Source organism: Podarcis bocagei (genome assembly GCF_964188305.1).
Source record: "Podarcis bocagei genome assembly, chromosome: 4".
Lineage (NCBI taxonomy): Eukaryota > Metazoa > Chordata > Lepidosauria > Squamata > Lacertidae > Podarcis > Podarcis bocagei.
Window position 1 is genome coordinate 7,659,088 of NC_138128.1, and position 72,089 is coordinate 7,731,176.

The window sequence follows — 72,089 nt, forward strand, 5'->3', positions numbered from 1 at the left end:
AGGTTTTACCCACAGCGCCACCTGCGTCCCAATGAGAAACAGAGATTGTACTAATTACGACTATGGTTACTACTTCATTGTGGGGCGGGACATCCGCTTTTGAAAGATATTTTGATTATTATTATTGCACCTCCTCCATTTTGGCCTTGCATCTTATAGATCAGATTCTACTGTAATTTGTCATGTTGATTTGGTAGTGTGGGCCAGCTACAGGCCTTCTTGAATGGCACAGGTCTTCTTAATCCTTGTAAATCTGATTCTTGGGATGGATTGTGGGTGGAAAGTGCCTCTGACTCTATCAGTGGAGAAGGACAAGGACAGTGCTTCTTAGAAACCGACTTAGAGCAGAAATATTAGTACTGTAGTCACTCTCTGAAAGCAATGTATGATCCGAATTGCCTACATGCTGTGCTTACCCCAGTGGGTCTCTACATTTGGTTCTAGGTCATGGCATTCCCCCGGGTCCCAGTGAATTGTAGAGTTGGAAGGGACCCTGAGGGCCATCTAGTCCAACTCCCTCCAATGCTGGAATCTCAGCTAAAGACATCCATGACACATGGCCATCCAACTTCTGCTTAAATACTTCCAAGGAGGAGAGTCCACAATCTCCCAAGGGAGACCATTCCACCGTCAAAAAGCTCTTACTGTCAGTCAGTTTTTCCATATGTTTATTTCTGAATCTTCTTTTTTGTAACATGAAGCCATTGATTTGAGTCCTACCCTCCAGAGCAGGGCTGGATCAATACATATCACAGAAGCAATTCAGTTAAACACATTGTATTTTTTAAATTATTGTTCAGTTTTACAATTAACATTCACATTCAAATAAAAGTCATAATCATAAACGTATACGATTCTCTGAATCCTTGGACTTCCCTGAGCTGAGATTCCATGGATTCCATTCAACTGCATCATATAATGTTCTCCAGTTTTTCCTAAAATTCCATTCTTACCATAGTTCTTGTTACATTACAAGTGTTGTTACATTGCTGCCAATGTTTTTAATTGTGTACAGTGTTCTCCAAGGGAACTTACAAATTTTCCCCATTCCTTATTAAAGTTATTCTTCTTGGTTTCTAATCTTTCCGGTCATTTTTGCCATTTTGGCATAGTCCATCATTTTTCTCAACCATTCCTCTCTGGTAAGGATTTTATCTTGTTTCCTTCTCAGAACCAAAAATATTGGCACTGCTGTCGTAGCATACATAGTCGTTTCTGCTCCTTTCATATTTCTGCACCTTAGATTCCTAGTAAAAACGCTTCTGGGTTTTTTCACAAAGGTTATTTTAAATATTTTTTTCAACTCATTATATATCATTTCCCAAAATGCTTTTGTTATCTTGCAGGTCACCATGTATGGTGAAGGGTGCCTTCTTTATCTTTACATATCCAACAAATATTTGTAGCTGTTCTATACATTTTTGCTAATTTAGTAGGTGTTAGATACCACGATACATCATTCTCACAAAGTTTTCCATGCACAGCATGCTGTGAATTTTAAATCTTCCCTCCATAACTTTTCCCAAGATGAGAATGGTATATTATGCCCAATATCTCTTGTCTATTGTATAGTCACTGATTTAATGTATTCGTCTTTAGCATACCATTCTAGCAACAGTTTATACATTTTGGAAAGTAACTTCACATTCATTTTTATTACTGATATCCTTCCCCACTTAAATGCATTGTAAACTTCATACAGGGAAGTTCCTTTGGCGAAAAATGGGACTCCACTGCGCCATCTGGTGTCATAGTGTTATAATGCATAGAAAGAGCTTTATCTTTACAAATGTAGCCTAGTCCCAGGAGAAAACTATTGCTTCCCTTAATCTGGACACTATATATCTGCTGATGCAGCCTAAAACAGCATTAGCTTTTTTGTAATTGCATCACACTGTTGACTCATATTAAGCTTGTTGTCCAGAGAAGACCTCAAGTGAAGGAGACAGTGTTGTTGCAGAGAGTTTCAGAAAAGCAAACTGTTTTACACCTTTATATTTTTTTCCAGCCCCAAAATTGTGAAACAGGAGACATGACAATGTCTTGCCAGCTTTCTGTACATGATAACGTGTTCAGGAGGAAGTTGCTTTGCAAATGTGCTTTGCAAACTGCAAGCAGCAAGTTTCATTCAGCCCAGGGCAAATGAATTTGCTCCATATCTTCACCGTTCCCTGGTCAAGAATCCAAGGAGTTTTCTTGGAACACCTCCAACCTTGAAATTTCTATCCCAGACATTGAACAGGTAGTAATCACCAGTGATACGAGCTGAAAGAATAACATTAAATGATCCACTTTTGCTGGAACACTTAACCAGATTGTGGACTCTTGTTCATTGAAGGCTTTCAGCAGAGATTGTTTGAGGAAGAAATGGGAATTTGCCTTCAATTATTATACTACTACCATTATACTACTACTAGTATGCTTTGGTTGGCATTCCCTGCATTACAGAGGGATGGCTTGGGCAACCCTCGGGGTCTCTTTCTGCTCTGCAGTTGTTGTTTTATTGTAGGGTGACAAGCAGAAGAAAGAAATTTGTCTGGATAAAAATCCAGTGTAAAAACAGTTGTGTGAGGTTTTTTGGAAGCATCAAAGTGGTGGAGGGAGGGGGGTAGGTTTCTGAGCCCAGAAACTTGTTTAGAAAAGCTCATAAGATGCCCTAAGCAAGCAGTCAGAACTCCCCATCCCCGGGAGACATTTGAACTGTAACCGTGTATGTGCAAACAGAAGGGGAAACGACAGGCCACCAGAGTTCCGGAGTACTGACTCAGAAACTGAATAGCTAGAGGAGGCCAACAACCTACCTCTTGAAAGACTGACTCCCGTGATTAAAGAGCAGCAGTTACAGCTCTCCTTGCGAAAAGCACTGAGACACCACTTAGTGTGCTTTGGCATGCAGTTTTTTGACTTCCCAGTCTTCAAGAGCAGGGAATGTTTGGCTTACTAACAAAAGGCTTATCAAGTGAAGGTGTTGCAAGTGAGAATTCACAGGTGTAAAGTGGAAACAAGCCACATATTCAGAATTTTGAATTGGAAAATATCACCAATGAAAGTCCTTGGGGGGGGGGAGTAAACATTTAATGAACTGTAAAAAAAAGAGTAAAATTTAATGAACTAAACTTTGAGACTAAGTCGTGCCAGGAAGTTCAACAGACATGGATCAAGGGGTAAATCTGCAAAAAATATCCTTTACTGTGCTGAGTTGCTGGTTTCTGGGATTGACTTCAAAATCTTCTTGCCATTCTCTATCACCACCTGCTGGCCATGACTGAGCCCATAACCTTTTTAAGCTATTTGTGATTTTAAAAAATGTCTTACACATATAGTTGAAGATAAATCTTTACTTGTCAGGCTGGCAACAGTTAAACAACAAGCATTATTTACATATAAATTCATGAGTGCAATATGTTTCTGACATGACAGCTTATACTCTAAATTCACTCTTCCCTCCCACCCACCCAACTGAATACCTTCAAAATGATAGACTGATTCTGAGCAGGGCATGAGGAAAGATGCAAAGAGTCTTTGCATGCTTAAAATTCCAGGGTCGATTTCTAGCATTTCTGCTTAAAGGGTTGGAGACCAGGATAGAAATATCTGCCCATCCTTATCCTGGAGAAGAGGAGACTGAGAGGAGATATGAGAGCCATCTTCAAATATCTCCAGGGCTGTCACTTGGAAGAGGGAGCAAGCTTGATTTCTCCTGCTCTGAAGGACACAACCTGAACCCGTTGTGTTTGCTGTGATTTTCCATCTTGGTTGTGAAAAAAATTGTTGTTGTTTAGTCGTGTCCTACTATTCATGACCCCATGGACCAGAGCATGCCAGGCACTCCTGTCTTCCACCGCCTCCCGCAGTTTGGTCAGGCTCATGTTTGTAGCTTCGAGAACACTGTCCAACCATCTCGTCCTCTGTCGTCCCCTTCTCCTTGTGCCCTCCATCTTTCCCAACATCAGGGTCTTTTCCAGGGAGTCTTCTCTTCTCATGAGGTGGCCAAAGTATTGGAGCCTCAACTTCACGATCTGTCCTTCCAGTGAGCACTCAGGGCTGATTTCCTAAAGAATGGATAGGTTTCTTCTTCTTGCAGTCCATGGGACTCTCAAGAGTCTCCTCCAGCACCATTATTCAAAAGCATCAATTCTTTGGCGATCAGCCTTCTTTATGGTCCAGCTCTCACTTCCATATATCACTACTGGGAAAAGCATGGCTTTAACTATACAGACCTTTGTTGGCAAAGTGAAAAAAATAGCCCTTCCATTTACACTTCTTCCATTCTTTTTCCAAGAAAAGTTCCAGAGGTTTGATAGCTTTCCTCTCTAAATTCACTCCAAGTTGTGTGCAGACTCCTTTCTCTTTCAACTCTATCTCTTCCAGCTTAGGATGTCTCTTCATCTCTTCATTGGTGGCTTCCTTCCACTCCTCCAACATCACAACACTGCCATTTGGCTGTTTCAGTCCTCTAGTCACCTTTTGTGAAGGACTTCTTCATTACACCATCTGTTGCCTCCACCTCCACCATTTCATCCTTCTGTTCTGGCAATCCTTCATCCATATTGTTCTCCAAAGTCTCTTTGTCCTCTTTAATTCCACTTTCCATTTCTTTCTTCTGTTTTCGTAGCTTTTGGGTGGTTGCTTCCGTACCCATCTCTGCTGTTTCTCCTTGTTAAAATGTTATACACACAAACACACCAATTGCTCAGTGTTCCTCCATCCCTCCATTATTCCTACAGCCACAGTTATCTCAGTTTTCCACCATGTCCATTTACTCAAACTTCTGCCATTGAAGGAAAGGCTAGTGGAAGTCAGGGGAACGTCTGTTTCAAACTTCTCCTCCTTCCATTCCCTAACTGTCATAAAGGATGTGAAGCCTTCAAATATTGCATACCTTGCATGGTCCGCGTTCCAGGTTCCGGGTTCAATGTAGTGATTTAGAAGAGATATTTTATTAACAAGCACACATGTACAGTATCCATCAAAGAAACTTAACATTCTTCAACTGGAGAAGCTGATAGCTTGCTCTGAGGAGTCTACTCATCTTCAAGATACAATAACATACCATGGGGGGTGTTAGAAGGGGGCTGCAGAAGAGGGAGAGAGGAGGAGGTGTGGGAATGTGTGTGTAAGGGAGATTTGAGAAAAGGAAGGGGAGGGGGAGGAGAAAGGGGAGCAAGAGTAAGAATGGGGATGCAAAGGAAAGTTGTCAAAAAGGAGAGAGTAAGGAGGCATTGGGAGAGGGATGAAGATGAAAGCAGGGGCATAAAAGGGCCTGAAGAAAAGGAGGAGATGGGGTGAAGGGGAAAATGGATGCAAAGCAGAGCTGCAGAAGATAAGAGAGAAGTGGCTTCAGAAATGGAGCTGCGAAGGTGAAAAGAGACCTCAGTAGCTGCATGGGATGAGATAGGAAGGGAAGGGGAAATGCTAGGGGGTTCATGTGTCAGGAGTGGCCAAGGGGTCACCGAGTGCAGGAAGCAGGGGTGCAGCCCCTAATATTTTCCTATCTTCTTATGTGTTGCAGCGGGGAACTGCACAGAGTTTATAAGGATGGGGATGTGCTGTAATCCCTATTATAGCCTTTTGATTGAGCTCTTTGACTCCTGGCAGCTGAAAACTGAATGCCCTCAGCAGGATGGTCAGGAAGATGAATATTTCGATCTTTGCCATCTGCATTGCCAAACAAATGCGAGCCCCTGAAGAGGAGACAAGAAGAAGGCAGCAAGTGAGCAATAATTTACTATCCCATGTTCATTGCTTTGTAGCTATAAACATTCTGCATAACACTTTGGCAAAATAGACATAGTTAGGATAGGGAAAACATCAAGGCTGCTGACAATTTTCTAGCCTGGTCAGTGCTAACCTTTCTTTCTTCTTGCTATACTTATGTTTTGTTCTGTAAATTGAAGTTCCCTATCTCATATCAAGGAAGATACATTCAGGAAGAGGATGGATTGAAGATGAAGGGTCCTGTGGGAGGGGCAGGGCAGAGAGCATCTCCCAGGGCTAGAAGCCAGTGTAAGAGGGTCTAGCTCCCAGTGAGAACTGGGAGGGCTCACTTTTCTGTGTGCAGAATAAGGGTGAAGATTTAATTTTGATAGAGGACCCTGTTATTTCCTTTATTTCTTTTCAATCTTTTCTTCCTTTCCTATTTTTCTTTCTATTTTCCCTTTTAGATTAGCATGGTTTTTATTGTGTCTCACGTAGAAAACTTTCAATAAAACTTGATTTTAAAAAATTAAAGGAAAACTTTGGTCAACTGCCCAAATCAGCAATGCAGAAAGGGATTAAGACCATGAGCAAACTGTCCTGCCAGGTTTCTCTTTCCCGCAGCCCTGCCCCACAGCGGGTATGGAGGGGAAAGGAGCACAGCACGTGTCCCTCAAACAGCACATTCGCTTTCCCACCTCAGCTGGCACGGACCATTGGGAATCTCGGGCATAGGGGATCCTGCTGCTGCTGCGAATTCTGCCACCAGTAGCAGGACGCTGCTTGCCTCCCTGGCTGCTTAAGAGTGCTTCTCTCCCCTCCACCTTTCTCACTTTCTCACCCACCCCTCTGCCTTTCTCACTTCCTGGTTTTTGCGAGACTTCTGAAGAATGCATGCTCGAATCGCATGGCTGAATCGTTACCTTAGGGTAGCAGCCAGGCAGGGCAGGGCATTCGCTCCAAGGGTGGATCGAGCGCTTGGATGGGGAATGAAAAGAAAAAAAGGGGGGAGGAACAGGCGGGAGAGGAGAGAGTGCCTTGAGCATCAATTGTTAAGTTATTATGCTTCTGTGTGTGAATTCTGCGGACACGCACAAACGTGCCCTCGTGCAAACTGGCTAACTTACAAATCAGCCCCGTAATCTCCTCTCTGAAATGAAACATTCCAAGCAGGGAGGCTCATCGGCAATCCAGAATCCTTTCTGAGAAAGGGAAAGGTTTTGTTTCCGACTGCAATCTATTTATATGGAATTGCACAGTGCAAACGGCAATGCTAGCTGTTTATGCTTTTCCTCATGCGATGTGAATAGAAATATTGTTTTGCAAGGTGGAATAGCCTTTGCACAGAGAAAGAGGGAGGGGGGGAGTCCAACGCTTACAATTCGAGCTGAAAATAGGATGGTAGTCAACTAAGCTTTACTCAGAGTAGACCCATTAAAATGAAGGACTATGACTAAGTCAGGTCCATTAATGTCAACAGTCGACCTTCTCTGAGCTGACTACTGTCCAGAGTTTCTTTCAGACGAATAGACTGTGATCCTGGGTCCTAGTATGGCTCCACTGAAGGAGGGAGAAACATAGACTCTGTTGATGTGCATGAGCTAATTTAATATGAAACATTCACTGAAAGCAAAATCTCTTTTGAGAATAAAAGTCCTATATGTTTCCGAAAGGTCATGTTCATGCCTTAGAATCTAAGGTGGGCCCCAGATGTTGGTGGGTTCCAACTCTCATCAGGCCCAGATAGCACAGCCAAAGGCAGGGATGATGGGTGTTGTAGTCCAACAGCATCTGAAGAGCCTACAAAAGCAAAGCAGGTCATGTCTGATCAGATGTTTTCAAACTTGCTGAATACTCAGTGCCTATTGAACCAATGATATCTGTAGTCATTATTTAGCACTTGAATACTGTGAATCTAATCCACAAATATCCTTGCAATAATCAGGTCAGTCAAGCCCCAAGCCAATATCCCAAGCATATCTGTGGAAATAGTTGAGCTCAGTTTCTTAAACCCTTGTCTTATACCATCCATCTACACATATTCTGGAAACAAAAGTTACTGAAACAATTTGTTGTTCCATACCTATATATCTCAATGAAAAAAAAAACATGTTTATTAAAATCTATTTATTTTCTATTTCTATTACTTATTTTCTATTTCTTATTTTCTCCCAGACTTAGAAAGATTGTCCATCAACTGGGAAAACCAACGTCTCTCAACTTTCAATTTCCCTGATTCTAAAATTGGATTTATTTTATGTTTGTTTTAGTGAATCCATCGCACTAATTTTCAAGATTAGTGAAGCACACAGCCAAGGACTCTGTAAGCTAAATGTGCTACATATATAGTAAATGTATAATAAACCGATAGCTGGAGGTTTGCAGAATTTGTAGCACTTTTAGTTGAGGTCGTCAAGTACCGTATATGCATTTGGAGAGTGCCCCTAAATTCCATACTGACAGACACTTCAGGTGATTTACACGAATTGCATACTTTAGTAGTACTTTGGTCTGCTTTGTTATGTGAAATATCACAGACTGTCAGAAATTATCTTGGTAAATGTTTTATCTGTGTTAGCAACAGTTCTTTTCTTTTGAAGAGTTGGAAGTATGTCTACAATAGTGTTGTGCAGTTCATTTTTAACTTAGGCATTTTGCAAGCTCTCTGTTAGAGTTGCTTTTTAGCCTAACATTTTTGTCATACCTCTTATAGTATGAACTAGCATCAAAAACCGACTTTGATGAAATTATTACTGAGTCTTCTTCGATTAAAGCTAGAAAAATAAAGTTCTAATCACATGAGACTTCATTGAGGAGATTCCTACTTGAAGCCAGAGTTGAATAAGAACTTGTAACGTGACTTGTGAATAATGTTAATAGTTTTCTTATTTATATCAACCAAATAACACAGATACTGTGAAAGCAATGCCGTTTTACATCATATAGTATTATAATATAAAGTTATCATTGTGAAATAAATCAGTATGATATTTTTCTACATTTCATTTAGGCCTATCTGTATACTGTTTTACCACTTAATTACATTAAAAAAACTGTCAACTGCTATCTAAATGCCATTTGCTTTCCTCAAACTTTTTATTAAGACATAATAAATTAGATATTGTATTTTCTGGGAAAGAATTCAATACAAGGTGAAGTGTGTGGGGAATTGAATGGCACAGGGTGGGGTGGGGTGGAGGAGAGGCAGAAAGAAGAGCTAATTTGTCCGTGGCTAGGGAGCGCACTGATCACTGCAGATGGTGACAGCAGCCACGAAATTAAAAGATGCCTGCTTCTTGGGAGAAAAGCAATGACAAACCTAGACAGCATCTTAAAAAGTAGAGACATCACCTTGCCATCAAAGGTCTGTATAGTAAAAGCTATGGTTTTCCCAGTAGTGATGTATGGAAGTGAGAGCTGGACATAAAGAAGGCTCATCGCTGAAGAATTGATGCTTTTGAATTCTATTGCTGGAGGAGACTCTTGAGAGTCCCATGGAGTGCAAGAAGATCAAACGTATCCATTCTTAAGGAAATCAGCCCTGAGGGCTCACTGGAAGGACAGATCCTGAAGCTGAGGCTCCAAGACTTTGGCCACCTCATGAGAAGAGAAGACTCCCTGGAAAAGACCCTGATGTTGGGAAAGATGGAGGGCACAAGGAGAAGGGGACGACAGAGGACGAGATGGTTGGACAATGTTCTCGAAGCTACCAGCATGAGTTTGACCAAACTGCGGGAGGCAGTGGAAAACAGAAGTGCCAGGCGTGCTCTGGTCCATGGGGTCACGAAGAGTCGGACACGACTAAACGACTAAACAACAACAACAAGGGAGCGCAATCTGGACAGTTCTGTCAGGGCGCAAGATCACCTAGCTATGGCTCTGGTCCCAAGCCACCAACCTAGAGATCCCCTTAACTTGCCACTGCCTTGCCCCATTCTGCTGACCAGCAATGCTACTCCAGCCAGAAAGATGCTCCTTCTGCTCCGGCCCACTCCCTCATGTGCTGCAGCTCATGTCATTTCCTGGAAGCAGACCAGTAAGCACATCTATAGATCACAACATAGCTTGGTCTTCTGCATTTACCTGCACCAAATGGCAGATATTCTTCTCTGTTCACGAATTGTCCATGCTTGTCCAAAAAATGATTTGGGTTGAACTCTGCAGGTGTCTCCCATCGTGTTGGATCAAGAAGAACAGAGCGTAGATCGGGAACAATAATAGTCCCCTGCAAATAAGAAACAAGAGACTTGGAATGCATTCATATCAATACTTTTTTTTTAATTGTTCCACACTATCCCAAGACTAATCATTGCAGAGACTGATCTGAATTATTATTATTATTATTATTATTATTATTATTATTATTATTATTATTATTTTGGTGGGTGGCTTTGTATTCATCACTGTAAAAACTTTCTGTACAGGCAGGAACACAAGAGGACTTTCCCCCACCTCTTTTAAAATGAAAGCTCACAATCAGGCTGAGACCTCTGGCCACTACATGCTCCTCCCCTGCCACAATTGCCCCATGGAATGGCACTTGCTGATGGTGAAACATGTCTGCAGATGGAGCTCCTGCTCTTGCCCTTCAGATTTTTGAATAGACAGGAAGTTCCTGTACGGCTGGCTGCATCTCTCAATATGAAACCTTCTGCTGCTCTTTTCTCTTGGGCTACAGGAGTGCAGCTGTATCACACTGTTATACCTTGGGAATGAGAAAACCACGCAGCTTGAAATCCTTTGTACATTGCCTAGGGAACCCAAAAAAACTGGCAAATTTAAAGCGCTGCATCTCATGAATCACAGCATTGGTGTAGGGCAGTTTCTTCTTATCTTGATAGCAGATTGAGTGAGCAGAACCTATGACATCTTCTATTTCCTTGTGCATTTTATCTGAAGAGAATGATGGAAACAGAAGGTTTATTGTGAGTACTGCATTTTATTTCAAATGGACATTTATTTCCCTAGAACAGGGGTCTGCAACCCACGGCTCCGGAGCCGCATGTGGCTCTTTTACACCTTTGCCATGGCTCCGGGGCGGATACTAGCGAGGGGAGAAGGCGCATTGTGTGCCCCGACACTCCCCACTGTGGCGGGCGCTGTACTGGCTGTGATGTCGCATGGGAGCGGTGCGTGTGTTAGTCACGCACCGTCCCGACGTCACCTTCCCACCCGCTGTCAGATCGGAGGGCAGCGGCGCGCATGCTTTAAATGTCGTGATGGTTTTGCGGCTCCCAGGTTTTTTTCCTTCGGAAATGGGTCCAAGTGGCTCTTTTTGTCTTAAAGGTTGCAGACCCCTGCCCTAGAACATATTCCATAAATCTCTGTGAATGAGTCCCAGGTTCTTGCATTCAAAGCCCACCTCGTCCTCCAAAGAGTTTAAGTCAGTCTATATGGTTCTTCCCCACTCTAGATCCCAGGTAAGAAAAGGTTGAAAGAGAAGCTCATCTCAGTAGTTTCTGGTTGCCAGAACTGTCTGGATTTGCTGAAGGGCTGGGATCAAAGGCTGTCATATATTCGTCCTCCACCCCCAGCATGCTGCCCAGTTATATTCACAGAAAGGGGGAGGATGTTGGTTTCTGTTTACAACTACACACTTGGGATAGGTAATCACTTCACTGATTTACCCTTCCCCCTCCAGGTGTATTGTTTTCCCCAACACAGGCGTCTAGACCCTGTGCCACCACTGTGATTGCTTTCTTCGCTGCCACCAACCCATTTCCCTGTTGGTTTCTGTTTCCCTCACTGTGCAGCAAAATGCTTGTCACAAGACAATTGTTTACATTCCACAGTCAGAGTTACTGTTGGGTTCCCATGGGAATGGGAGACTGGATGTGAAGTACACTGGTTTCCTGTATTTCAGTGTTCTCTCGGTTCTTTGTTTTGAGAGGAGTTGCAAGATGTCTGTTTTGAGGAGATTTCACCCCTCCCATACCCAAGAATCTCCTGATCATCTCCTGATGGTCTCTGCTGACTCTCCACAGAGTAGGAGGCGTGTCCTGCCTATCTACTTATTCTGCCCAGCAACATATCTGTGTGTGTGAGAGAGAGTCAGTCAGTCAGTGTATCGGAGAGAGTGAGAGTGTTAGAGATCCTAGATTGCTGCTAAGAGCAGCTGCAGACTCTCAGTGTAGCATTGATTTATGCTTAGAATATTCAGCTCTGTATATAGTTTTGTATCATAGTTGTAGTTACAGAATAAAAGGAAGATATTCTACAGAGCTGCTCTCCGAGTGGTTTATACTCTGCAAGACTCTGCAAAACTCTGCTGCGCAACGACTGTATTATTGAGACAGTGAATCCGGTGCTCTCAGCTCTAAGCTGTGAGTCCACAGCACTGTCACCTGTTCCTGTGAGAAATGAGGTCTCTGGCGGTGCTACCCAGCTCGCCTATCCCAGTCGGCTTTGAGGTGCAAGAGTCCAGTTGGCGCACTGGCTCTAGGGCGATGCTGACATCGGTTATGGGCCCAGTCGTTGTTCCAGTCGTCTGACCTGGCGTTGTTCCAGTCATCCCAGGCGTCCCAGTCGTCCCAGTCGCCAGAGGTTTCTGTTGCTGATTGCCGGACGGTGGAACGGACGCTGCATGCTGGACTGATTTGCGGTGCCCAGAAGCAGAGCTGTTTTGGAGCAGAGTATTCAAGCTGCTGCTGTTGGCGTTGCTGCTGCTTGATTTATGGAGGTATGTTGCTGACTGCCAAAGGAAGAAGATAGCATCCCTGTTTGCCTGTAAATTGCGCTCTGAGTGGGAGAGAGAGTGGCTGAAGGAGTCAAGGCTTTATCTGTGTTGCACGAGGGAAGTGTCTTGCTCTAAGTAATAGCAGACATGGCCTGTGCACATTCTGGCCAGATGGCTCTGTCCTTTCCTCTCCTCACGCCTGAAACCTATGGTGGTTTATACTCTGCAAGACTCTGCAAAACTCTGCTGCGCAACGACTGTATTATTGAGACAGTGAATCCGGTGCTCTCAGCTCTAAGCTGTGAGTCCACAGCACTGTGACCTGTTCCTGTGAGAAAGGAGGTCTCTGGCGGTGCTACCCAGCTCGCCTAGCCCAGTCGGCTTTGAGGTCCATGAGTCCAGTTGGCGCACTGGCTCTAGGGCGATGCTGACATGTTTGTGTGTTCTCGGTATAGTTAAGAAATCAACTTCAGCATGTAGCACAAATACCTGCTTATCCTTTCGTTGCCGGAACGCTCTGCTTGGGCTCAAGATAAGGACGAGCCTGTGCCAGCTTCAGATGGGCCGAAGCTGGTCGAAATCTAACACACGGAGTCCAGACAGTAGTTAACATTAACTAATAATCAAGTTTATTTATAGGCATGAACAAGCTTATGGTTTCAGTTAATTTTTCTTGGCAGTTTCTTAATCTTAGTTCCTTAACTGTCCTATGCGTTCCTAACAACTTCAAACTGATTATTCCAACTATCTATCTGACTCCACCTAACAATTCCTCTCATTCTCTCACCACACAACTCAACCAACCCACAGACTATTCTCCCTCCTCCTTCTTCAACTCCCAACTCTCAACTGACTTTCACACAACTCCCACTCTAACTCTAACCCCTCCTATCAGTTTCTCTCTGGCCAATCACATCACACTCATTTAACCCTTTCCTTATGACCCATCTAGGAGGCAAACACCACAGGTGCAAACCTATTACACTCACTTGGTTATTGCTCCTGCTCCAGCAATTCCAGGAACTGTATTCATCTGGTTATGAGAGTTTATGGTTTCTACTGCAGCCTTGTTGGCATTTTATGGAACCTTTTGCCCCAGAGAATTGATGGCAAGCTGCAAGTCTGATGTCTTTGGCACTGCTTTTTGGAGATGTGATCACCTGTCAGACTCAAAGGGTTCTCTCCTCCCCCAGCAGCATCAAGGATCAAAGCAGAAACAAGAAAGTTCGTATTTTGTGGGCGTTTTATTCAGCAATTGTAGAGCTAGACAAACAGCTCCGTCTTAACTCCATAGTAACGTTGCTCACTCTGAGCCCTCCCCTTCCTTTCCCAGCAACAGCCTGTGGTTCTATAGGAGGCTTTAGGAGTCCATTGTCCTTGGGCCCTTTGCTCTTGAATTCTGAGTCAGCGACGAGTGCAAGCTTCTATGCTGTCCAAGGAACTCTGTTGGCAGTTCTCCAACTCCCCCTCCTTTGCCTAAGACAGGGGTCAGCAAACTTTTTCAGCAAGGGGCCATTCCACTGTCCCTCAGACCTTGTGGGGGACCGGAATATATTGGGGGGGGGGAATGAATGAATTCCTATGCCCCACAAATAATAATAATAATAATAATAATAATAATAATAATAATAATAATAATAATAATTTATTATTTATACCCCGCCCATCTGGCTGGGCTTCCCCAGCCACTCTGGACAGCTTCCAACAAAATATTAAAATACAGTAATGCATCAAACATTAAAAGCTTCCCTAAACAGGGCTGCCTTCAGATGTTTTCTAAAAGTCTGGTAGTTGTTGTTCTCTTTGACATCTGGTGGGAGGGCATTCCACAGGGCGGGTGCCACTACTGAGAAGGCCCTCCACCTGGTTCCCTGTAACCTCACTTCTCGCAGTGAGGGAACCGCCAGAAGGCTCTCGGCACTGGACCTCAGTTTCTGGGCAGAACAATGGGGGTGGAGATGCTCCTTAAGATATACTGGACCAAGGCCCAGATATGCATTTTAAATAAAAGGACACATTCTACTCATGTAAAAACACGCTGATTTCCGGACCATCTGTGGGCCGGATTTAGAAGGTGATTGGGCCGGATCCAGCCCCTGGGCCTTAGCTTGCCTACCCACCTAAGATCTCAAAACTTGGCAGCTCAGCATTCTGCTGTAAAACAATCCTGTCTCCCTCTTCTCTGGAAACTACATGGGAAGGGGGGCTGATCCCCCCACTCCCACTCCTCCTCCAAGGGAAGCAGAGGAGAAGGAGGGGCCAGTTCCCAAGTGTGATGGCCTGGGAATCCGATTCAGAGGATGAACCGGAGGAATCCCAGCCTGCACAGGAGTCCCCGCCTCCTGGACCGGCTGAACTGGGGCAGAGCCTTGATTCTGAGGCACCTACACCTGTGCCGGATCCTCAGGAGCAGGCACCAGGTGAATCCATTCTGGCTCCAGAGGTGGTTGAGGACTCAGTGCCTACAGGTGAGTCTCCCCCTGGGCCCAGTAACCCTTCAGCCTCTCCTGAACTGCAGAGGCTCAGGGCAGAGAGGCGAAGGGAACTGGTTTCTCCCAGGAGGAGTGCTCGCCTTAAGGCCAGGAGAGGCAATTAGGCGTTTGAAACAGGGCAAGTCCACTGCGGCTGCCTACACCATGGAATTTTGGCTGTTGGCGCAAGATTTGTCTTGGAATGACTCTGCACTTCGGGACCAGTATCTTGAGGGACTGTCGGATGAGATACTGGACCAGTTGGCCATGATGGATCGTCCCACCACGCTGGACGCCCTTATTCAGTGGAGTCTGCAGATAGACGATCGGTTGGAGGACCATCGCCAGACCCGGGACCACCAGCACCCCCGGCTCCTGGCTCCAGTCCTTCCCAGCAGGTCCACGCCCACAGCCGAGTTGCCGGACGAGCCAACGCAGCTCGGGGCTGCGCGACCTCGCCTCTCCCCCTCGGAGAAGACGCGGCGTCGGGAGGGGAACCTGTGTCTTTACTGCGGTGGGAGTGGACATTACGCCCGATCCTGTCCCAAGAAGATGCCAGTCGCAGGGAAACCACCAACCTCAGTAGCCGAAGGCCCTAGCAACCTGGGGTCCCAAACCATGCAAGAGGGGCCCTCACCAGTGGAATTGCGACACCTCATGGTTCCGGTGCGTCTCTACCCTCCAGGTGGGCCCTGGATTCTTACCCATGCTCTGGTGGATTCAGGGGCAACCCGCTCCTATATGGACGCTGCCTTTGCCGCTCATCATCGGGTGCCACTTCAGAACAAGCCAGAACCGGTACAGGTGGAGGCAATTGACGGACGGCTCCTGCGTTCGGGTGCCGTCACTCGGGAGACCCAGCCCTTGGTCCTGTGTCTCCAGCAGCACCGGGAGATGCGAACTTTGAACATTGTCTCCATGCCCCGGTTCCCCCTGGTGCTCGGGATGGACTGGCTGGAGGCTCACAATGTTCAGATTGACTGGGTCAATCGGACTGTGCACTTCCCAGACCCATGTCCCCATGCTCAGTCCGAGATGCTAGCAGCTGCACCCACTGAGGAGGCTGCATTCACGCTCCCTGCCGAGTACCGGGACTACCAAGACGTGTTCAAGGAACGGGGGGCAGACCAGCTGCCGCCGCATCAGTCTTTTGACTGTGGCATAGACCTCCAGCCCGGAGCGCCCCTGCCGGTGAGTCGTTTATACTCTCTAACAGAGCCAGAGCGTGAAGCTTTGCAGGACTTCCTGCACAAGAACCTGGAACGTGGTTTCATTAGGCCTTCGACCTCGCCCACCGCTGCGCCAGTGCTCTTTGTTAAGAAGAAATGTGGAGAGCTTCGCCTTTGCCATGATTACTGGGCCCTGAACAAAATTACCATCCCAGACCGGTACCCCTTGCCCCTGATTTTGGAGTTGCTGGAGCGGGTGCAAGGGGCGCAGGTGTTCACCAAGCTAGACCTCCAGGGGGCTTACAATTTAATTTGGATCCGAGCCGGGGATGAGTGGAAGACAGCATTCGGGACCCGGTACGGGCAGTTCGAATACCTGGTTATGCCCTTCGGATTGTGCAACGCGCCCGCTGTGTTCCAACGGTACATCAACCACGTGTTCCAGGACTTGCTAGACAAGTACGTGGTGGTGTACTTGGATGACATTCTGGTTTTCTCCCGTGACCCGGCTCTCCACGAGGGTCATGTCCGGACCATGCTGCAGCACTTGCGGGAGCACCGCCTGTATGCGAAGCTCAGCAAGTGCGAGTTCCATCAGCGATCAGTGGACTTCCTTGGTCACCGACTCTCTCCAGATGAGGTGCAGATGGATCCTGGGAAGGTGGCAGCGGTTCGGGAATGGGCGGCACCTCGGAACCGCAAGGACCTACAGCGATTCCTGGGGTTCGCCAACTATTACCGGACCTTCATTGCAGATTATGCTCATCGCACCACCCCGTTGACCCGGCTACTGCGCCCCAAGACGCCGTTTTCCTGGGACGAGGAGGCAGAGGAGGCGTTTCAGAGGTTGAAAGCCTTTTTCCAGAGAGCGCCGATCTTGCAACATCCTGATCCCTCTCGACCCTTTGTGGTAGAGACCGACACCTCCAGTACGGCTCTCGGTGCCGTCTTGTCTCAGCAGTACGGACCCGATGCGCCACTCTTACCCTGCGCCTTCTATTCCCGCCAGCTCCTTCCAGCGGAGCGTAACTATACCATGTGGGAGCGGGAACTACTGGCCATCAAGGTGGCCTTTGAAGTCTGGCGCCACCATCTTGAGAGGGCACAACACCCGGTGGAGGTGAGAACCGACCACCGGAATCTGGAGTACCTCCAGACCACCCGCAAGCTGAACCAAAGGCAGATCTGGTGGGCGTTGTTCTTTTCCCGGTTCCAGTTCCCGATCCGCTACATCCCTAGCTCCCAAAACCAGAAGGCGGGTGCCCTGTCCCGGAAACCTGAAGACAACGCAGACACAGTACAGCAAGCAGTACCCACCACGATCCTACCACCGGCTGCATTCCTGGCCACCCAGGAGGCTGAGCCACTGCAGGCTCGGGTGCGGGAACAGCAGCAGGTCGACGCTTGGGCCCAGGAACAACTCCGGGAACTGGCCGAAGGGTCATGCCCTCAGTATCCGGGGCTGGTCTTGCAACAGGGCCTTCTGCTGCACCACGGTCGCCTGTATAACCCGCCAGGGCCACTGCGGGCTGAGGTTCTCCGGATGACCCATGATGCCCCAGCAGCAGGACACTTTGGGCGGTATCGGACCACCCATCTGGTAAGCCGTGAGTTTTGGTGGCCCCGCCTGAAGGCTGATGTGGCTCACTACGTTGCTGGTTGTGATGTCTGCCGGCGGGCCAAGGGCCCTACCGGGCGACCCCCCGGCCTACTTCAGCCATTGTCAGTCCCACCACGTCCTTGGCACACGGTTTCACTGGACTTTGTAGTGGACTTACCCCCGTCTCGTGGCTGTACCTGCCTTCTAGTTTTCTCCGACCATTTCACTAAGATGGTGCACTGTGCCCCCTGCCCATCCGTACCCACAGCTAAGGAAACCGCTCAGCTGTACCTTCAGCATGTCTTCCGCCTACATGGCCTACCTGAACATGTGGTGTCCGACCGGGGCGTTCAGTTCACATCCCGGTTCTGGCGAGCATTGCACCAGACCCTCGGGACAGAGGTCTGTCTCTCGTCAGCCTACCACCCACAGACCGATGGCCAGACGGAACGGGCGAACGCAGTGCTGGAGCAGTACCTCCGGTGTTACTGCAGCTACCAGCAGAATGACTGGGTCGACCACCTAGCATTGGCAGAGTTCGCCTACAACAACGCGGTAAATGCGTCCACCCAGCAGACCCCGTTCCAGGCCAGTTATGGTTATCATCCACGGCTGTTTCCAGGCGTGCTGCCGGCATCCGCGGTCCCTGCAGTGACGGAGTGGCTTCAGGAGCTCCAGTCTCAGCAACAGCTATTGATGGAGCAACTGCGCCAGGCCAAGGAGGCGTACAAGGCTCAGGCCGACCGCCACCATCAGGTGGGGCCGGAACTCCACGTTGGTGACCTGGTATGGCTCTCCACTCATCACCTCCACCCCTCTCGACCTTCGCGGAAGCTGGACACCCGTTTCACCGGCCCGTTTCCTATCGTGGACCAAGTCTCACCTGTGGCATTCCGTCTCCGGTTGCCCGCAACCCTGAAGGTTCACCCGGTCTTCCACAGGTCCCTTCTGAGTCCGGTGGCCCCACCCGACGAGTTCCACCTGAACCGTCCCCGACCGCAGCCAGTTTTGGTTCAGGGGGAGCCTGAGTACGAGGTGGGACGCATTCTGGACTCCCGATACCGCAGGGGAAAGCTGCAGTATCTCATAGACTGGAAGGGGTGTGGACCGGAGGACCGTTCCTGGGAACCAGCAGCCAACATCCACGCGCCTGCCTGCCTCCGAGATTTCCATGCGGCGTACCCCAGCAAGCCGGGTCCAGACCCTCGATTGAGGGGGGGCCTGGGAGGGGGGCTGGTGTGATGGCCTGGGAATCCGATTCAGAGGATGAACCGGAGGAATCCCAGCCTACACAGGAGTCCCCGCCTCCAGGGCCGGCTGAACTGGGGCAGAGCCTTGATTCTGAGGCGCCTACACCAGTGCCGGATCCTCAGGAGCAGGCACCAGGTGAATCCATTCTGGCTCCAGAGGTGGTTGAGGACTCAGTGCCTACAGGTGAGTCTCCCCCTGGGTCCAGTAACCCTTCAGCCTCTCCTGAACTGCAGAAGCTCAGGGCAGAGAGGCGAAGGGAACTGGTTTCTCCCAGAAGGAGTGCTCGCCTTAAGGCCAGGAGAGGCGGGTCTCCTGGGGGCCGGGACCGCCCCTGGCCTCAGAGAAGATAAAGGCCAGTCAGCCCGGTCCCAGGTTGCAGAAGCAACGTCGTCGTTGAGTACCTGCTCCTACCCAGACCCGGACCTGACCTTCCAGTGTTCCTGTTCCCGCCCGGCTTCCTGCTTCTGACCTTCCAGTGTTCCTGTCCCCACCCGGCTTCCTGCTTCGGACCTCGCCTTGCTCCTTGTGAACTGTTTCCAGGCTAGTGACTCAGGACTGGACTTTGACTACGACAACGGTAACCTTTCCCCGGGACTAGCACACCAAGCCTCTTCTGCAGTCCAGTCCCTGGCATCAGCCCACAGGGGGGCGCATTGGAGGCAGTCTAAGACCAACCAAAGGGGTTTGGGGGCTACTGTTGAGTTAGCCAGTTTCCCACACCCTGTCTTTATAGAGTGGCAACCATTAAGGGGTATGGGTTAACTCAGCCTGCAGGCAACTTAATTCATGTTTATCAGTCCCCACTTCTGCAGTATCCTTTGCTGTCTCCTGTTACATGCGCAAAGAATGTTGTTGCTGGTCTTTATGCTTTTAGCATTGCTTATTGTGGAGCTTCCCCTTCATGGATCACTGCCTTGCCGTGGCGAAGGGGCTTGAAGAACTCAGAGAAGCTATGAACTATGCCGAGCAGGGCACCCAAGATGAACAGGTCATAGTGGAGAGTTTTGACCAAACGTGATCCACCTGGAGTAGGAACCGGCAAGCCACTCCAGTATCCCTGCCAAGAAAACTCCATGGACAAAGACAACAGGCATATAAAAGTTATGACGCTGGAAGATGAGCCCCTCAGGTCGGAAGGTGTCCAACATGCTACTGGGGAAGAGCGGAGGACAAGTACAAGTAGATCCAGAGCTGATGAAGCGGCTGGGCCAAAGCCGAAAGGACGCCCAGTTGCGGATATGCATGGAAGCGAAAGGAAAGTCCAATGCTGTAAAGAAAAATATTGCATAGGAACCTGGAATGTAAGAACCATGAACCTGGGTAAGTTGGATGTGGTCAAATGGCGAGAATAAATATTGACATCCTGGGCATCAGTGAGCTAAAATGGACGGGAATGGGCGAATTCAGTTCGGATGACCATCACATCTACTACTGTGGGCAAGAAACCCGTAAAAGAAATGGAGTGGCCCTCATAGTCAACAAAAGAGTGGCGAAAGCTGTACTGGGATGCAGTCTCAAAAATGATCTCGATACGAATCCAAGGCAGACCTTTTAACATCACAGTAATCCAAGTTTATGCACCAACTACTGGTGCTGAAGAAACTGAAATTGACCAATTCTATGAAGAATTACAAGACCTTATAGAAGTGACACCAAAGAAGGATGTTCTGCTCATTATAGGGGATTGGAATGCTAAAGTAGGGAATCAAGAGATAAAAGGAACAACTGGCAAGTTTGGCCTTGGAGATCAAAACGAAGCAGGGCAAAGGCTAATAGAGTTCTGCCAAGAGAACAAGCTGGTCATCACAAACACGCTTTTCCAACAACACAAGAGACGACTCTACACATGGACATCCCCAGATGGGCAATATCGAAATCAGATTGATTATATTCTCTGCAGCCAAAGATGGAGAAGCTCTATACAGTCAGCAAAAACAAGACCTGGAGCTGACTGTGGCTCAGATCATCAGCTTCTTATAGCAAAATTCACGCTTAAACTGAAGAAAGTAGGAAAAACCACTGGACAGGTAAGATACAATCTAAACCAAATCCCTTATGAATACACAGTGGAAGTGAGGAACAGGTTTAAGGATTTAGATTTGCTGGACAGAGTGCCTGAAGAACTATGGGTGGAGGCTCGCAACATTATACAGGAGGCAGCAACTAAAACCATCCCAATGAAAAAGAAATGCAAGAAAGCAAAGTGGCTGTCCAACGAGGCCTTACAAATAGCGGGGGAGAGAAGGCAAGCAAAATGCGAGGGAGATAATGAAAGATACAAGAAATTGAATGCAGATTTCCAAAGAATAGCAAGGAGAGACAAGAAGGCCTTCTTAAACGAGCAATGCAAAGAAATAGAGGAAAGCAACAGAATGGGAAGAACCAGAGATCTGTTCAAGAAAATCGGAAATATGAAATGAACATTTCGTACAAAGATTACCATAATAAAGGACAAAAGTGGTAAAGACCTAACTGAAGCAGAAGACATCAAGAAGAGGTGGCAAGAATACACAGAGGAATTATACCAGAAAGATATGGATGTCTCGTACACCCCAGGTAGTGTGGTTGCTGACCTTGAGCCAGACATCCTGGAGAGTGAAGTCAAATGGGCCTTAGAAAGCACTGCAAATAACAAGGCCAGTGGAAGTGATGGTATTCCAGCTGAACTGTTTAAAATTTTAAAAGATGATGCTGTTAAGGTGCTACACTCAATATGCCAGCAAGTTTGGAAAACTCAGCAGTGGCCAGAGGATTGGAGAAGATCAGTCTACATCCCAATCCCAAAGAAAGGCAGTGCCAAAGAATGCTCCAACTACCGCACAATTTCATTCATTTCACACGCTAGCAAGGTTATGCTTAAAATTCTACAAGGAAGGCTCAAGCAGTATGTGGACCGAGAACTCCCAGAAGTGCAAGCTGGATTTAGAAGAGGCAGAGGAACCAGAGACCAAATTGCAAACATGCGCTGGATTATGGAGAAAGCTAGAGAGTTCCAGAAAGACATCTACTTCTGCTTCATTGACTATGCAAAAGCCTTTGACTGTGTTGACCACAGCAAACTATGGCAAGTTCTTAAAGAAATGGGAGTGCCTGATCACCTCATCTGTCTCCTGAGAAATCTCTATGTGGGACAAGAAGCTACAGTTAGAACTGGATATGGAACAACTGATTGGTTCCAAATTGGGAAAGGAGTACGGCAAGGCTGTATATTGTCTCCCTGCTTATTTAACTTATATGCAGAATTCATCATGCGAAAGGCTGGGCTGGATGAATCCCAAGCCGGAATTAAGATTGCCGGAAGAAATATCAACAACCTCAGATATGCAGATGACACAACCTTGATGGCAGAAAGTGAAGAAGAATTAAAGAACCTTTTAATGAGGGTGAAAGAGGAGAGCGCAAAATATGGTCTGAAGCTCAACATCAAAAAAACGAAGATCATGGCCACTGGGCCCATCACCTCCTGGCAAATAGAAGGGGAAGAAATGGAGGCAGTGAGAGATTTTACCTTCTTGGGCTCCATGATCAGTGCAGATGGTGACAGCAGTCACGAAATTAAAAGACGCCTGATCCTTGGGAGAAAGGCGATGGCAAACCTAGACAACATCTTAAAAAGCAGAGACATCACCTTGCCAACAAAGGTCCGTATAGTAAAAGCCATGGTTTTCCCAGTAGTGATGTATGGAAGTGAGAGCTGGACCATAAAGAAGGCTGATCGCCGAAGAATTGCTGCTTTTGAATTATGGTGCTGGAGGAGACTCTTGAGAGTCCCATGGACTGCAAGAAGAACAAACCTCTCCATTCTGAAGGAAATCAGCCCTGAGCGCTCACTGGAAGGACAGATCGTGAAGCTGAGGCTCCAATACTTTGGCCACCTCATGAGAAGAGAAGACTCCCTGGAAAAGACCCTGATGTTGGGAAAGATGGAGTGCACAAGGAGAAGGGGACGACAGAGAATGAGATGGTTGGATGGTGTTCTTGAAGCTACCAGCATGAGTTTGATCAAACTGCGGGAAGCAGTGGAGGACAGAAGTGCCTGGCGTGCTCTGGTCCATGGGGTCACGAAGAGTCGGACACGACTAAACGACTAAACAACAACAATTGTGGAGCTTGCATTTATTTTGCCAAAGTTTGTGTCCTTTCTTCTTCTCCTCATTTGGATGGGGCTTCCATGTTCTGAAGGAAGACTTCTTTCTTCTGATAGTTTCTTTGAATCACAGAATCATAGAATTGTAGAGTTGGAAGGGACTCAGGGGTCATTAACCCCCTGCAGTGCAGGAATGTCAGCTAAAGCATACACTTTGATGTCGCTTGTTAAGCATGCTGGCAACTTCTTGTTCCTGGTGGTACCTTTCCTGATCTGTGGTATACATTCTAGCTGAGTGTCTAATATTGTGGTTTGGGGGGGGGGACTCCCCAGCATTCTGAACATAGTATTTGGCCTTATGCCAGATCAGACCATTGGTCCAGCCAGCTCAGTTTACATGGACTGGGGGTAGATCTACACTCATGGTTTTTAACACTAAAAAAGAGAGTTGAGGAATGGTTCTGATAACCATATGGCCATATGATGTTCTTTTTGAAACGTTAATAATGCATTATTAACATGTGACACCAGAGGGCACTGCAAGGCAACCCTGTCCAGAAGCTCAGTAGACCTTGTGGAAAGGAAGTGAAAGGAAACCATAGGTTTTATCATAGGTTTTTGAGACTTGTCTGTTTTTTGTTTGTTTGTGTTTGTGCTATAACCTGCATTTGGTTGACCAATAAAATCTGACGATGGTAATGATGAGCTTCTGCATGTCATGGAGCAAAAGGATAGAGAATTTGCCTTTTTCACAGCTGCAGCACACTGGGTCAACATCTTCACTGAGCTATCTACTGAGACCCTAAGGTCTTGACCCTGATCAGCCATCACCATTTCAAACCCCATGAGTGTATGTGTGAAATTAAGACTGTTTTACCCCAGCATGCATCACTTTTACACTTGTTTGCATTGAATCCCATTTCCCATTTTACCACCCATTCACTCACTTTGGAGAGATCCTTTTGGAGCCACTCACAATCTATTTTTCTTTTAACTACATTTTGAACAATTTATATAAATCCGGAGTGGAGTCCCTAAGGTGGTTGGATAGTGTCTTGTATGCCTCCTTCTGGTAACTCCTGCTGCAAGGCTGGTGCTAAATGTATTGGTTTGGTCTTTTTAAAACCACGTCAGTGAGGCCGAGAGGGAGGTCTTGTTGTCTGAGGAGCCCAGGACCTCTATACACACTACCCAGGCTTGAACAATTTAGCAGCATCAGCTAAGCTTACTCCACCCCAGATAGTTTTTTGTTCTATTCCTAGTTTTCTCAAGTTTGTTATTAAACCTTTTTTTAAAAAAAAGTATTAGTATGCTTTGAAATAATTTGTAAATAACCTTCCCATTGATTCTGTCTCTATTCTGTTACATGTTCACTCAAACATGCCCATTACATATTAATTCATAATAGGCTTATTTTGTCCTAATCTAATCCAAATATGGTGCTGGAGGAGACTCTTGAGATTCCCATGGACTGCAAGAAGATAAAGCCTATCCATTCTTAAGGAAATCAGCCCTGAGTGCTCACTGGAAGGACAGATCCTGAAGCTGAGGCTCCAAGACTTTGGCCACCTCATGAGAAGAGAAGACTCCCTGGAAAAGACCCTGATGTTGGGAAAGATGGAGGGCACAAAGAGAAGGGGACAGCAGAGGACGAGATGGTTGGATAGTGTTTTAGAAGCTACCAGCATGAGTTTGACCAAACTGCAGGAGGCAGTGGAAGTCAGGAGTGCCTGGCGTGCTCTGGTCCATGGGGTCACGAAGAGTCGGGCACGACTAAATGACTAAACAACAACAATCCAAAATAAATAGTCTCTCAGAATTGACAAGGGCTTGAATATATTGCAGAAACCTCTAAAAACTAACACCCTATAGACACCTACACTGTGCAAGTATTTCAGCCTTATAAATGCACAGGCATCTTAAATATACAATTGCTCATAACTCGCTATCTAAACACTTTTTTAAAAAACCTGCATAACATTAATTCCACACACCTTCCCATAATTTGTTGAAACTAAAATAAATTGTGTAATCCTATAACTTCTCAAAGTCCTTAATTGCATATTATAATTGCAACACACACTTAGTAACACTTCTAAGCCAATCTTATAATTATACTAGACATTTCCAGAAGCTCCTTGTTCATATTTGTTCATATTTTGTTTAATATTATAACCCACACATTACATGTGATTAAATAAAATTCCAGGAACTCTTTTTTTTTATTTTAACCCTCCTATTACATTAAAATTCAGATCAGAGTCCATATTATCATGGTAATCCAAATATACTGCTGATCTTCTAGTTTAACTGTATCCTGGTTTAGCTCTCCTAGTTTATCTGCATTATTCAAGCTTTCATAGAGAATCATGGAGATGGAAGAGACTTGAAGGCAGAGCTGGCTCTGCCATTAGGCAGACTGAAGTGGTGGCCTTGGGCAGCAGTAGGCCACAAGGGGGCAGTCAGTGCCCCACCACTAGTGCAGAAACTGTGCTGGTATTGGTGTCAATTTCAACCAAAATTGGATGAGATCTTGCAGAGCACACAAGATCTTGTATGATTTTGGTGAGATCTCACCCAAATTAAGCAAACTCTCGCCTGAAATTCGTACTTATGTCAGTGCCATATTTTTGCCAGTGGCAGAGGCAGCAGGGCTGGCAGAGAAGTGGCACCATAATCAGCAGGTATTGGCAGCAGGGCAGGACTTGCTGTTTTGCCTCAAGCAGCGAAATGGGATGCACCACCCCTGCTTGGAGGTCGTTAAGTTCAACATCATTTGGAAAGATAACAGGTCTGAAAATTAACAAAGATAAAACCAAGCTCCTGGTAAAAAACATGAATGATGAGAGTAAAAATAAATGACAAAATATATCAGGTCTAAAGATCAAAAAGAAGGTTAAGTATTTCAGTGTATGGTTAACAGTGAAAAATACAAATCTATATAAAGATAACTATTTGAAAACCTGGGAGGATATGGGGTAGAATAAAACTTTCGTTGCTGGGAGGAGAGTCGACCATAAAGATGAATGTATTACCAAGAATGTTTTGTGTGTTTTTTTCAATCAGTACCAGTGATCGGCAAGACAGATTGCTTCAAAAAATGGCAAAAAGATATTTCTAAATATATCTGGCAAGGGGAAAAAACAAGAATGAAATATAAAATACTGATAGACACGAAAGATGGAGGAGGTTTTTCCCTGCAGGATATGAGATTATATTATGAAGCATCTTGTCTGTGCTGGGTGAAGAAATGGTTGCTATTGAAGAATCTGCATATTTTAGATTTTAGATTTGGAAGGTCACAATAATATTTTTGGTTTATCTGTTTATCTGTGGTATAAAAAAGTGAAAGTATGTAAAGGTTTTACAAACCACATACAGTGGTACCTCGGGTTACATAAGCTTCAGGTTACAGACTCTGCGAACCCAGAAATAGTACCTCAGGTTAAGAACTTTACTTCAGGATGAGAACAGAAATTGTGCTCCAGCTGCGCAGCAGCAACAGGAGGCCCCATTAGCTAAAGTGGTGCTTCAGGTTAAGAACGGACCTCCAGAACGAATTAAGTCCTTAATCCGAGGTACCACTGTAATTAGGAAAAAATGTATAGAATATGGGTCAGATATAAAAATTTATTGGAAACTAAAACACCACTTTGACTTTCACCTTTGAAAGCCATAGCAATGGGTGGGGGGGTGCATGATGGAAAGTTGGGTGACTTATAGAAATTTATTAAGAGAGGAGGGTGGAGAATTTAAATTAAAAGAGTTTAAGGATTTACCAGGAATGTTAACAACATGGTTACAATAGCATCATGAAATATTTTAAAATGATATGAAGCGGTGGTTGGGGGGGGCAATTATCACAATTAGAGAGAGAGACCTGTTAAATTGTAATGTTAAAGTAATGTCTAAAATGTATAAGATGTTATTGGAATAGGAGACAAAGGATGAACAAGTGAAATCTTCAATGATACACTGGGCAAGAGATGTTGGTCATAATATTGAAATGGAAGCATGGGAATGATTATGGAATACGGATATAAAATTTACAGCATGTTATGGTTTAAAAGAAAATTATATGAAAATGCTATATAGATGGTACCTAACACCTAGTAGATTGACAAAAAAAAAAATGTATAAATCGAAGTCAATAAGTGTTGGAAATGTAAAGAGAAAGAAGGCACCTTTTTCACATGTAATGGTACTGTAATAAGTTTAAAGCTTACTAGGAAATGATATACAGTTGTAGCCTGGTTCTCAAACGTAATCCGTTCTGGAAGTCCATTCGACTTCTGAAAACATTCAAAAACCAAGGTGTGGCCTCCGATTGGCTGCAGGAGCTTCCTGCACTCAAGTGGAAGCCGAATCGGACGTTCAGTTTCCAAAAAACGTTCGAAAACCAGAACACTTACTTCCATTTTTTTGGTGTTCAGGAGCCAAAACGTACGAGTACCAAGGTGTTTGAGAACCAAGGAAGGACTGTATAATTAATTCAAAAAGATGTTTAAGTTAACATTCATAAAGAAACAACAACAACAAAAAGAAGCTTTTCTCTTGGGAATTATAGGATTAGAACTACCCAAGCAGTATAGAAATTGATTTATGCATGCGACTACAGTTGCAAGAATGTTATTTGCCCCAAAGCAGAAGGATGAAGAGGTCCCGATGAAAGAAAATTTGATACAGAAAAGAATGGCGCATACAGAAATCATGAAACTTACAGAAAGAATAAGAAATCAAGACAACAATTTTTTTTAGAAAGGAATGGTAGTTGTTTATTGAATATTTATAAACAAACTGTAAACAGATCAAGACATTGACAGGACTATTTTAAAAACCTGCAGCTTTTAAAATATATATGAGATATATACTAGAATAGACATATAAAAGAATAAGTTAAGACAATTTGGTGCATGCAGGAATGGACCAAAATAAATGAAAGGAACCGCAGAAAGAGGGGGGAGGGAGTTGAAATTGAAAATGTTTAAACTTGGCAAAATAATTGTTGTGATGTATATAAATGAAAATTATAAACTTCTTAGCATCATACATTCACCCCAAAGGCACACTCCTTCAAGCTGCAGTGGCACAAGGGAAAGAATGAGCAAGGCATTTGGGGTAATGCAGCTTTGGTACTGAGACTTGCATCTTGGCTTGAACATGTAGGAAACTCATCTTGGGCATGACAAGGGTGGGGACAGGGTAAACTGCTTAGATGCAGAACTGGGAGTGTGCAGGAGGAGAAAGAGGAAGGCCTGAAGAGTTCTAATAGGCAGGAAACTTGACTGAAGTCTGGGTGAGCCCCAGCTGGCAACCCAGTTAGACTAAAACACCAGTTTGGTGTAGTGATCAGATGAAGCATTTAAGAGTGCGTTTCCATGGGGAAAGCACCACTGGCAGTGTTTAAAGCCCCGACCCATGTCTAGAAAGTGCAGGGCAAAAGTTAAGTGTGGGTGAGCCCTCAACCATGAAAGATGACTTTCATGGTTTGTCTTGACTTTATTTTTTTTTTAAAAGATTTTTATTGGTTTTACAAATTTTAAAAAACAGACAAACACTTAAGAAAACAAACATACACGTATAAATTCATAACATATTTTCATAAACCTCTTTTCTGGGACTTCCCCATACCCCCCCTTTCTGCATCCCAATGCCTATAATTTTATAGCAACTCCCAGTTGTTACTTTCCAACCTCAGTCATTTTAGTCATCTCTATATTCTAACCTTATGTCACTGTATCCCTTTGTTCCTAAGAACCAAAACACTCTAACATTCATTGAGTTTATAATAGTCCTTAAGGTAACTTTTGAATTTTCTCCATTCTTCTTCCGCTGTCTCTTTTCCTTGGTCACGGATTCTGCCTGTCATCTCAGCCAATGTCATATAGTCCATCACTTTCATCTGCCATTCTTCCAGAGTGGGTAGATCTTGTGTCTTCCAATGCTTTGCGATGAGTATTCTTGCTGCTGTTGTAGCGTACATGAAAAAAGCTCTATCCTTCTTTGACACCAATTGGCCGACAATGCCCAAGAGAAAGGCCTCTGGTTTTTTAGGAAAAGTACATTTAAGTACCTTTTTCATTTCATTATAGATCATTTCCCAGAAAGCCTTAATCTTCGGGCATGTCCACCAAAGGTGGTAGAAGGTACCTTCAGTCTCTTTGCATTTCCAACATTTGTTATCGGGCAGATGATAAATTTTTGCCAGCTTGACTGGGGTCATGTACCACCTGTATACCATTTTCATAATGTTTTCCTTTAAGGCATTACATGCCGTAAATTTGATACCGGTGTTCCATAACCATTCCCAGTCATCTGACATGATGTTATGACCAACATCCTGTGCCCACTTAATCATGGCTGATTTGACTGTTTCCTCCTGTGTATTCCATTTCAGCAACAAGTTATACATTCTAGATAAATTCTTAGTACTAGGTTCTAACAATTCAGTTTCTAGTTTTGATTTTTCCATCTGGAAGCCAATTTTCCTGTCCTGTTTGAAAAATTCCACTATTTGATGGTATTGAAACCAATTTTGTACCTTATGCTTCAGTTTCTCATAACTTTGCAATTTCAACTTATCTCCATCCTGTTCCAAAATTTCCCAATACTTCGGCCATCCGACCTCCATATTGAGTTTCTTCACTGCCTTGGCCTCCACTGGTGAGACCCATCTAGGGGTTTTGTTTTCCAAAAGATCTTTATATCTTCTCCAAACATTAAACAGTGCTTTTCTAACAATGTGATTCTTAAAGACACTATTAACTTTGTCATACCATAGATATGCATGCCAACCAAAAACATTGTTAAAACCTTCCAGATCTAAGATGTCTGTATTTTCGAGGAGCATCCATTCTTTCAGCCAGCAAAATGCTGCTGCCTCATAGTACAATTTCAAGTCCGGCAGGGCAAAACCCCCTCTTTCTTTAGCATCTGTCAATATTTTAAATTTAATTCTGGGCTTTTTGCCCTGCCAGACAAATTTCGAGATATCTTTCTGCCACCTCTTAAAACATTCCATCTTATCCAGGATCTGCAAGGTCTGGAACAAAAATAACATTCTAGGCAATACATTCATTTTGATCACAGCAATTCGGCCTAACATTGACAATTTCAGATTTGACCATATTTCTAGATCTTTTTTAATTTCCGACCAGCATTTTTCATAGTTGTCTTTATACAAATTCACATTTTTAGATGTCAAATAAACCCCTAGATATCATGGTTTGTCTTGACTTTAGAGCAGACACTCTCAGCATAACCTATTTTGTAAAATGGCAGTCTATTGCAAAGCTGATTTGGATATTTAAGCTGGCACAGCCTACCTGAGAACCCCTTGCTATTCTATCGTATGCAACAAATAATTTTTAGGAGACGTGATCGTGTTTTATTGTATCTGCAGTGCCTGATGTTCTTATGGTTTTTATTGCTTTTCTTTTTGTTCCCTTTGTGAATGATGTCATGGCCTTTGGCTATGTTTACTGTTTATAAACAATAAAGTTTATGATGATGATAACCTATTTTGCAAGGTTGTTGTGAGAGTAGTGTTGGAGGAGAAATTTGATTCAAATTAATGCAAATTTAGAAATAATTTAAATACAATGCATCTCACTCTCCCGAAGGCATCTTTACTCTGTAGCATGTGTGGCCATTTAGTCTGCTGTGAGCTGCTAGTTGCTGATGAGCAACTTCAGCTCCCTGCCCTCAGTTTCTCAGATTATCTTTATCTGTTTAGGGAAGTGTTTAATGTTTGATGTTTTATTGTGTTTTTAATATTTTGTTGGGAGCCGCCCTCAAAGTGGCTGGGGAAACCCAGCCAGATGGGCGGGGTATAAAAAATAAGTTGTTGTTGTTGTTGTTGTTGTTGTTGTTGTTGTTGTTGTTGTTAAGTGGATTTGGTTTGGAGAGCCCTTCAGAGGACTGTAAAGTAAGGGCATATGTCCACCCTGCCCTTGCTTCTTTTGCAGTTTCTGTATAAGCATGAACTTTTATCCAATTCAAAGAAAAATCCATTTTTGTGCTTTTAAAAAAAAAATCATTTATTTATTTATTTAGCCTTTGCTAAATAACCATGTCTACTTATCATATAGCAGAAGGTAGGGGATAATACATTTTCTATGATAATTTTTCCTCCCTAGAGAGATTGAAATTTAGTTTTGTAGGAAAGTTTTTCTAAGCAAGAAACAATGAGCAGGGGAGACATTAGTCGCCGAAGAAGAAGGTTAAATGTCCAGGCTACTATTAAGTTCCCTCAGCTGGCGACAGTGATAATTTTGGTGAGAAGAGATGTAACATCCTAGTCACTGAGATCCAAAACATAGATAAAACAGGCGTCCACAGCCCATTCTGTTGCGAGGATTAATAATAATCTCTCTACTCATGGAGATCTAGAACATAGATAAAATGGGTGTGAACAAGTCATTCTATTGCTGTGACTACTAACACCTCCTCAGATGTATCAGTTGGAAGCAGAGCAAGAAAGATGCTGCAACACTGGAGCATTAACAAAACGTGGGTTTCACTCTGACACAACCCAGACACATTTGCTAACTAAAGCAAAATAGGAAGATAAGAAGAACCCCACTGGATCAGACCAACCAGATGTCTAGGGGGCGCCCACAAGCAGGACATGAGCACAACCGCACTCTTCACACTTGGGATACGTAAGCTTGGGTCGCCATTATTCCGTCCTGAGACTTCTCTCTCAATCTGGATAGTATTCAGCAAAAGTCCACAAAGCTCTCATTCATAGATTTATTGAAGAGAATCAAGGCACAAATAGAAATATTAATCATATTCCAATAGGATGAAGTTCTCTTTGGAGTTCATGGGGTTATGTAAGAACAAATGATTTCACCCTTCTTTCTAGGTATGCAAGCGGTAGACCAGGGGTGTCCAAACTTTTTTCAAAGGGGGCCAGATTTGATGAAGTGAACATACATGAGGGCTGACCAAAGTTGCTGAGCTTTTTTTAGGACTGAAGAGATTTTTCTTGGGATTTTACACCAAAGTTCTTGAACTTTTTTAGGATTGAAGTTGTTGACCTTCTTTTACGACACCCCCCCCCCCAGGAAATTAACTGCCACAGGGGCTGGATTAAACCGACCAGCGGGCTGGATTAAGCCACCAGGCCACACTTTGGACATGCCTGCACTAGACTGAAACAAAGGAAGAAGGGAGGTATTTTACCGCTCTGAGAGGCAGACCCAATAGGAACTAGAATATTGCTGTGCCTACATTTCTCAACCTGCCTTGAGGTTTAAAAAGTGAGGAAAGGCACTATCTTTTCTAAAAGGGGCAGTGTTGTTATTCCTTCTACCTAATACTAATACACAGATTAATAGCTGACCCTTGTGGGGGGCAGAACAGGCATAATGTTGCTGTTGTGACAGATCTGATGAACTGTGCAGTGCACCATATTACCCAGTTTCATGGAAATGGTTTTAGCTTTAATGGCCCAAGGATGTGGACAAGACTCTTGCAGCAGTTCAGCCAACTCCATGCTCTGTTGACCCTTGCCCATCATGGCTTATTCTGGCTAGCCAACAGGGGTTGGCTGGGTGGCTGAGAGTGTGGTTAATGCATCATTAGACAAGAAAGGTAATGGTGTGACTACTCCTTAAAAAGGGGGTCTACAAGAACTACTGCCTAGTCACTACTACCCCTTTTGGAAGCAACGTGCTCGATTCTGATGCCAAACCATTCACATCGATAATCAACAAAGTTGTGTCCTGTTTGATCCCGATATATACTTATTGTCCCGTCCAGTTATTTGTTGCTACTGCAACAATGGGGTCACAGGGCTTTGGCCTGCAAACTCTACTACTGATAGAGAGCCTAAGAGAGCATATGCAATCTCCTATGAGCTGATAAAATAAACCATAGCAGCAATTTTATTCAATAAATAAGCATTCCTTATGTTCTTTGAAAAGCACAAACTGATAAACATCTGGTTTTAAACATCACAAGAAATCTGTACTGAGTACTTGTGTATGAACAGCAAAAAAAGAAGAAGAACTGTATTCGGCAACAGAAATTGATTTAGCAATGTATTATATCGTAGGTCTAATGCAACTTTTGATAGAAGTTCCACCTCAGAGCAGAACCGAGAAATTTATGGTAATAAATAGGCTGCTCAAACTGTGTTGATAGTTTATGATGCCCTGCTGCGAGGAATGGCAACAAGTTTATAAGAATGGGGATAGGTTGTCAGTCCCACTTTGTGCTGTTCACTGGATTTTTTCACACCACTTGGCAGCTGGAAGATGAACGCCCCCAACAAATTGCTGAAGAAAATGAAGAGCTCAATTCTTGCAAGCTGCTCCTCCAAGCACACAGAATCCACTGTGGAAGAAAGAAAGGAAAGGCAAGAAATGAGTATTACCTATATGGAGCCTTATTCTCCAGGTACATCTACCATAGACAACAACTAGTTTTGACTCTGGGTAGGCAACACAGGTTGTGAGGTGAAGCTCCTTTGCCACTACCCAAAGTGTTCCATCAGCAGCTCCCCTTGTTATAACTCCTGCTATCTCCACACCTCCTTTTTCAGCTTTGGGCTGCCATGGAGGAGGGGAGGCTTGCTTTGGCCCACAAGCTCATAGAATCATAGAGTTGGAAGGGACCACGAGTATCGTCTAATCCAACCTTCATGCAATGCAGGAATTTTTTGCCCAACACGGGGCTCAAACCCACGACCCTAAGATTAAGAGTCTCACAATCTACAGACTGAGCTATCCACCAGTAAATGACAGACCCCTGGTGTATAGAAATGTGAAAGCAAATCTAGATTGATAAGCTGGGAGACTTGAGGCCTGAAAACACTATGAAGTAAAGACTCATAAGAGTAATTCAGTGCCCAACGATCATGAGCAGCAAATAATCATGTATTCTTTGGAAATAATCATGTATTCTTTGGAAATAAAAACCTTACAGAAGCATCTGCCTCTCTGAAACAACCCAGCAACTATAAAAATAATAATAATAAATCACTGCTACATTTACCTGAACCAAATAGCAGAAATTCTCCCCTGGCCACAAAATTCCCATCCTTGTCCAAAAAATGATTTGGGTTGAATTCTTCAGGCGTCTTCCATTGATTATTATCAAGAACAGCAGAGTTCAGATCTGGGTTAATAAAAGTTCCCTGAAATGAATGAAAATTGCCTTAGAATGCATCCAGGCCAGCACTATTCAGGTTGTCCCTCTGTCCCAGTACAAATCTTTGTGCGCTTCTTATATACCCAAGCTTCATCTGCGTGGTAATAAAAAGCATATTCAGGGAGATTGCCAAAAAGCTAGGGAAGAAGAGTCCTGTTGTGAAACCACTATGGAAAATATTTCAGCAAGAATAAACTGAAAACACATTATTCGCTGGTCTGTTTCAAATCCTCATTCTTGAATCTGGCACAGATGCTATGGCCATCAGTGGAACCAAATGAAGAGAGTTTGGTGTTAAAGCACTGTTCATGCAGTTATTCTTTTGAAGAATATGGGGCAGGGGGAGAGTTATTTTAAAAAGAATATTAACCCTGGGTCACTTCAATACCTTTTTCAGGGGAAGGGATATTGAATTGCTTGCCCTTCAGTCCTTGCGCTACACAGAAGCTTCTGCATTGCTCCTTACTCATGGAATATGGAATACAACCGTATCAACTTTCCTTACCCTGGGCATGAGAAATCCAAAGATGTTCACATCCTTTGCACATTGCCTGATGATCTTGAATAAGGAGGCATATTTTAAGCGTTGGATCTCGTGAATCACAGCACTGGTGAATGGCATTTTCTTCCAATCTTGATAGCAGACTGACCGAGAGGAACCCAAAACACCTTCCACCTCGTTGTGGACTTTCTCTGATGAAAATGGTGGGAATGGAAGCTTTATTCTGGACGCTTTGCTAATATTGCCTGAAATTGTGCTCTCTTTTTTGTATTGTTTCTAGCAATTACATTAAAGAAACCTGGAAGGCAATTGAGCTACGGGGTGAAGTGGAAAATCCAGGCATCTTAAAGGAAACTCAGCGGTGCTGAAATACGCTTCAAAATATAGTTGTGTTCCTATGGACATCAGTTCCCTGTAGATGCAGTTGGATTCCACTTTTACAGAACTGACTATAGATAAAACAGGTGTGTTTTTTTACATACAGTCCAAAGCTCGGAGAAATTGGAAACAACTCATTTTCACAATACCTTTAGTCAGAAATAGGAGCGGAAGTTGGAAACTAGAGGGAGATTCTGCTACAGGGTGTGGGGTTGAAGTGGGGAGAGAGAGAGCTTGAGCGAGGAAAATAGAAGAGTGGATCTTAGTTTACCTATCCTGAGTAAAGTGGAGAGAATTTTTTTCCCATTATCCCAAATCAATGGGCATAGGAGCAGGTCTGTCTGTGTTGGATCCTAGAACAATAGGCAGGTAGGATCCTAGAATGCAACAACTGATTGGCCTGCAGGAGAAGACCAATCAGGCTCCAGGAGGGAAGCAGAATCAGCCAATCAGACGGGACTCATTGTGTCAATAATGTATATAAAAGCCTGAGGTTTGAGGGAAAACTCGGTCACTGTTTTACAAGCTGCAATAAAGAGCATGAAATCACTGCAGGACTCCGAATATATTTCAGTCTGGAAACTCCAGAACCAGGGCAAATTGCAGGGGACCTGGCAAAAAGGAAATCTGAGCTATCCCTCTTGTTTGTACATTAAACATGGTTCACTGTTAAGATTCTTAACTCAGCTGTTTCTCCATACAGATGGTTGAAAGTAGATAGAATCTTGTCATTTTTCTTCATATTTCATAAGGCCTCACACCCTTAACCAAAACATTGCTGCATGAAAGGCATCGCACAGGACTCACCTTGGATATCTGGATGAGTTGCCATGAGGAGCAGTGCCCACTGCAGAGTAGTAGCAGTTGTCTCTGCCCCTGCTATAAAGAGGTCAAGTATACACTGGGCCAGGTTCTCTGCATTATAGACAGAGTTGGGGTCACCCTGGCTCTGTTGATGGCAATAGAAAGATGAAAGATTATTTGTAACAAATTGAAACCTGGCCATCCCAGCATGACAGGTGAGCATGAAGAAATCCTTGTGTGCAGTTCTGTACCTTAATTAGTAATCCCACATTGACACTGAAGGGGTGGGTGGGTTAAAAAAAGGACATCTCAGGTATCCTCCTAAAACAGCAGACAGTAAAGCAGCAATTCTTCCCAAACATTTTGAGATTATGAGGAAGTAAGTGTGGAGTAGATTCATGCATATCAAATCTGGGTTGCTGAGGATCTTTATGCACACAACTCCCCCCCCCCATGTGCTGGGGAAACAGGGTCTTCTTTTTGCAGAACCATAGAACAGAGTGGAAGCAGGAAAAATGAAATTTCTTGTGTTTTAGATTACCGTATTTTTCGCACCATAGGGCGCACCCAGTTTTTAGGGGGGGAAATCAAGGGGAAAAAATCCCCCCCAGCCCCAAAGAGCAGCGTACAGGCTGCACACAACCTCTCCCTGCCAGAGGGGTTGTGCGCAGCTATGGAAGAAGGCAAGGCAGCGAGCGGGATGGATCCCACTCGCTGTTTTGGCTTCCCCTTTAGGCCCGCCCAGTCTCTACCTCCTGGGAGAGGCTGTGTGAGGCTAAAGAATCCATAGCCCCGTGCAGCCTCTCCTTGCCCGAGGGGTTGCGCGCAGCTATGGAAGAAGGCAAGGCAGCGAGCGGGATCCATCCCACTCGCTGTTTTGGCTTCCCCTTTAGCCCCATGCAGCCTCTCCTTGCCGGGAGATGCTGCGCAGGGCTAAAGAAGCCATATTCCCGTGCAGCCTCTCCCTGCCGGAGGGGTTGCGCACAAGCCTGCATTCGCTCTATAGGACGCACACACATTTCCCCTCAATTTTTGGAGAGGAAAAACTGCGTCCAATAGAGCGAAAAATACGGTAGTTCCTTGTAAGGTTAAGACATCAGTGTTTTATTCTCAAAGCCTTTTCTCTGGTTTTGTCTGAACCAACTTTCGATTTGGATCCCCCTGGACCCTATAAAGGGGATTCTGGGATCCATCTTTCTCAACTTCCCCACTGAGCCCACAGAAACCTGTCCCTATGGAGCTCTGCTTAAAGATCCTTCCTCCCTTTAAATTTTTTAGAACTGGTGGGAGTTCTAAGTGGAATTTGAGTTAAATAATAGTTAAATTTTCCGCTCATTCTCATTTTCTCAACCTTAAGTTTGGTTCTCCACATTTCCTCACTAGTTTGCAAATTTCTTTTTTTTTAAAAAGCTCACATGAAATTCCACCAGCATCTTAGTGCTAATTTCTCTTAATAAATAAGTGTCATTTTGCCTAATGTGCACTTTTCTGACATTCCCCCCCCACTAATATATACATTTATATGCTCACTGTCCTAGTATATGCATTTTTGTACACATTACTTTGCTGAAGAACTGCACTGTAAGATTCAGATAAGTGTTGATTTTGAAGTAGGCTGCATTTCAGTTCGCTTAAACCAAGCGTAAACCAAGCCATGCTTTTAATGCAAACGGAATCAAATTTCACCCCCATCTCTAAAGGGAAAGTCAAAATTGTAAGAAATATATTCACATAATCAGAGTGAATAAAAAACATTATCTTTTCTGCAATCTCAGAACATGTTTTAATTTGGAAAGGAGACTAATCTTTAGTCATTTAAATATCATAATTACACAAAGAATGTATTTGAATGCCCTTGACCATTCAAGCATATTTGCCATCAAACATACGAAAATATTTCTTTTCCTATTACAGTGGTACCTCGCAAGACGAATGCCTCGCAAGACGAAAAACTCACAAGATGAAAGAGTTTTTCGTTTTTTGAGTTGCTTCACAAGACAAATTTCCCTATGGGCTTGCTTCGCAAGACGAAAACGTCTTGCAAGTTTGTTTCCTTTTTCCTATGGGAAACCATTTCAATGCATTCCTATGGGAAACCGTGCTTCGCAAGACGAAAAATTCGCAAGACGAAAAAACTCGCAGAACGAATTAATTTGTCTTGCGAGGCACCACTGTATTTTCAATGCATGCACGTGTGGGGTTTGTAATCCACTTTACTAGCTAACAATAATCTCTGGGAAGTGCCATTGAGGGGGAACTGAATGCAAATATTATCAGCAACCCAGAAAATCCTGGTGGTTGCCTTACAATCCTTGCAGGGAATGTAATGGCTCTTTGAATTAACCATGTTCACATACAAAACAGATACTTACCTTCTCCATTTGAAGTAGATAGAAATCAGTGAAATCCTGTGGTTCACGTAGCAGATGATGTTCTTTATGCTTCTTCATCTCCTCCTTTGCAAATAAAAGCACAAACTCCCTAGAGGACAGAGCCTTCTTGTGTGGCCCTGGAAGATGCTTCAGGACCCAAGGGAACATTTCACGGAGCTTTGAAGAATATAAAAACAAAATCCGGTAATTACCATGAAGAAGCCCAATAACATGTTCCATGACCCAACTTCTTTTGGACGCCTGTTTGGTATCATGGTTGAGATCAGCCTTTCCTAACCTGCTGGCATCCTGGTATCTTGGAGCTCAGTGAGTGAAACACCTTTTTCTGATTCCCATATCCACTAATTTACTCTAGTAGAAGTTGTAAATGAAAATTTGACCTAGGAACAAATCACCCTCTCCCATATTTCTGGTGCAATAGTAGTTGTGGCAACACTGGTATTTGTGGCTTTCCCAAAACATGCAAATTATATTTATTAATAATATATAAGAGCAGGATTTTATTCTACAGGATTCCCATTGCATTTGGGCAGTACCAGCACTAACCCATAATATCTTTATGGCTGTCTAACGAACATACAGAGAACCTAATCCATTTACTCTGGATTAATTCAGGATTATGAGGATGTAGGGCTGCCTAATATGGAAGGTATCACAGCTTCCCTCCCTACCAGCAGTCTTCCTGCTCATCTTCCACCTCCAAGGGAAAAGAATCAATGGAGTACTATCCATTTCCTAATCTCTGGGTGAGGAACACACAGCAGAATGTGATGTTATCCTTCTCCTTTTATCACTTTCCCAGAAGTTCACCTGCAGTATTGCAAAGCAATAAACTTGGTTTAGCAGATGGAGGAGGATGACATTACTTTTGGGGATGTCTCCTCTGCACTAAAGACAGGTGAGGCCTCTGGATGCACTATGGCATTTCTTGTCTCTGAGCTCCTCCCATCAGTCATTCCTCCTCTGGTCACTGCTGTGGATACATGACCTGACGGTCTCCAAGCACTGTGGTCATCTGCAAGGAATTCCTACAAAGGGTGTGTGTGAGAGTGATGTTGCTAGCCTTCATGTCTGATGTTTGCAGATATCTTTGTAGCACAGAGTTGGTCTGCCAGATGGCCTGGTGCCTGAAGCCAGCTCCCCACAGAGCACATCCCTGGGGATTCTGCCATCTACGTACATGACCAAGCCAGTGTAGATAGACGTCGCCAAGACAGGAGTGCAAGCATGCTGGGAATGTGGGCTTCAGATGCAGAGTATGTGTTGTTGTTGTTTAGTCGTTTAGTCGTATCCAACTCTTCATGACCCCATGGACCAAAGCACGCCAAGCACTCCTGTCTTCCACTGCCTCCCGCAGTTTGGTCAAACTCATGTTTGTAGCTTCGAGAACACTGTCCAACCATCTCGTCCTCTGTCGTCCCCTTCTCCTTGTGCCCTCCATCTTTCCCAGCATCAGGGTCTTTTCCAGGGACCCTTCTCTTCTCATGAGGTGAAGTATTGGAGCCTCAGCTTCAGGATCTGTCCTTCCAGTGAGCACTATTCAATATTTATTAAATATTTAATATTAAATATGTATTTAAAATATTTATTATATATTTATATTAAAATATTTATTAATCAATATTTATTCTTGCCGTCTCATTTTTGACCACATCCAGCTTACCAAGGTTCATGGTTCTTACATTCCAGGTTCCTATGCAATATTTTTCTTTAAAGCATTGGACTTTCCTTTCACTTCCAGACATATCCGCAACTGAGCGACCTTTCAGCTGTGGCCCAGCCGTTTCATCAGCTCTGAATCTACTTGTACTTGTCCTCTGCTCTTCCTCAGTAGCATGTTGGATGCCTTCTGACCTGAGGGGCTCATCTTCCAGCGTCATAACTTTTATATGCCTGTTGTCTTTGTCCATTGAGTTTTCTTGGCAGGGATACTGGAGTGGCTTGCCGGTTCCTACTACAGGTGGATCACGTTTGGTCAAAACTTTCCACTATGACATGTCCATCTTGGGTGGCCCTGCACGGCCTAGCTCATAGCTTCTCTGAGTTGTTCAAGCCCCTTCGCCACGGCAAGGCAGTGATCCATGAAGGAGAAACTGGAATGCGTACGTAGCCTAAGAATGATCATTAGTTAAAATTAACCCCATCTTTCCTTGAAAGAACCTAGTGTATGGCTCTCCACTTTTTTCATAATATCTCTGTGAAATGGAGAGTAGACTGATGAATTGTGTTTGCCCCAAGGGGCATTTCAGGTCAGGTTCATCTGTGACCAACCACAGTGTCTCTCTGAATGCTAGCAGGAGGCTAGGGCTCTGGGGACACCTGTGTGACTCAGCTGGAAAGAAAAAGTCTACTTACAGCATAAATGAAGCTACCTCCACATTTTAAGGCAAGATCAATAGCTTCAGTAAGCTTCTGGAAATTTTCATCTTCAGCACAATACCGATGTCCAAAAGCCATAGCGCATACCACATTGCACACTGAATTAGTGATGGGTAACAAAGGGTCAAATGGCTGCCCTGCAAGTGAAGATTTTTGCAGCTATATGAAGTGAAGACATCAATCCTGTTCTCATGATAATACTAAGAGTAAAAATTTCATAGTGGGACTAAAGAAGCAATTTTCTTAACATATTAAAAAGCAACTAAAATGCATCAAATTCTGCTCCAAAATATGCATAGATTGCAAAGGAAACAAAGCAAAACCTGCAGACTAAGATATCTGCCAGCATAATCACTTTTATGATTATTATAATCATGCTAGTCATTTTAATGGTGCTTTTAATGGTTTTATATTGCTGTACACTGCCCTGACACTTTTTGTGAGGGTGGTGTTAATATAAATACTCATATGAACAAATAAAATCATCTAGTAGTATCACATACCTTTTACATGGGCAAAGGTACCGACAAGCTGATGGGCCTCCTCTTTTATATAGTGCTCCAACCCTTGCTTCCTCATCGCCAGCTTCTTCATAACAGACTGCCCAATCTGTCTCTGCTGCTTCCAGATGCGTTCATTGGAAAATACAAGATCTGAGACCATTAAAAGTATTGTATGAAATGCCTCTTAGAGATACTATATTCAAGCCAACTATTCATGGAATACAAAGACCACAAACTCTCTGTCATTTGTGGAGACTATGGTTTGCAAAGTTTATGACATAAGGACTCTGTGTTCTAAACAAAGTAGATACAGTACTCAGCTGCACCTTTGAACACTTGGTTTCTGCTGTCAATGTCTACCACCAAGGCTGTAACATTCACCTGTGGGGATTCACCTGGCTTTCGTTTTGGAATTATAATTTGGAAAGCATGCATCTGGTGATGACTGTGGCGTCACTTGCAGGATTCTCACCCTAGCTGCACTTGACTTGCAAGTTACGAAAGTAACTATTGGACCTTGTCTCGTCACTGGAAACCCAAGGATCTCAGGGGGCACAGTGTCTTCCCCCAGCCCTGGTTTGTTTGGCAGCTATAGATGTTCCTCGAACAAGACTAGCCACAGAAATGCATACTCTGATAACCTCCTGTTTGGATCACTGCAGTGAGATCTGCTTGGAAATTGCAGCTAGTGAAATAGGCAGCTTGGCTAGGAGTCACTATAATCATAATAACAAATTATAAATTATAATAAATTATATAAATTATAATAAACTAGTCAGAGCCATGTCACATCTGTTGTGAAAGAATTGCATCAGCTACCGAAACATATCTGATCCAAAAGCCAGGTGTTACGAATAATCTAGAAAGCACTGAATAATCTAGAGAACTTTCTCTGTATAGTCCTGCCCTTTTGTGTTGCTCTCATTCAGATGCAACACAATGGCTTTTTGTGAAGGCTTTTGGTAACTAATATTCAGCTGAGAAATGTTCGCGATTTTGGGCTGGGTGTTATAATTTTTGTTGTTTAATTGATATTGTAGCTGATTGTAACCTGCCCTGAGATCTTCTGATTATGGGTGGAATATAAACAAAAAAAAAAACCCTTCAGTTGTTAGGGATTCTATCACAGGACTGGCTTAAGGAAGCATTTCCCAGCTTGTAGGTCATGACCCACTTTTGTTTGTTTGTTTTTTTAAATGATATTTATTAGAGGTTTGAAAGTTACAGAAAAAAGAAGAAAGAAACAATAAAAAATTAAACAAAACAAAACAATACCTTACAATACATCAAAAATAAAAAGAAAAAACAATACAGAAAAACAACCAGAAAAACAAAAACATTTAAAAACACATCCAATATTTCCGTGTCTTTACCTTTCATTTACTTGTTTCATCGACCTCCTCACACCTCCCTTTTTTGTATCCTAGTTCAATTAGCTATTTCAGCAAATCCTTTCCATCTTTCTCAATTTTTGTTCTATAATTTATCTTAAGACAATCTAACCTTAAATTTTCCGCTTTGGTCCATTAACAATCTATTTTTACTTAATTCTTTATAACATTTCTGCTAAAGCCATATAACTTCATTCCAGCATCCTTCTAACATTCATTAATTTTGCAATATTTCTGTAAATATACTTTGAATTTTTTCCAATCTTCTTCCACCGACCCTTCTCCCTGGTCTCGGATTCTGCCAGTCATTTCCGCCAATTCCATGTAGTCCATCAGCTTCATCTGCCATTCTTCCCGGGTGGGTAGATCTTGTGTCTTCCAGTGCTTTGCAATAAGTATTCTTGCTGCTGTTGTAGCATACATAAAGAAAGTTCTATCCTTCTTTGGCACCAATTGGCCGACCATGCCCAGGAGAAAGGCCTCTGGTTTCTTCAGGAAGGTATATTTAAATACCTTTTTCATGTCATTATAAATCATCTCCCAGAAATTCTTAATCCTTGGGCATGTCCACCAAAGGTGAAAGAATGTACCTTCAGTCTCATTACATTTCCAGCATTTATTATCGGGCAAATGGTAGGTTTTTGCAAGCTTGACTGGTGTTATGTACCACCTGTAAACCATTTTCATTAGATTCTCTTTTAAGGCATTACATGCCGTAAACTTCATACCTGTGGTCCATAACTGTTCCCAGTCAGCCATCATAATGTTATGTCCAACATCTTGTACCCATTTAATCATAGCAGATTTCACCGTTTCATCCTGAGTATTCCATTTCAACAGCAAGTTATACATTCTTGACAGATTCTTAACTTTGGGGGTCTAACAATTCTGTTTCCAATTTTGATTCTTCCACCTGGAAGCCTAGTTTTTGTCCAAATGGTCATGACCCACTTTTGTATTTGGGTCATGCCCTTTATAAATGAACCCCAAATAATTACTTTTAATATTTAACAGGTATGATGACTACTACTTATACCTTGCAATTAAACCTCTTACAACCTTCAACAGAACATCAGGAAGGCTCAGGTCTTACATTTTAACACTTGGGGATTGCTCTCTTAAGATGTTTCTGGAGAGAAGACCAGTAGAAAAAGAACCCTTCTTCCTTGGAACAACTTACCCTTTTCATTTGTTACAGCTCTAAGGAAAGGCATCACAGGTCGCTCCGTGTTTCCATTTTGTTTTGTCCACTGCCATTTGGATCAAAAGAGAGGAGAGACGTTAGTCACACAGTTCTTTCAGGTTAATTTGTGAACTTCAGGTTCTCTCACCTAGTCTGTGTCTTCCAGTTCTCTTTATTCATGGCACCGAAGTAGGATACATAATGGTAATCTGATTTTTGATACAGTGCATATCCATGCATGCTTGCAGGCCTGTTCCATCATACTCTTGCAAGGTTATTGTCAGTTTCTGCATGGCTTTATTCAAAAAGCAAAGGCTCTTCCATGGACAACTGCCCCAAGTTTTCATATCCTTATTGTGTCTGCTAACCAGCTAGTCTGTTAATGTGGGCTGGGTGTTTTTAACTGGAAGGCAGAATAAGATGAAACGGTGGGAAAATTCATGTTTGGTGGTGGTTGTTTTTAACAAATTCAGATCATACCTTTCTAAAGCAAATTTGCCACAAAGGTCAAAATATATGGCAACCATTTGTATTTGTTTAATTTGCACAAGTAGGCAAATAGTAGATTGGGAAGTGGAAATCAAATCAAATCAAACTGTGATCCAATCTAAATCTGGCACACTCCTATTAGTTATAACAACAACAACAACAACAACAACAACAACAACAACAACAACAACAACAACAACACACTGATGATCCCAGTTCTGGATGTCCTGCCATCTCATCCAATGGAAATGGAAATAAAACCAGAAGGAAGAATGATTGTAGCAACATTCAGGGTTACAGCAAATTACAAGTTGTTCCAGTTGGAGCTGCTTGCAAAAAATGTAGTTGCTCCCATAGCATTAAAAGACACAGCAAAATGAAGGGATATACCAGTAATCAATTCGCTTCAGTTGTGCCCGGGCTTGAAATCTAACTTGGAATATGAGCATTGTCTCACTTGGCATGGAGTATCACCTTCAACTTCTCAATTCAGCTTCAGTCTGTTTGGCCTCATCCCTTCACCCAGGGCTTCCAGAGATTGTTTGAGAACGAGGCAGCCACACCTAAGTGCTTCAAATCTGGAGGCAACGTAGACAGCCACTCCTCTTTTTGCCTGGCCCCACTAGCCCCACTTTTGCCTGATCCATCCAGCCACTCCTATCACCACCTGTATACCTGGACTGCTAGTAGGTTGTGAAGTTGTCTGGCTGCTCTTTAAATAATTTGAATTTCCCCTCCATCCCTAATCATCACGCTCCCCTACTTTTGCTAACAAGACATTCCTCAGTGGGCTGCTGGCCATTTCCCCACATTTCCCCCTTCAAACCACTGTTTTGTACAAGCCTGGTATATCAGAAAACTATCTCGGGGGGGGGGGACTGTCTGTGTACACACAGGTGAACAAATCCATGTGTACATGCCCACAATGCACCTCAAGTTTCCAGAACTGAAGGAGGGTGGGCTACTGGTGGGGCCAAGCGAGACACACACTGCTTTTTAGCATACTGTTTTGCGCAAGTCTGATATATCAGAAAACTTGCATCTCCTGCCCCCCCCTTCATAAAAAAGGTCTGTGCACAGGTAATCAGCTACCTGCATACATTCCTAAAAGGGACCTCAGGTTTCTAGAATTCAGGGAGGGTGGGAAGTACTAACTGAGGGGAGGGAACAAGAACATACAGTGTGAATATATTCATTAAGAAGAGCTCATGAGCTGTGCCAGAGGATCTGCTGAAAGGAGAAGTATGAAGACTTGGTTTGATGGCATAGCAGCATCTAGGGTATACTTTATCATGCATAAGGTGATGTTGCAAACAGATGGGACAGCACCCAGAGATGCCTCTGCTCTTTGTTTTATGCCGCCTACTTTGGTAACACATTTGATGTTTCAACCAGCTGTGTGGTAGGTTTCTAATGGGTGTGCCTGGTAACATCACTAACTGGTAATCCATCTCCCTTTGGGGCCAACTGCTAGCAGCTGCTTGAGTAATGCTGGTGCAGCAACATTTTGAAACAGATAAATGCATCAGCACATGTGTTTATGAGCTTATATGCCTCCTAGTTGGAAGTTAAAGGGAACACATCGTTGTGGCTCCACTGGATATGCTTCTGAGTTGAAACAAACACACTGATCACTAGCTCCTGATAAACTGCTTAGCTTTTTTCTTCCCTCTTCTGAGTTTTCTGAGCCACTCTCATTGTACAACTTCATGTTTCATTGTAAAGTTTTCTGAGCCACTCTCATTGTACAACCTCATGTTTCAATCCTAGCATGCCTACATAGCTAACCTTTCCTGTACCTTTAAATTTTTTGAGCAAGAGGGGGTTTGCCCATTTGGCATTGGTCATTCACACTGTGAATCGGATTTTAAAGTACCGGTATTTGCGCATTTCACTTTTTATCTGGGCAGCTGAAAAAAGAAGAAGCCTATTTATTCTCCAGTCTGAACTAAGCTATCAGATTTTCTGTCCCTGAATCTACCCACAAGTGTGTGAGAGTGCACTGGCCTCTGAAGACACTTCAGAGGTCTTTCTGTAACTCAAAGATGCTAACAAGAAGTCAGTTCTTGAGTGTCCCAGACACTTTCAAAATGCCTTTCAGGTTAAATTCGTTAGAGTACCCAGCCCTGGCGAGATGCTTTTCTTTGATGACTTTCCAATGGGCAGAGTGTTGGATTGGGGAGAAGCAGGTAGAAAGCACAATTCTGCCCCAAAGCTCACTGAGTAACCTTGGGCTAGTCTCTAGCTCTCAGCCCAACCGCAGGGTTGGTGTGAAAATAACATGAGTGCTTAAACTAACTGCCTTTGAACATCCGCCACGTCCTGGAAGACTGCACCCTTAGTCTCCTAGGTATCACATACTAATTTCGCAAGTAAAATTCATGCCAGAAGGTTTCACAAAGACCATAGTTAACCACAGTTACCACGAGAAGAAAATAATTCATGCTTCACTTCATGAATTCTCCTTCTCAGCCAATTATTTAGAAAGAAGTACCTGAGTGAATGTCTCTTGATAGAGCCTGATCGCAGTCCGCCACATGCTTCCAATGGCAGGAAGTGGAAGGGGCCCTGGAGGGAAGCGTCTGCGTGACCACCAGAGCTGTTTCAGGAAGTACAGAATCAAAAGACCCACTAGCAGAGCAATCAAAAATAATCGAATGCCAAACATTTCCCTGCCTTCTCTCTCTCACACTGTCACTTGTCTCCGTCTAGCACTTCTGGCTGTGTAGGATGCTCCTTCTCTGTTGGCTTTTAATTTACATAGACATATACTTGCAACACCCTTTTATACAGGACAATAAGGCTAATGGTCTGAGACCATATAATAATAGTGTTGGAATTAAGCCTTCCAGGAATTAATTCAATGTGAACCATTTCTTTTTATTGCACCACCAGTATGGTTAATTATAGTATGTGGAACTGTAATAACTGAAGGGAAGAGAATAACATGAAAGGCTGTCATCAGCCAACCGTGGTCTATCACGGGGCCAAATTTGTGCAGGAATATTCTGAAATTTTTATTATGTTTATAAAGTATATATGATGTTTCTATAAAGTATATATGAGGTCTTTGCATTCAACGTTATAAACTATATTCCAACTCACAGGTGTAAATTTCAGGGGGGCCTGCAAATCCACCCTTGAATTTCCCTCAGGGAGCTCAGTCCCACCCCCAGGTAGCAGCTACTAAGAAGCATACTACTAAGTGTGCACGAAAGCTCATACCAATAACAAACTTAGTTGGTTTCTAAGGTGCTACTGGAAGGATTTTTTTTTATTTTGTTAAGAAGCATATTGTTAGACTCACATAATGAACTTGGTTAGAACAGTGGCTGCAGCAGCAGCACAGTACTACCCCATCTCTCTGTTGTGTCATACTACAATTTCCATGGTCATCCAGGCGCACCGATTCTGCTTTCCAGTATTTGTTTATCTGCTTGTTTATTAAGAATTTATACTCTGCCTCACAAGATGGCTTGGCCCTTAAACTTGGCTCCAGGCCTGGCCCACCAATGAGGCAGAGTGGTGACACCGTCTTGGGCGTCGGAAGTCCCAGAGGCAAGGCAGTGTCCCCCTGCCCACCCTGCCGCCTCAATCACTGGTGAAGTGGCGGCAGCATCAGTGCTGATTTCTGGTGAGATCTCACGAGATTTTGTCAAAATGTCGCTGGAAATCTGCACCAATGCTGGCACTGCTTCTTCACCAGCAGTGGAGGCAAGTCGGGTGGTAAAGTGGTGGCAGGGTGGGGCAGCTCGAACCGTTATGCCTCAAGCGCAAAACCGGATGTGCCAGCTCTGCCTGACTCCATTCCCTTTATATGGAGAAAAAGACTGCAAGGCCTCAGTAGGGCCCAACAGACTGAAAACTGAAAAGCAGTCTGAACTAGGTAAGTCAAGAGCCTCCATAATATTATAGAATCGTAGAATCTTAGAATTGGAAGGGACCCAAGGGCCACCCAGTCCAATCCCCTGTAATGCAGGAATGTCAACTACAGCATCCATGACAGATGGCCACCCAACCTCTGCTTAAAAACCTCCATGGATGGAGAGTCCACAACCTCTCAAGGAAGTCTGTTCCACTGTCGAAGAGCTCTTACTATCAGAAACTTCTTCCTGATGTTTAGTCAGAATCTCCTTTCTTGTAACTTGAATCCATTAGTTTGAGTCCTACCCTCCAGAGCAGGAGAGAAAAAAGCTTGTTCCCTCTTCCATGTGACAGCCCTCAAGATATTTGAAGATAGCTATCATATCTGTTCTCACATTTTAAATATAAACAAAATATTTAACTTATTTCACAGGGACGATAACAATTTTATTACAGTTGAGGGGTTGGGTGTGTCTCAATCACCATGGAAAAAAGCAGAGACTATGTGATTTTAATGATTGTTTATCTTACTGTAAGCTTTTGTAGATCAGAGCCTACCTCCAGAGAGAGAGAGGGAGAGAGTTCCAAAAGATGACAACAGATTTCTCAATAAAAAGAAACAGACCATCATAAACAAATTATTTTTGGAACAAAAAAAAATATTCCTTCCAGTAGCACCTTAGAGACCAACTAAGTTTGTTATTGGTATGAGCTTTCGTGTGCATGCACACTTCTTCAGATACACTGAAACAGAAGTCACCAGACCCTTATATATAGTGTGAGGGTGGGGAGGGGTGTTACTCAGAAGGGTGGTGGGAATGGTTGATTAGCTGATAGGTGTGGCAAACCTGTTGACCACTGTTAACAACTGCAATTTGGTCTTACAAGAAAAAGCAAGGGGTGAGATGGCTAAAATTAGCTTTATCATGTATAATGAGATAAGAATCCAATGTCACTATTCAGACCAGGTCTCTCCATGGTTTTAAGTTTGGTAATACAGTACAGTAAGCTGCAATTCAGCAACTTCTCCTTCCAGTCTATTTCTATTTTTGGGTTATTCTTTTTAGTTATACGCCATGTTGAAGCTAAGCTCTTTTGAGCTTGTTCTTAGTGGCTTTAAGCTCTGTAATTGAAATCTACCCAGCCTGATTCATCACTCATGCATCTGAGGAAGTACTGGTAGGTTCTGGCTTACGAAAACTTTTACTTTAAAAAAGAAAAAAAGAATAAATACAGTTTGCCTTTAGAAGTGCCACAGATTCCTTGTTTGTTTGTTTTCCTGATACCATGGACTAGGAATAAGATTTGTTAGAATGATGCTTTCACTAGTGAAAGTACACCCACAACATCCTGCAGTAGAGACTTGAATGCAGACCTGAATGCAGCGCCAGGAGAAATCCGCTCACTTTAGCTGGTAGGCAGTGTTATGGCCCAAGCATGGGCCCAGCGGTGATCCAGCGAATGGCAAGGGTTGCATGGCCTGCCTGCTTGCGACTGGACAGTGCCAGCAGGTTTTGGGTGGGCTATCCCAGGGGTGGGCCCAGGCAGCCAATCAGCACCATCTGGGGGGTTAAATTGCAGCCAAGCCTGGCTCTCCTCACTCTGCCTTCTTTCACCAGATCTCCCACCCTTTAATTTTGCTTCAGTTTACACTTTGACCTTGCTATGGACCACATCAGCTGCCATATTCAGGGGCAGGCAGGAATTTTTCCACTTGGCAAATTGGCACTGGCCATTTGGTTTTCGCCTACCTCATAGCAATCATCACAACTTTGTGAGGTTAGGTATTGGGTAAGCCTTGGTCTTGGGTGGAGGGGAGATGGTAACCTCTGCCTGCCCCTCCATGGTTAAAGGTATCCTCTTAAAGGGATCTGTGAGCAGGAGCTTCTATTTGATGTCCAGGTGGGGGCTAGGGCCATACCATTCCTTCAGTGGGGACCCTTTGGGGGTACCTCTATTTGATGTAGGTCATAGGGGGCCCCTGTGGTGGTTTACTCTTAGATGTGTGGGATGTAAAACTTATAGCAGTCAAGTACAACATTCCTGCAGTGGACATGTTAGGGGATGCTTTGTACCTCTCAGGAGAAAACTTCCTGTTTCCTCCTGAGCTGGGACAGACTTCCACTACATATAACTTGAAGAGGGAGTGGTCTGTTGTACTAGCATGGAGGAGCACACAGCCTCCATGTTCTGATCAGTGTGTGTTCTCCATTTTGCATGTTGCTGTGTGTTTGGAGAAGTGACTGCTTAGCCGCAGTCACTTGGGACTAACTTCTTTATGGAATAGTTCTACTTGTTATGTAACCTAAGCCTGCTTTCAGGGATATGTCTGTGAACCTGAATGAATCTGTGAGTAAGCTACTTTTATATTAACGTTAATCAGATTCTTGTGTTTATTCTTTTGAAGAGGGATTAGAAAGGGTTTTACCTTGAAGGAATCTTTAATAGTAAGCCTAAGATGAGTCAGCAACAAGCTGATCGCTGCGTAATTTTAAAAGGGGGATGTTTGGATCTCTGCTAGAATATGGAACATGCTAGCACAAGTTAGGAAGGATATCATTAAATAATATATCCTTTCCTGCCTCCCTAATCATCCCCACAAGATGCGGTGAAATCCCCACAAACAGATGTGGTGAAATAATTTGGCTTCAACCAATGCTTATGCCAAACCACATCTGTAACCAGTAAAAGTTGTGGCCTATTCAAACCCATGCCAGTAGCGCGGGTGGCGCTGTGGGCTAAAGCCTCAGCGCCTAGGGCTTGCCGATCGAAAGGTCGGCGGTTCGAATCCCCGCGGCGGGGTGCGCTCCCGCTGCTCGGTCCCAGCGCCTACCAACCTAGCAGTTCGAAAGCACCCCCGGGTGCAAGTAGATAAATAGGTACCGCTTACCAGCGGGAAGGTAAACGGTGTTCCGTGTGCTGGGCTGGCTCGCCAGATGCAGCTTTGTCACGCTGGCCACGTGACCCGGAAGTGTCTCCGGACAGCGCTGGCCCCCGGCCAATAGATGTGAGATGGGCGCACAAACCCCAGAGTCTGTCAAGACTGGCCCGTTCGGGCAGGGGTACCTTTACCTTTATTCAAACCCATAAACCCATAGTTCATGCTGCGTGTCTTGTGTAATTATTCACTCCATAGGAAGAAGAGAAGAAGAAGAGTTTGGATTTGATATCCCGCTTTATCACTACCCGAAGGAGTCTCAAAGTGGCTAACATTCTCCTTTCCCTTCCGCCCCCACAACAAACACTCTGTGAGGTGAGTGGGGCTGAGAGACTTCAAAGAAGTGTGACTGGCCCAAGGTCACCCAGCAGCTGCATGTGGAGGAGCGGAGACACGAACCCGGTTCCCCAGATTAGGAGTCTACCGCTCTTAACCACTACACCACACTGGCTCTCATAGGGAACTGCTGGGTCATGGGTTCTTGGCATGCAAATCTCTACTACTTATTCCATGGCAGGAAACTTAGCAAAGGGAGAGGGGGAGTCTTCAAAAACTATGGCTCCTGATGTGAAGGGAAAACCAGGACAACAGTACCAAGATATTTGTGGGGAAAGCTGTAAGTGGATCTTTAGTAATTTGGTAACAAAGCATACTGTGACATCTTTTGGTCTGCAGCAAATAGCATGAATGTTCATCTTCAAAACACATCAAGAGACAAGGATGCATGCAAAAAAAATTGTTCAAAATAGACATAAACAGATCTCTCAGGAAATTGATCTTAATGTTATAGCTAATGACCTTATTGAGACCTATTACAGTCGTTAAGAGTCGTCAAGAGGCTCTCTCAGCTATCTGCCAATCTCCCATTCGCACCCTCCCTTCTGAGTAACACCCCTCCCCACCTTCTCACTATATAGAAGGATCTGGCAACTTCTGTTTCAGTGTATCTGAAGAAGTGTGCATGCACACGAAAGCTCATACCAAGAACTAACTTAGTTGGTCTTTAAGGTGCTACTGGAAGGAATTTTTTTATTTTGACCTTATTGAGAGAGCACCAATGAGGAAAAAAAAATCATTCAATACAGAATAAGTCTGCATTTACAGAATAATATCTGTAAATTGGAAACGTACAGTGGTACCTCGGGTTAAGTACTTAATTCGTTCCGGAGGTCCGTTCTTAAGCTGAAACTGTCTTAACCTGAAGCACCACTTTAGCTAATGGGGCCTTCTGCCGCCACGCTGCCGGAGCACGATTTCTGTTCTCATCCTGAAGCAAAGTTCTTAACCCGAGGTACTATTTCTGGGTTAGCGGAGTCTGTAACCTGAAGCGTATGTAACCTGAAGCGTATGTAACCCAAGGTACCACTGTACTGGGTTTTGCAAACCCTGTGTAGCTTGTTTGGATTGTTACATTATACAGCAATCATGCATAAAACAAGGTGAGTCAACGTAGTGAAATTACAGGTTTTCCACTAATCATGCAAATGAATGTTGCCTCTGGTGGGGGCGAAGTTAAGGGAAATTGGGAGGGATATCGGGATTTTTTTTCTGGATATGAGCAAGGAGGTGCTTGCAGGAGGAGAGGAAGGGGGATGATGGGATTATATGACAGTTTTTTGAGAATTTTCAAAAAAATTGTTAGTGTTAATTAAAAGTGAAAGGTTGTATTTCAGCTGTCTGTGTATCATTCATTCAAGCCAAATGTGTTTTACAAGTTGAACCTACACAGCAGAAATAAACACCACTGAGTTTGATTGTATTTACTTCCAGGTAAACATAATTGCCCATTCATGGTTGGGGAGCCCTAAGCACAGAAGCAAAACATGTCTCTCCCCAAACTCTCTCAGCATTTCTCCCTTCTGGCTCACTGACAAGCATCTCCTCAGCCCACCTGTCACCTGGATGCAGCTAACTGCAACCTACCTCATCCCTTTGAAGTGAAGCAACACAGCAAAGTGGCCATCTGATCATCATCAAGAACTCATCTGACTGGTGCCCCAACCTACCCCAAACTCATAACTGGAATGGGTTTTAATAGGCAAGAGAGAATAATTGCAATTTATCCCTCCAGGCACCCACCTGTGTGAGTTGAACAGAGTTTCAAAATCCCATTCTTGGCAGCAAATTCTAAAGCATAGGAATTAGACTGTGAGCCTTTGTTTTGAGCAGCTCCAGCTATGAAGTAAGTTGGCTCCCCTTTCTTATCCCACTTATTAAAGTAGCAGGCAACAACTTGGAAAGTAAGTTTTAAAGTATAATTCACGTATAATCTTGCACTGGTTCACAGCAATGGAGAACAGGCGGGGGTGGGGCTGGCGTGCATCCTGGGGGCATGGTGTGCCGCCCAGAGGGTTGTGGCATGAGTCCTGGGGGTGTTGTGCACCACCTGTAGGGGTGTGGCGCCCAGCGCGGGGGGGTGAGGCCACCATGGCGCCCCACCGGGATCGTGCTGCCAGGGGCAGTGCGTTCTCCCGCACTCCTCTTCCTCCACTGGGTCTTCCAGTGGACCCAGGGCAGGGCTTGGCAGGTTTTATAAGGACTGCTGCTGCTGCTGCTGCTGCTTTTTAAATTTTTTCTTTAGTGTTTCAGCTGTTTTTAACTGGGTTGTAAGGGCATTTGGTGGGATGTGCCTGGGAGGAGAGGAGTAGGGGAGACCTAATTACAGTGGTTCTGGGTAGGGGGAGGGATGGCTTGGGAGGAGGGGCAGGCCAGGTAAGGGACACACGGCACAGGCAGTTAGTGACTGTGCCATGTGCCAGCCCTTCCTCCAACCTGGGGAATTGTGGTTGTCATATCAGCCAGACCTCAGGTTTGCGGCTGTCGCTGTTGAATGCCAGGTCGGCCCAGAATGAAATCTCCCTCATCCATGACCTGATTATGAACGAGGGGGGTGATCTGGCGTGTATCACTGAAACCTGGGTGGGTGAACAGGGTGGAGTTGGTCTCACCTAGCTGTGCCCACCTGGGTACTCAGTGCAACATCAGGCCAGACTCAAGACTCGGGAAGGGGGAGTTGCTGTGGTCTATAGAGATTCTCTATCTCCAGGCTCTCTGACCAGTTGGGGGGGTGTTAGAAATTGGTCTTGAGACCCTCAAAATAAAATCGGAACAAAATTGGTGAAGTAGCAAAGAGTTTATTGATTACAAAATGTTCTTGCAAGACCAGGTGTCTTAAGTAGGCACACCCAAAATTGACAAAGCATAACTATATATTTTTTTATAAAATATTTATTGCAAATTTTAAACAAAAAATCACCAGACATATACAATACCATCACCAAGAAGTAACAAACAAAAGAAAACATAAGTAAACAAAGAAATAAACATAGAATGAAAAAGATAACAACTATCCATAAATCATATTTTCATGACCTTTGGACTTCCTCACATCTCCCTTTCCTGCGTTCTCCCTAATAAAGTTATAAACAGCAATTTATTACCTTATTTCAAATCTTGTTTTGTAATTCTCAAATATTATGCCTCAAACTTTAAATATTTTTATCAAATACTTAACTGCTTGGTTTAAACATAATATTGCTTCAAATTTCATCTTTTTCTTAAACCCCACTTATTCTCATTTATCTTTCCACTAAATTGCTGATGCCATGTTGTTTTCTATCGTGCATTTTCTTAACAAAGCATAACTTTATATTCCCTGTAACCGGAGTACAGGTTCCCTCCTTTGTCTCCCGATTGGCTGGGTACTACAAGGTTTACAGCCTATCATGACCGCCTAATTACCCTACTAACATTCCCGCCCCTGTTGACATCTCCCAGTACTCTGATTTTGATGCCCACCCCTCTTGTTTACCTTCGTCCTTATTTGGTCTATGTTCCTATGCATTTACATACTGAAGCAAGTGACAGAGCCACATCCTGACCACTAGTTGTCTCCATTACAGGTGTAAGCAAGTTCTATACCTGCTGAAGCCTATGAATAAACCAGATCATCTTTTTGAGGCCCTTCTTTGTGTGCCTCCTCCTCAAGAGGTCTGGAAGGTGGCAACACGAGAATGGGTCTTTTCTGCAGTGGCTCCCCATCTGTGGAATGCTCTCCCCAGGGAAATTTGCCTGGCGCCTTCATTATACAGGTTTAGGCACCAGATGAAAACATTCCTTTTTAACCAGGCCTTTGGTTGATTTGATTGACATCCTATGCCGTTTTAAAATGTGGTGTTTTTTTTTTTTTGAGGGGGGTGTTATTGGGTGGTTTTTTTATTTTGATTATATATATTTTGGTTTTGTTCTGTGAACCGTCAAGACCTCCAGGTATAGGGGGCGGTATATAAATTCAATAAATTAATAATAATAATAATAATAATAATTTATTTTTTTAAGGAAGAATTTTCTGGTGCTAAGAGCTGTTTGACAGTAGAAAAGTCTTCCTCAGAATATGGTAGATTCTGCTTCCTTGGATTTGAAAGCAGAGGTTAGATGGCCATCTGTCACGGATGCTTTGTTTGAGATTCTGCATTACAGGGGGTTGTACTCAAAGGCCCTCAGGGTCCTTCCCAGCTCTACAATTCTATGATTCTATTGCTCTCACTCTGCCTGCTTCTAGCCCAGCTCACATAACTCAGCTGTGGCTTTCATCTTTCTTTATTTTTTTATTTTTTATATATATATTTTTTATTGCAAATTTCAAACAAAGTCACCAAACATATACAATCCCTTCACCAAGAAATAACAAACAAAGAAAAATATACATAAACAAAAACATAAATCTAAAACAAAAAACATCATGACTGTTCATAACATATTTTTTTCATACCTAACTGGACTTCCTCACATTTCCCTTCCTGCATTCTCAGTAATAAAGTTATAAACAGCAATTTATTACCTTGTTTCAGTTCTTAATTTATACTTCTCTAATATTATGTCTCAAACTTCAAATAATTTTTGTCCAATACTTATCAGTTTAGTTCAAACATAATATTACTTCTTAAACATCACTTAGTCTCATATATCTCTCAACTAAGATGCTGGCACCATGCTTTTTTCAATCATACAGTTTCTTAACATTCATACAGTTTGTGCTGTTTTTGTAAATAGTCCTTAATTTTTTTCCAGTCCTCTTCTCCCAAGTCTCGGATTCTGCCAGTCATTTCGGCCAACTCCATATATAGTCTATCAGTTGCGTCTGCCATTCTTCCAGTGTGGGCAAATCTTGTGTCTTCCAGTATTTTGCGATGAGTATTCTTGCTGCTGTTGTTGCATACATAAAAAAGTTCTATCCTTCTTTAACACTTTCTGGCCGACAATACCTGTCAGGGAACTGCCATCGGAGCATCAGGTGGTGGAGGGGCTCAGGGAGGAAGAAAGAGACTCAACAGCTGAAGCAGGCACCAGCAGGGGGAGGAGTGATTCTCTGAGGGAATGTGAGCAGGAGGGAGGGCTCAGGGACGCTTCCAGCGAAAACAGTGGGGAGGTATCTGAGTCTCACATAGGGAGACCTACACCTCGCCGGAAACTGTCACGCCGTGAGTCCAGGAGACGCGTTTCCGTTAAGGAGCTCCTTTGCTGGAAACGCTTCCGCAGACAGCCACTGTCGGACTCTACTAGTGACTAGAGCAGACATGTCTGAGGAGCTCCGTCACACACTGAGGTTTGTGGGGTCGCACAAACTCTGAGGGAGCACGATTTTACGCACAAGCAGCTAATCAATCCCTAACAGCAGTCCGACAGTCTTTGTACGCTGCCTGTGCAAGAGAAAGCATCATGAGCGAACCAACCGGAACCGGAGGAGCTGGGGTTGGGGCTGGTCCAAGCTTGGAAGATAGATACCGAGCGTTGGAGGTCCAACTGGCGCTGCAGACGGCGAGGCTGGAGGAGAGAAGGGCTCAGGATGCAGACAAGAAGGGGAGAGCCACTCAGTTCCCCAGAAAGGTACCAGGATTGGTGCAGAAGTTTGGGGGGGACCCCAAGGATTACCATGCCTTTAGGACAGAGATGCAATATGCACTTAATGTGCAGTTTGATGAATTCCCTGATGAGGAATCACGAGTTGCTTTCGTGATTGGGCATCTTGAGAGGGGGGCGAGAGACTGGGTTCGACCCCTGATGGCAACGCACAATGACGTACTAAAGGACACGATGAAGTTCTTTCGTGCAATGGATATCATGTTTTCCAGCGATATTGAGGAAGGGGTGGTGCGCAGACAGCTAATGGCTTGCAAGCAGGGAAGCCGATCTGTCCGTGAGTACTGGACTGAGTTTACCATGCTGGTTCACAGACTGGGTTGGGATTTATCGGCGGCACCCATTCAGATGCTATTTGAAGAAGGTCTTTCGTCGGCTGTGAAAGACGAGCTGTCACGGAGCCCCAGGGCGGGGTCTATGGATCAGCTGACCAAATCTGCGCTGACCATAGGAGCGCGTCAGGAGGCAAGAGCCGTGGAGAGGCGGGAAGGGAGAGGGGAACGTTGGAAGGAGTTCCGCATTCCAGACATTCCTGAGCCAGCTTTCCCGCCGGCAGAGCCGATGGAAATCGGGACAGCGCGCGTGCGCGCATTTTCAAAACCCAGCGAGGGGGCTAAGAAGGAGGGAAAGGGCGCCCGGAAATGCTATCTCTGCCAACAGCCAGGCCACTTTGCCAGAGTCTGCCCCCAGAGGAAGGAATGGCAAGGGATGGTGGGAGCTGTTGAGGGGGAAGAGCAGGGGGAGACGGAGCAGGTAAAAGCCAACGCCTGGTTGCCACAATCGGGGCACTGCAGCCAGGCCAAAGAGCAGTGAAAGTGCCCGTGCCAGAAGCTCCTCGACCTGCTCTAGTGATTGAAGTGTTGCTAGAGCTGCAAAATGGACACCCCCTAAAAATAAAGGCGCTATTGGACTCAGGCAGCTCCTGCAATTTTATGAGCAAGGAGTTTGCTGCTGAACACCAGATACAGACTATCCCTTTAAGCAACCCCCTGCAGGTGACCACGATCGATGGCAGGGAGTTGTTGGGAGGAGGAGTCAGCTTGCAGACGGTCCCAATGATCATGAGGGTGGCAAGGCACACAGAACTGATAGCGTTTAATGTGGCCACCTTGGGAGGCGCTCCCATTATTTTGGGAATGAGCTGGCTAGCTCTACATGATCCGCTGGTTGGCTGGCATCAAAGAGTGGTGTCCTTTGGTTCAGCACATTGCTTAGAACACTGCAAAGGGGAAAAGGGTTCAGCAGGGGCCCAAGCCACCCTAGCAGGGACGGAAGTAATGGAGAAGGTGAAGGTACCACCACAGTATGCAGATCTCAGCGACGTGTTCAGCGAGAAGGAAGCTGACCAACTACCCCCGCATAGGCCCTTTGATTGCCAGATCAATTTACTCCCTGGAGCACAGCTTCCTGTGGGCAAGTTGTATGCCATGTCAGACAGGGAAATGCAGGAGTTGTGAGAGTTTATTGACAAGAACCTGAAGAGAGGTTTCATCAGAGAGTCTAAAGCAGCGGGGGGTAGCCCAGTGTTTTTTGTGGACAAAAAAAACGCGGACAAGCCGAGACTTGTATGTGACTTTAGGAGGTTGAATGCAGTGACTGAACCAGTGGTGTTCCCTATGCCCAGGATTGATGATATTTTGACCAGGGTGCGGAAGGGAAAGATTTTTACAAGCTGGATCTAAGGGGGGCGTACAACCTGATACGCATAAGGAAAGGAGATGAATGGAAAACCACCATGTTTACCCCTTTGGGGGCATTTGAATATCTCGTTATGCCATTTGGATTACAAGCAGGCTCCGCGTGCTTTCAATCTTTTATGAACCATGTACTGGGCCCTTTGCTCTACAAGAATTGCGTTGCTTTCCTAGATGATGTGTTGGTGTATTCGGAGAATGAGGAGCAACATGTGAGAGACGTCAGAGAAGTGTTGAGGAGACTGCAAGCCAACAGGCTGTGGGTGAAACTGGAGAAGTGTCAGTTTCATACCAAGGAGGTGGAATTCCTGGGGTACCGCCTGTCAGACAAGGGATTGGCCATGGATCCCGGCAAGGTGCAGGCGGTGCTGGACTGGAAAACACCAAAAACCAAGAAGGATGTGCAGAGGTTCCTAGGGTTTGGAAACTTTTATCGTAAGTTCATCCGCAACTTCGCCCATCTGACGGCGCCCATTACTGACTGTCTCAGCAGTAAAAAGAAGTTTGTATGGACGGCGGAGGCGGAGCGAGCGTTTGAGGAGCTGAAAAGGGCCTTCGCCTCTGAAGAACAACTTCTGCATGTGGATTTACAAAGGAAGCTAAGGGTCGAAACAGACGCATCTGACAGAGCCATAGGGGCGGTGCTTCTTCTGCAGCCGGGAAAGGAGGAGTCAGAGTGGCGACCGTGTGCCTTCTTTTCGCGAAAGCTGAACAAATCCGAGAGGAACTACACGGTGTACGACCGAGAACTTCTTGCGATTCATGAGGCGTTCCGGAGATGGAGGCATCTGCTAATTGGTGCACAACATAAGGTGCAAGTGTGCACGGACCATAAAAATCTAGAGTATTGGAGAACTGCGCGAGTGCTCAACCAAAGGCAGTTGAGATGGGCCCAGGAGTTCTCCAAATTTAACTTTGAGATTTGTTACGTGCCAGGCCCAGAGAATGTTAGGGCGGACGCTCTCTCACGCAAACCTGAATATTTGGAGGGGGAGGGAGCACCTGAAGAAACCCATATCATCCCAGAGGATCGCTGGGTGTGTGGGGCGACTTTGGTGGGACAAAGGGAATTGGTAGAGGGTACGGTGCTTGATGCATACGCCCAGGACAAACTCAGGGGTCTCAGGAGGGAGGAAGACAAACCCGGTGGTTTTGAGGAGAGAAATGGGGCATTGTATTACAAGGGAGCGTTATATATACCCGAAGGGGAATTGAGGGAGAAGGTACTCAAGCAGTTGCACGATAGTCCCACAGCAGGGCATTTTGGGCAACACAAGACCATGTGGCTGGTTACTAGGGAATTTTGGTGGCCCAAGGTCAGGGAAGATGTGCGGGAGTATGTGAGAGGGTGTGAACAATGCCAAAGAGCCAAGGGGGAGAGGCGGGCGCCGGCTGGTTTATTAGAACCACTGCCCACACCTGAAAGACCGTGGGAAGCAGTGGCAATAGATTTCATGACTGATCTGCCAAGGTCTAGAGGGAAAACAGCCATCATGGTGGTGGTAGACCTGTTAACTAAAATGGCCCACTTTATAGCCTGCTCACATGCGGTCACAGCAGAAGAAACAGCCAAATTGTTTGTAGAGAATGTGTTTCGGCTGCATGGCGCCCCCTTGAGGGTGGTTTCAGACCGGGGAAAACAATTTACTTCCAGGTTCTGGAGGAAGCTCATGAGCTTACTGCATGTAGAGGTTAATTTCTCAACGGCCCGTCATCCAGAAACCAACGGGCAGGCGGAAAGAGCAAATGGGGTTCTCCAGCAATATTTGAGGTGTTACGTTAATGACAGAGAGAATGATTGGGTGGAGAAGCTGGCGTTGGCAGAATTTGCCTACAACAATGCAGAGAACGTGTCCACGGGGATGAGCCCCTTTTTGGCTAATCACAGGTGCCATCCCAGAGCCTTCCCAGGGGGGGAAGGGGAGAACTGGAGCGTTCCAGCTGCAGAACAGTTCGTTGAAGAAATGGAAGCGATTCATCGCCAGCTCCAACTCAATTTAAACAGGGCTAAGGAGGAATATAAGAGGCAGGCAGACAAAAACAGAAGAGAAGGTGAAAGCATTAGGGTGGGGGACCAGGTGTGGCTGTCAACCCAAGGGTTGCCATTCAAAGGAGGTTGTAAGAAGTTAAGACCCAAAAGGCTGGGTCCGTTTGAAGTCATGCAGCAGGTCAACCCAGTGGCTTTCAGACTCCGGTTACCGAACCACATGAAGCTGCACCCAGTTTTTCACAGGTCGTTGCTGTCACCGTATAGAGGAGACAGTGAAGGGAGGGTCACTAGGGGACCAGCAATGGAGGAGAAGGAACACAGCTACCATGTAGCGGAGATCCTTGATTCCAGGTGGAAGGGAGATCAAGTAGAGTATTTGGTAATGTGGGAAGGGGAACCGGAGTCGGAAAACACCTGGGTTAGGGCAGAGGATGTCAATGACGAAGTTTTAATAGAGACTTTTCATCAGAGGTTCCCACGTAAACCTCAGCCTGTAGCGAGGTTCCGAAGGGAATACTTTGCCACCACCGATGAGGAAGAGGAGTTGGAGGGGTTCCCAGATTCTGAAGAGGAAGAGGATTCAGCGAGCCAGGACGACGATCGATGGAGGGAGTTGTTCGAGACGTCTGAAGATGAGGAAGATTCTTTTCGGGGTTTTAGCCCTTCACCTCCCAGAGGGGAGGTAATGGGAGGGGGTGAGGGGGGCCCTGGAGGGGAGGTGGATGTCAGGGAACTGCCATCGGAGCATCAGGTGGTGGAGGGGCTCAGGGAGGAAGAAAGAGACTCAACAGCTGAAGCAGGCACCAGCAGGGGGAGGAGTGATTCTCTGAGGGAATGTGAGCAGGAGGGAGGGCTCAGGGACGCTTCCAGCGAAAACAGTGGGGAGGTATCTGAGTCTCACATAGGGAGACCTACACCTCGCCGGAAACTGTCACGCCGTGAGTCCAGGAGACGCGTTTCCGTTAAGGAGCTCCTTTGCTGGAAACGCTTCCGCAGACAGCCACTGTCGGACTCTACTAGTGACTAGAGCAGACATGTCTGAGGAGCTCCGTCACACACTGAGGTTTGTGGGGTCGCACAAACTCTGAGGGAGCACGATTTTACGCACAAGCAGCTAATCAATCCCTAACAATACCCAAGAGGAAGGCTTCTGGTTTCTTGGGAAAGGTATACTTAAATACCTTTTTTAACTCATTATAAATCATTTCCCAGAAGGCCTTCACTCTTGGACAAGTCCACCAGAGGTGAAAGAATGTCCCTTCAGTCTCCTTACATTTCCAACATTTATTATCATGAAAATGGTATATTTTTGCAAGCTTGACTGGGGTCATGTACCACCTGTATATCATTTTCATAATATTTTCTTTCAAGGCATTGCATGCCATGAACTTCACACCGGTGGTCCATAACCGTTCCCAGTTGGCAAACATAATGTTGTACCCAATGTCCTGAGCCCATTTTATCATGGCTGATTTAACTGTTTCATCCTGAGTATTCCATTTTAACAGCAAGTTGTACATTCTTGAAAGTACCTTAGTCTTTGATTCTAACAATTCTGTTTCTAATTTCGATTTTTCCACCTGGAATCCTATCTTTTTGTCCGAATTAAAAACCTCCTTAATCTGGGCGTAATGTAACCAATCTCGCACCTTGTCCTTTAATTTCTCCAAACTCTGCAACCTCCAAGTATCTCCAACTTTTTCTATTATTTCCCAATATTTCGGCCATACGGCCTCCATATTGAGTCTTTTCCGAGCCTTAGCTTCCATTGGTGATAACCACCATGGGGTCTTATTTCCTAATAAGTCTTTGTATTTTGTCCAGACATTAAATATTACTTTCCTGACAATATGGTTCTTGAACACTTTGTGAACCTTTACCTTGTCGTACCACAAATAAGCATGTCATCCAAAAGCATTATTGAACCCTTCCAGATCCAGGACATCAGTGTTCTCTAAAAGTAACCAATCTTTCATCCAGCAGAAAGCTGCAGCTTCATAATATAACCTTAAGTCCGGCAGGGCAAACCCCCCTCTTTCCTTTGCATCAGTTAGTATTTTAAATTTAATTCTGAGCTTTTTGCCCTGCCAGACAAACTTAGAAATATCTCTCTGCCACTTTCCAAAACATTCCACTCTGTCCACAATCTGTAGGGTTTGAAACAAAAACAACATTTTTGGCAACACATTCATCTTTATAGCAGCAATTCGGCCCAACAAGGAAAGTTTCAATCTTGACCAAGTTTCTAAGTCCTTTTTAATTTCTTTTTTTTTAATAAAATTTTTATTGATTTTACAAAATTTTAAAGAACAAACAAACACTTAAAAAGACGAACATACACGTATAATTTCATAACATATTTTCATAAACCTCTTTTCTGGGACTTCCCCATACCCCCCCTTTCTGCATCCCAATGTCCATAATTTTGTAGCAACTCCCAATTGTTACTTTCCAACCTCTGTCATCTTAGTCATCTCTGTATTCTGACCTTATATCACTGTATCCCTTTGTTCCTGAAAACCACAACACTCTAACATTCATTAAGTTTATAATAGTCCTTAAGATAACTTTTGAATTTTCTCCATTCTTCTTCCGCCGTCTCTTTTCCTTGGTCACGGATTCTGCCTGTCATCTCGGCCAATGTCATATAGTCCATCACTTTCATCTGCCATTCTTCCAGAGTGGGTAGATCTTGTGTCTTCCAATACTTTGCGATGAATATTCTTGCTGCTGTTGTAGCGTACATAAAAAAAGTTCTATCCCTCTTTAACACCAATTGGCCGACAATGCCCAAGAGAAAGGCCTCTGGTTTTTTAGGAAAAGTACACTTAAGTACCTTTTTCATTTCATTATAGATCATTTCCCAGAAAGCCTTAATCTTCGGGCATGTCCACCAAAGGTGATAGAAGGTACCTTCAGTCTCTTTACATTTCCAACATTTGTTATCGGGCAAATGATAAATTTTTGCCAGCTTGACTGGGGTCATGTACCACCTATAGACCATTTTCATAATGTTTTCCTTTAAGGCATTACATGCCGTAAATTTAATACCGGTGTTCCATAACCATTCCCAATCAGCTGACATAATGTTGTGTCCAACATCCTGTGCCCACTTAATCATAACCGATTTAACTGTTTCGTCCTGTGTATTCCATTTCAGCAGCAAGTTATACATTCTTGATAAATTCTTAGTATTGGGTTCTAGCAGTTCAGTCTCTAGTTTTGATTTTTCCACCTGAAAGCCAATTTTCCTGTCCTGTTTAAAACACTCCATTATTTGATGATATTGGAGCCAATATTGTATTTTATGCTTCATTTTCTCATAACTTTGTAATTTCAATTTATCTCCCTCCTGTTCCAAGATTTCCCAATACTTCGGCCATCCAACCTCCATATTGAGTTTCTTCACTGCCTTAGCCTCCACTGGTGACACCCATCTAGGGGTTTTGTTTTCCAACAGATCTTTATATCTTATCCAAACATTAAACAATGCTTTTCTAACAATGTGATTTTTAAAGACGCTATGCAGCTTGATTTTATCATACCATAGATATGCATGCCAACCGAAAGCATTATTAAAACCTTCCAGATCCAAGATGTCTGTGTTCTCGAGGAGCATCCATTCTTTCAGCCAGCAAAACGCTGCTGCCTCATAGTACAATTTTAAGTCCGGCAGGGCAAAACCCCCTCTTTCTTTAGCATCTGTCAATATTTTAAATTTGATTCTGGGCTTTTTGCCCTGCCAGACAAATTTCGAGATATCTTTCTGCCACCTCTTAAAACATTCCATCTTGTCAAGAATCTGCAATGTCTGAAATAAGAATAACATTCTAGGCAATACATTCATTTTAATCACTGCAATTCGGCCTAACATTGACAATTTCAGATTTGACCATATTTCTAGATCTTTTTTAATTTCTGACCAACATTTTTCATAATTATCCTTATACAGATTCACATTTTTAGATGTCAAATAAACCCCTAGGTATTTCACCTTCTTGACCACCGTCAGCCCTGTCTCCTCTTGGAATTTCTCCTTTTCCGTATCTGTTAGATTTTTTCCTAAAACTTTGGTTTTTTGTTTATTCAACTTAAATCCGGCTACCTGGCCAAACTGTTGGATTATTTCTAGCACCTTTTTCGTGCTAGTGTTTGGCTCTTGCAAAGTCAATACTAGGTCATCTGCAAATGCTCTTAACTTGTAATGTTTAGCTCCGACCTGCACTCCTTTAACCTTTTTAATTTCTGACCAAGATTTTTCATAATTATCTTTAAATAAATTCAAATTTTTGGCAGTCAAATTAACCCCTAGGTATTTCACCTTTTTAACCACATTTAAATCTGTCTCTTTCTGAAACCTCTCTGATTCCAAAGGTGTCAAATTTTTTTCCAAAACCTTGGTTTTTTGCTTGTTTAATTTAAATCCCGCCACCCGACCAAACTCATGAATCAATTCTAAAACTCTTTTCGTACTAGATTCTGGCTCCTGTAGTGTTAGAACCAGGTCATCTGCAAAAGCTTTAAGTTTGTACTGTTTCGCTCCGACCTGAATTCCTTCGACCAACCGGTCCCCTCGGATCATATTCAAAAGCACCTCCAGGACCAAAATAAATAACAGAGGGGATATAGGGCAACCTTGTCGTGTTCCTTTTTCAATTTTAAACTCTTCTGTCACCACATTGTTAACTATCAATTTAGCTTTTTGCTCTGAATAGATTGCCATTTTCAAACCCTCGTCCCACTCCCATCCCTTCAAGGTTTTTCTTCATAAACTTCCATGAGATGTTGTCAAAGGCCTTCTCCGCATCTATAAAAATTAACACTGCTTTTGTATTGATGTTTGTTTGCAAAAGTTCCAAAATGTCAATGATATTCCTAGTGTTATCAAACAAATGTCTGCCTGGGAGAAAACCTGCCTGGTCTTTATGAATTACTTCATTTAACACTTTTTTAAATCTACTTGCCAAGATGTCTGCAAAAATTTTGTAATCCACATTCAGGAGTGAGATGGGATGGTAGTTCTTAAGTTGAGTCTTTTCAGTTTCCAATTTAGGTATCAATGTGATGAAAGCTTCTTTCCACGATTCCGGTGCCTTCTTCCCCTCCAAAATCTCATTACAAACCTCCATTAATGGTTGTGTCAAATAATCTTTCAATATCTTATAATACTTGGAGGTAAGTCCATCTGGCCCTGGAGATTTGCCAAGTTGCATATTCTGAATGGCACCTTCAATTTCTTGTTGTGTTATTTTATAATTCAGGATTGTTCTCTTTTCCTGAGATAATTTTGGTAATCCATTTATTTTTAAAAATTGGTCTATCTCGATCTCTTTTTGCGGCCCTTGCGTATAAAGTTGTTTGAAGTATCTCTGGAAACACTTTCTAATTTCCTTGGGGTTCTGAATGTTTCTCCCTTCAATCTCTAAGTTTGTAACCGTGTTCAGTTTTTGTCTCTTTTTCAACTGCCATGCAAGCAGTTTCCCACATTTATTTGCTGATTCAAATGTCCTTTGTTTCATTAACTTGATCTTCTATTCAACTTCTTGGTTTATCAATTTAGCGTATTGTGCTTGGTGAAATTTAATTTCTCTCAGGATCTCCTGTGATTTTGGTTTCAATCTTAACTTTTTCTCACCATCTCTTATTTTCTCCAAGATCTTATCCTTTTTCTCATTCTGTAGTCTTTTCTTTATCGTATTCTGTTGTATCAGAAACCCCCTCATAACAGCTTTGCTTGCGTCCCAGATTAATCTTTTTTCCACTGTAGTGTTCAAGTTTATTTCAAAATAGTCTCTTAAAGTCTTTTGGGCCTTCTGGATAATCTCCTGATCTCTTAACAAGGTGTCATTCATCTTCCATCTGAAGGAGCCGGTTGGGATTAGTCTCATTTCCATTTTCATGGCGTTATGGTCGGAGCAGGTTTTTGGGCAGATTTCCACTTTTCTAGTCTTAGGTGCCAGTCCTCTAGTTATCCATATTTGGTCGATTCTTGTCCATGTCAGATGGGCTTCAGAGAAGAATGTTCCTTCTTTTCCTAGGGGGTTCTTTGTCCTCCAAATATCAATCAAGTCCATATTGTCAGTTAGCTCAAAAAAAGTTTTAGGTAGTCTGCCGTCTTTTGTCAAGTTTTGATTTTGTGACTTATCCATGTTTGTAGAGACCACCCCATTCATATCTCCCATCATAATGATGTTGCTATAGTCCAGATAGTCCAGCATTGTCTCATGCAGCTTCTTGTAAAATTCTGATTTCCCCTCGTTCGGTGCATAGATTCCTAATATCAAAAACTTTTCACCTTGAGTTTGTATCTCAATTGCCAAAATTCTTCCTTGCTCATCTTTAAATAGGAATTTTGGTGATAGGCTCTCCTTTGCATAAATCACCACTCCTCTTTTCTTAACTCTATCCGATGAAATAAATTCTTGGCCTAATCTTTTATTGATTAACACTTTTCTGTGGAGCCTAGTCACATGCGTTTCCTGCAAGCAAATAATGTCCAATTGTTCTTTTTTCAATACATGAAATATTCTTCTCCTTTTTTCCGGGGAATTTCCCCCATTGATGTTCCAACTGAGGAGCTGCAGAGACATCCTGGACAAATCTGCTGTTCCTTTGGTAGTGGCGTCTCTTTCTTTTGGTCATCTGGTCCCAAAGGTGTAGGTATAGGCGGTGGCGGTGGCCAAGACTCAGGTCCTGCGATCCCTTTCTGAAGGTCTTCTCCGTGGTCGTTCACAAACTTTTTTTGATCCTCAGCTGTTTTGATTTTAACTTTCTTCCCTTTGAAATTGAAGGATAATCCTTGAGGGAATTCCCACCTAAAGGAATTGAATTGCTCCTCAATAGTCTTGTTAGTTCTGTATACGTAGATCTAAGATCCAAAAGTTGTTTCGGGATGTCTTTGTAAATTTCTGCTCTGCTGCCTTGAATTACAAGTGACTTTTCAAAATAAAGACTTAGTATTTTGTCTCTTTCTTGCTTGGATCTCAAAATAATCAAGCAATCTCTGGATCTATCTTTCCTTGCCACTTTTCCCAGTCTGAAGGCACTTACAATTTTAAAGTCCTTATCTTCCTCAATAGACCAGAACTTTGAAAATTCTTTTGTCAAATAGTCAATTAAATCCCCTTGTTCAAGTTCTGGAATCGCCCTCAGTCTGAGATTATTTTCCCTATTTCGTAGTTCAATCATAGACAGGTAGGCCTGCTGTTCACCAATCTGCTTGTGCAGTGGCTTTACTTCTACCTGTAGTGCTTCTGCTTTTTGATTGGCTTCCACAGCTAGTTTACGGTTTTCTGCGGTAGCTTCCTGAAGGTTCCCAATTGCTTGTGCATGCTTAGCAACTTGTTCAGTCAATTTATTGACACTGGCTGTAGCTTGGTCAATTTTGGCCGAATGCTCATCTGCCTTTTTATCTAAGCTTTCCAGTTTTCCCAAAATTTGTTCTAATACTGCAGCGGATCCTCCTGCAGCCATGCCTTCTAGCAAAATCTGCTCAGTTTCTTCCTCTTGTGACCCTAAAACAGTAGGGACAGATGATCTGCGTAGCTGTGAAGTCAAGGTTGTTTGCATTAATTGTTTAGCTTTCGCTTTAGCCGATCTTGTTTTCCCAAAGCCACTCATTCCACTCCTGTCTACGTGTCAAGGTCAAACCGTGTGTGCTCCCATGGGAATCCACAAGTCCAGAGAGTAAACAACAAGGCAGGAGAGAATAGAAACAAAAAGCAAGTCCCAGACAGCTGTAAATCCAAGATCCTCTAGGGGGAGTATAGAAGTATCTCAAAGGAAAGAATAAGGTTGTTCCTCCATTAATATCCAAACCGCTTTAAAAAAGACCTTCAGCTCTCTTTTAGCGAACAGAGCTAGCCTTTAAAATGAAACAAAGTCTCTAAAAGGTGTGAGCAACAGTATCTCAATTGTATCCAGTCCAATAACGCTCCAATGTAACAATTCCAATAGCTAAACAAAGTCCGCAATTTGACAGTTCTATTTAACCTGGCAGCCCGAGTATTTGGGCTTCTCAAACATTTGTAAATCCACAAGGAAGAGGTAAAGCCAAGTCACAAAGCGAAAAGAAAAGCAAATTTACCTCTCTTAGTCTCTTTAAAGCAGCTCAATTGTTGCGCAAATGAAAAACTTCTAATGCCACTTCAAAGGTTTCCAGCTTGTCAAAGTCTTTTGCTTTGAGTCTTTAAGCATAGCCGGGAGACGGACTTCCTGGTTACATCTCCCGCTTTCGCCGAATTTTAAATCAATTTGGTCCCCAAATTCTTCAGTCCCTCTTACTCACGGGTTAGTAGTTTTAGATCAAATGTTCCAGGAAAAAAGGTCGGTGCTCATCGGCAGCAGCTAAGCGGCTTCACTTCCACAGAAAGAGCGATCGACTCACAGCACCGCGCCAGCCCTTCCACGTTCCGGAGCCCCTTACGAGGTTCCTTCTTCGTTTCGGGGGGCGCTTCTGGTGCCTGCCGAGTCCCACGGCCACAGGCTCATTCTACCTGTGGTTTTTCTGAGTGGGTCTCCGCTTCGCCGTAGCGGACGACCCGTTTCTGCAGAGCTTCCCCTTCACAGTGCAAAGGGGACCACCATTACCGTTTCGCGCCGCCTTCTTTCTACCAGCCATGTGAGGGAGGGGCCCATTCATTTGCCCTCTGGCTCAGAGCAGCGTCCCTTGTCAGACTAACAACCACACTTAGGTGGTAACTATGACCATTCTCTCACAAAGCCACTTCCAGCTTGCCCAGGAGGTGGGGTTGCAGGCTTCACGCCCACCCCACGTGAGCGGGGGCTGGTTGCAGCCCCCGTGAGAGCAGGGGAATCCCGGCCGGGTCTGCCTCCCCCCCAGCCAGCCAAGCAGCTGGCTGAGGTGCGTGGCCTGCCCAGAGGGGGCTCGCCCTCTTTTCGCCGGCTAGCCCTCACGTTTTGCATACCAGCTGATTGCTTCAAGAATCCTTCGGAGTGCTCTCGTTACCTTGTGGAACGTTTTCAGGAACACTTCAGAGCGCTCTTGTTTCACTTTCCGGAGAATCTTTTCAGCAAGCATTAGCCTTCACGAAGTGGCTACTGCTGCTTACTTTTAGAGCTGAAATCACTGTCGGGGAATCCTTTATCCCTACTCGCTCACGTGCTTTGACGCACCGCAAGTTAAATAGAGCTGAAATCGCTTGGGGTTTCGGGGGGGGCTTATTCTCGTAGGTCTCCTGCCGCTGGAGTACGGATCACCCATCGCTTTTGCAAGCCCTCCACAGCAGCATGAGCTACCCAGCCACGCGTGCATTGCAAGTCAGGCGATTTCCAGCGTATCCGAAGGCAGCAGCGGTAACGTACTGAAATTTGGGGGGAGTTTGCAGGGAGCGTGGTCACACTTTGCCCGTGTGCTTGGGGGATCTGTTTGTGCTGCTTCGGCATAGAAATTTTCTGATCGCAAAGGGGGAGGTATAGCGGAGCCGTTCAAGGGTGCAGCGCTTGCCTTTATTCATTACTTTGCCTGCTTGCAGAGGTTCCTTGGCGGGGGGGTTTCTAATCACTAGCCTCACGCAGCGCTCATCCATTCTGTTGGGCTTTGAGTAACAGCGCTTGCCTTGCTTGGGGTCGGCTTGATTTCTGTTCAAAAGGAGTCGGCACCGGACTTCCGGGGTGGCGCCTCCGGTGATGGCGGACTCCCTCTGAACTGGAGGGACAAGCTCCACACGAAACGGGTCTTTTCCGCTGCGGAGTAGTGGGGACCCTTCTGAAAATCACAGGTGGATGAAGCCTGTGACCGTGGGACTCGGCGGGCACCTTTAGCGCCCCCCCAACCCACTAAGGAACCCAGAAACGGGCTCCGAAGTGAAGAGGGGGAAGTGGTGCGGTGCTGTGAGTCGATTGCTTTTTCTGCGGAGCGAAGCCGCACAGCCGTTGCCAGAGAGCACTGCCTTTTTCCTGGGACAATTTGGCATCGAAAATAGCTAACCGTGAGTACTGGAACGCTAAATACCTGGATTTTAAACAAGAATTGGCGAAACAAAAGGAACTTGGACTCTAAAATTTACCCTAATTTGGTACTGAAACGGAAAGGGCTAAACAGGAAGTCACCCTTCCGTTCTTTTGTAGTTATAACAAAGCAAAGACAACGTAAACTAGAGCCTTAAAAATCACTTTTAAAGGATCGTCTCTCATCATTCAAAATTGTGGAACCCCCCTTCGGAAGCAGGAGAAGAAGGGGGACGTTTACTGAGTTTTTTAAACCTGCGGAAATAAAGTTAAAGTAATTTTCCACTGTCCTGACCCTGGAGCGGGGTGTCAGATTTGATGATTGAAGCTCATTGACCAGAAACAAATGCTTCGACAGATAGTTAAAAGGAGGGAAATATTGTGATTCCATTGTTTCCTTTCGTCTTTCAAAAGAACAAATATGGACAAAATATCTTAAAGAAGAAGCTCTGTTGGGGAGACTTCCGGTCGGCGCCAGTGTTTAATGGCGGTCCTTGCCTCGAGCTCCGAGGGAGGACTGCTCCGCAAGTTCGGGTCTGACCCGCTACGGCGAGCGGGGGACCCCTAAAATTGCAGGCGCTGAAGCCTGTAAACAAGGAGACTCGGCGGGCACCCTTCGCGCCCCCCGGTACTGCGAAAGAGCCTTTTTAAAGGCTACGGAGCGGCATCGGGTGTGAGCGCGGTGCTGAGAGTCGCTACCCAGCCTGCGGAGTGAAGCCGCGTCGCCATTGAACAGAGAGCGCCGATTCCTTCCTGAAACTGAAATTGGACTGTAAAACCCGTGAGTAAGACTGACAGACGGAACGGGACATTTAAAGTGAATTTGAGTAATTCGGCTGAAAACGGGGAAGGCATAAAGTAAGGAAGTCTGCCTCCCCGGACTGCATGATAAATAAAGCAACGAAACAGCAAAGCTGCATTTAAATGAAGGCTAACTTTTAAGCTGTCAAAACCTGACATCGGACTTAAACTTCCCCCCAGTAAGCAGGAGAAGGGGGGAAGTAAAATTGGAAGTTTATAAACCTGTTTGAAGGAAGTGGAGGAAAAAGATCTTCCACTGTCAAAAACCCTGAGACGGGCTGCCGGAGTAAGGCACCGGGAACTGAACTGTCAATTTAAACTGGATACAAAGTTGGGGTCTTGACTGAAACAAAGTTATAAGACTTTAATGGAGTTATTTTGTGAACATCTGAGGATACTGAAACTGTAATAAGAACTTTAACGGTGGGCTTTTGGGCTCTTTGTTTTTGGATTCTTTGTTCTCTGTCTTATGTGTTTCTGACGTTTTAAATTGGATACAATTAAATGCTCCCTCTAGAGGACTTAAAGAAAATTTGCTACTGTGAGAGGAAAAGGGTGGAACTTTCCACTTCTAAGCCTTTCCTGTGAGAACTGACCTTGAGGATATGAGTGGTCAACCAGAAGAGATAACAACTAGATCCAAAGCAAAACAAACTCAGCAAACTCAAAAGAAAAGGGGTTTGATGCAAGGCATAACACCAGCTGGACAGGAAAAAGTACCAACTGCATCTATGGAGTCAATGACACAGGCACTGCTCAAAATAAACCAGTCTTTGGAAGC

The 72,089-nt window shown here is 44.3% G+C and overlaps 1 protein-coding gene and 1 long non-coding RNA gene across 3 annotated transcripts; both read right to left on the minus strand.

Moving 5' to 3' along the window:
* Positions 1 to 5,626: 5,626 nt before the first annotated feature.
* On the minus strand, positions 5,627 to 10,619 carry LOC308585161. The gene is made up of 3 exons (XR_014007095.1): positions 10,403 to 10,619; positions 9,781 to 9,922; positions 5,627 to 5,684 (listed from the first exon to the last, which is right to left on the minus strand). It is a non-coding gene; the product is annotated as an uncharacterized lncRNA (long non-coding RNA).
* Positions 10,620 to 31,691: 21,072 nt separating this feature from the next.
* LOC308585003 (cytochrome P450 2J5-like) lies at positions 31,692 to 46,896 on the minus strand. 2 transcript variants are annotated; one of them, XM_081190453.1, is made up of 9 exons: positions 46,628 to 46,896; positions 43,642 to 43,711; positions 41,071 to 41,220; positions 40,544 to 40,704; positions 38,168 to 38,344; positions 35,799 to 35,940; positions 34,617 to 34,804; positions 33,956 to 34,097; positions 31,692 to 33,295 (listed from the first exon to the last, which is right to left on the minus strand). In XM_081190453.1, the coding sequence occupies exons 1-9, from the start codon at positions 46,799 to 46,801 to the stop codon at positions 33,105 to 33,107; spliced, it is 1,395 nt and encodes a 464-aa protein (XP_081046579.1). In that variant the 5' UTR covers positions 46,802 to 46,896; the 3' UTR covers positions 31,692 to 33,104. The 2 variants fall into 2 exon arrangements, with proteins under 2 accessions (XP_081046579.1, XP_081046580.1); XM_081190454.1 differs by lacking the exon at positions 46,628 to 46,896 and adding an exon at positions 44,338 to 44,382.
* Positions 46,897 to 72,089: the final 25,193 nt, after the last annotated feature.

Coding starts and splice junctions, on each gene's coding strand:
- LOC308585003 (XM_081190453.1), bottom strand. CDS start 46,801: ATGTTTGGCATTCGATTATTTTTGATTGCTCTGCTAGTGGGTCTTTTG. Junction 43,712..46,627: donor ATCAAGAGACATTCACTCAG/GTACTTCTTTCT, acceptor TCCAAATGGCAG/TGGACAAAACAAAATGGAAA. Junction 38,345..40,543: donor GAGGTAGCTTCATTTATGCT/GTAAGTAGACTT, acceptor TATTCTTCAAAG/CTCCGTGAAATGTTCCCTTG.